At 45.3% G+C, this 71,573-nt stretch overlaps 2 protein-coding genes and 1 non-coding gene across 4 annotated transcripts in view; 1 reads left to right on the top strand and 2 right to left on the bottom strand.

Annotated features, from left to right (window-relative positions):
• The window catches only part of SLC26A2 (solute carrier family 26 member 2), a 16,027-nt gene extending 10,349 nt beyond the window's left edge, over positions 1-5,678 (bottom strand). For both annotated transcript variants that reach the window (XM_066344333.1, XM_066344334.1), the window contains exons 1-2: positions 5,442-5,678; positions 871-1,051 (exon numbers count right to left, since the gene is read on the bottom strand). The gene's annotated coding sequence lies outside the window, so the exon portion shown is untranslated. The remainder of the gene's footprint in view (positions 1-870; positions 1,052-5,441) is intronic.
• A 10,010-nt stretch (positions 5,679-15,688) lies between these two features.
• On the top strand, positions 15,689-70,130 carry PDE6A (phosphodiesterase 6A). Its single transcript, XM_066341695.1, has 22 exons — positions 15,689-16,313; positions 25,781-25,933; positions 26,612-26,701; positions 27,703-27,843; positions 30,886-30,960; positions 36,920-36,984; positions 40,222-40,288; positions 42,082-42,129; positions 44,622-44,771; positions 45,358-45,501; positions 47,440-47,505; positions 47,705-47,851; positions 48,724-48,831; positions 50,486-50,595; positions 52,152-52,239; positions 52,436-52,536; positions 53,048-53,155; positions 63,569-63,632; positions 63,937-64,011; positions 65,490-65,573; positions 67,462-67,609; positions 69,387-70,130. Exons 1-22 carry the CDS (start codon positions 15,840-15,842, stop codon positions 69,464-69,466), a joined length of 2,586 nt encoding a protein of 861 aa, XP_066197792.1. The 5' UTR covers positions 15,689-15,839; the 3' UTR covers positions 69,467-70,130.
• Positions 17,717-17,823, bottom strand: LOC136377769 (U6 spliceosomal RNA). The gene has a single exon (XR_010746401.1). It is a non-coding gene; the product is annotated as a U6 spliceosomal RNA (small nuclear RNA).
• Positions 70,131-71,573: the final 1,443 nt, after the last annotated feature.

Here is a 71,573-nt window from a genome sequence, read left to right as displayed (position 1 = left end):
GTAGAGCGAGTGACCCCTTGCTCAAGCCAGTGACCTTGGGCTCAAGCTGGTGAAACTTGCTCAAACCAGATGAGCCCAGCTCAAGCTGGCAACCTCGGGGTCTCGAACCTGGGTCCTCCGCATCCCACTCCGACGCTCTATCCACTGCGCCACCGCCTGGTCAGGCTGTTTACCAAATATTTCACAAACCAGTATCTTTGTGTTAGCTGTTTGCTTAACTTAGCGTGGCCATCCACCTCCTCCTTGTCAAGATCCTAATCATTTTTAAAACTCAATTAAAATGCAATCGCTTACACAAAGCACTGGCCAAACCCTCACAGCCCAAATGAATCATTATACCCTCTATGTCCCATAGCATTTTGAGCCTGCATTACAGTACTAACCACACTCTGGCGTTTGTTAAGTAGGAGTCTCTCCAGCTCCCAGAGGAAAGGACATCTTGTTCATCCTTGTAATCATCAATGAATGTAATACAGTAACTCTAAAAGAGCAGCTTGCTTGCTCGGCAGCATGTATACCAAGAGAGCAGGCTTGCAAAATGTTTAAATGAATGAAAGAATTAATGAATAAACAAAGTTATGACAATAGCCAGAGAGAGATAAAATACAGTAGATGCAGGACTCAGGAGGTTTCAAGTTTTGGAATTGACAGAAAAACAGGCCCTTGTGAAGTTCTATAAACCTTCTATTAACAAGATATACTAGTCCAGGACCCATGACCCATTTAAGAACATAAGATATGTAAAAGTAACCCACATTAATTTTGTTTAGGATGAAGGGTCATCCTACTAAACAAGAGTAAAATATAGTTTCTTTGGTGGTCTTGTAAAGTAGATAATAAAAAAAGGAATAGATTTAAATGTCAACTTACTGTGAGCAGGTCAATCAGCGTGGTGGACACACACAGCAGGTCGTCATTCCTCAGTGCAGCCAACCTGCAACTCTCTCCTCACTTCCTGCTTTCAGGCCACCTACCCTGAGGGCACTTCTTCTGTCCTGTAATTTTTGGGAATAGCTCTTGGTGATATCTGGGTCAAAGGGCTTTTCCAAACCTAAGATAGGCAAAAGATGCATAAAAGGAAACACTAATAAAATCCACATCTTGCCCTAGATGGCCGCCATCTGGGAAGGAAAATTATAAAAATTAATATAAGAAAGTGCACCACAGTGAGGGAAACTGTAAGAAAGGGTCTAATTAAAATGTTAAAAGTGAAAAAACACAAAAACGGTGATAAAGAATGCCTTGACAGAATCATCAGTAAACCTGACAAAGCCAAAGAAAGAATCAATGAAGTGGAAGCTAGATCACCTAGAAATTGTCTGAACTGAAATATAAAAACAGCTTTTAAAAAATAATCAGGAACAAGGCCCTGGCCAGTTGGCTCAGTGGTAGAGCGTCAGCCTGGCGTGCAGAAGTCCCGGGTTCGATTCCTGGCCTGGGCACACAGGAGAAGTGCCCATCTGCTTCTCCACCCCTCTCGCTCTCCTTCCTCTCTGTCTCTCTCTTCTCCTCCCGCAGCCGAGGCTCCATTGGAGCAAAGATGGCCCGGGCGCTGGGGATGGCTCCTTGGCCTCTGCCCCAGGTGCTAGAGTGGCTCTGGTCGCAGCAGAGCTACGCCCCGGAGGGGCAGAGCATCGCCCCCTGGTGGGCAGAGCGTCGCCCCTGGTGGGCGTGCCGGGTGGATCCCGGTCGGGCGCATGCGGGAGTCTGTCTGACTGTCTCCCCGTTTCCAGCTTCAGAAAAATACAAAAAAAAAAAAAAAAATCAGTAACATTAATATAAGAGAACATGTAAGAGCTGTGGGACATATTGAACAATTTAACATATGCATAATTAGACTCCTAAAAAGAAAGGACAGAATGGGCAGAAGAACTATTTGAAGACAAAATGGCCAAGAATCTTCCAAAACTAATGACAGACACCAAACTATACATCCAAGAAACTCAGAAAAACCAAGAAGGTCAAATTTTAAAAATTAATAAATAAAAAAAATAAAAAATAAAAAAATTAATAAATAAAACTAAATCCCACACCTGCACATTTTATATTCCAGCTGTTATAAACAAAAGACAAAAATAAAATCCTAAAGACAACCAAAGGAAAAAACATACATCACATACTCAAGAACAAATATAAGAATATAAACAAACTTCTCACTGGAAATCATACTACCCAGAAAATATCTTTATCACAGAAATATGTCAACCCAGAATCCTATACCCAGAGGAAATATCTTTTAAATCATTAAGGAGAAATAAAAACTTTCTCAAACAAGCACTAAGAGGACTGAATGCCAGCAACCCAGCATGGTAAACATATACCAAACAGAAGAAACTCAGGTCTACACAATATACAACAAAAATAGAACATATGAAGATAAAATAAAATCCATTTCTTAATTTAAAAAATCTTTAAGTGCTCTAAAAGATAACCTTCAAAGCAAAAATAGGAATGCATTTTGTTTATACCTTATAAAATAAAATGTATAAAAACAACAGTACAAAGAATGGGAGGGGGAATTGGGAACTGTAAGGTCTAACACCAAGTGTGAAGTGATATCATCTTATTTGAAAGTAGGCTCTGATTAGTTCAAGATGTATATATATACTGTAAACCTAAGGGTATTCACTCAATTTTTTAAAGATACACATAATAACTCAACTGTTATTTTACCTAAACTTCTGTAGATAAAATAGTATCATAAAAAATTCTTAATGAACCTAAGAGAAAGCAGAAAAAGGGGAAAAAAGAGAAACCAAAAAAAACAGATGGAACAAATTGAAAACAGCTAGCAGGATGGTAGAGTTTAATCCAAACATATAATAACATTAAATGTGAATGGTCTAGACATTCTAATTAAGACAGAGGACTCTCAGATTGGATAAAAACAAAAATAGACCCAACCATATGTTGTGTATAAGAAGCTCATTTTAAATATAAACATAGCTTATAAAGTGAAAGGACTTGCTCAATTTAGTAATTTATTTAGCTTATAAGTGACTCAGCCAGTAATAAAATCCAACTTTTAGGACTCTAAGAATAGCTCTTTTTTGAGCATGGTACTTACTATTCCTACTATGTATCTAATTAGTTTTTTCTAACTTCAGGCACTTTATAATTTAGCTACTGTACATAACCTAGGTTCAAAATAACACTAATAACTACAAACTTAACCCCATTCTCTTTTCTCTATAACTCAAGGCCATGGTCCTTTTCCATCGCTAGCTCTCAAAAACAGGTATTTACAGAATACCTGACTCTGCCATCGGTCTCAATCCAGAAGCTGTCTATAGTCTTCCTACCTATCCTACTCAGCCCCTAAAATTGTCCTCAAAACTATACTTATTTCCTTTTCAAACCTTTCTTAAAAATCCAAAACAATATAAAGCTACATTAAAAATTATCTTAAACTAAATTGTAGGTATGACCTCCATACAAATTAAGCTCCGTGAGAATAAGCTCCATTCTGGTTCATCTTTGAAAGTGTCCCCACGATGCTTTCCAAAATAGGAACTAAAATAGCTACTAAACAAGTAACCCAAATACAGAAAAAGTTGTATGCAAAGCAAAATCGATTTTCAAGTGGAAATATCTATTTAGAACATATTTTTCAAATATCCCTTTTTGCACAAAAACCTTCACTTCCCCAAGTCTGTTACTGCTTTCAATGATAGTATTCACCAATTGCTGTCAAACTGAAATGCTAGAATTTTTCTCAAATGCTGCCTTAATCACTTTCTAGACTCGCTATAGAAAATAGCACCACTGCCACCACCATGCCTCCTTCCTGAGCTCATCCCTGCCTTGCACACCTGTCTCCTTTACTTTGCTTTATTTTTTTCTCTAACTCATTCACCGTCTCCTACCATCCATGTGCTTTTCTGCTAATCATTTCTTTCCCATAAGGGCAGTAACTTGCTCTGTTTTATTCACATCTGTATCGATACCCCAAATAAGTTCTTAGCAAGTATTGTTGAGCGAGTGGATGATAGTTTAACATCTATGTGTAAAAGAAAAAGGAGTTAGCCCTCTCCCTCCACCTTCCACATATAATAAACAAACTTGTGTCAAGAAATTACACAGTTTGGCAAGCAACTGCTGGGGGGGGGGGGGATTATGCTCACTAAAAATTATGTCAATGCTCAAAAATCATCCTTAGTAAACCTAGTCTAGAACTCTGCAAAGCCCTAAATGTGTTATTTCTATATCTTCTGCTAGGAGGCAGCACATTATAGTACAATGATACTAAACCAGGTATCTATTAAAGTGCAGGTTCTCAAGCAAGTCCAGGGATAAGATCTAACACTGCACCCTAGATGATTCTGAGCCAGTGAGCTGAAAGCCAAACTTGGAAAAATCTTGGGTATGATGTGAAGCCAGACAGATCCAAGCTATACTGTTCAACAGCTATATGGCACTGGGAGAAAAACTTCATTTTCTCAGCATTAATTTCTAACCGGTAAAATAGGGATGGCATCACCTCCCTTGCTGGGTTCTTGTAAAGCTAACACAATTACCTAGCACAGTGCCTGACATATAGCATGTGCTCAATAAATGCTACTAGTCTCTGTGCCTAGAGAGTCCCGAAGGGGAAAAAAATGAGCTCATTTCTTTCCAACAGGCTTGGCTCTCCTCTTTATTGACTCAATTTTCAAAAACAAGAACTTCCGTTTAACCCAGTTTTGGACATCACATTAGTTCCAGACTTCACATAGAGACAAAGTGCGGGCACGGGGAGGGGGCGGCGGAAGTAGACTAGGTACCAGGAAGGAGTTTAAGTCCTGAGTGCTTCTAACTCACGTGGTTCCCAATCTGTGCAGAGGAAAGGGCCCAGTCTGATGTTCTTATGACTTTGGGAGTAACAAGTCCTAGCTCTGCAAACGACTTGCTGTGTGATTCTAGGCAAGTCCCTGGTCCTCTCTGTTCTGTGTCCTTTCAGAGTCCCCATCTATGAACCTCCAAGAAGTACATGCAGGTACTAATTTGTACTTAACCAGGTGTGTGGTTTTAAAAACCAAGATAATCACGTCCTCTTTAGTGTCCAGTTGCCCTATCTGGGGGGGGGGGGGGGCAGAGGGTAGTGGTGGCAGCTCACTCTCGTGGGTCCTGCTCCCAAATATCTGGGTTTGATGCCGACTCGGTCCAAAGAATGTGCCGGGGGGTGGGCACTTGGCGAGAGGTGTGGGCTGGAGGAAGGAGGGAACCCTCGGCCAGGGGAGCGAGGCCGGGGTGATCGGGTGGGGAATGGGGCTCTGCCTACCCAGGGAATGACCCCGACCCATTTCCCCTCCCCCGGCCTGGGCGCTACGCCCCCGGCTACCGTTGGTCCGGGCTTCTTCCTCCCAGCACGCCCGGGACACAAGCCAGGACGACCCTAAGAGCGGCCCTAGAGGCTGCCATCGCTCTCCACCCGCTCCAAGTGGCCCTTCTCCTCTTCTCACCTCTCGGGTCTGGGCCGCCCCGCGCGATGAGACCCCGCGCAGCGTCCTCCGCCCTGCGGAGCACAGGGCACACGACCCAGCGGACAGAGGCAGCCCGGCCCTGGGCCGGCCTCTCTTTTACCGAGTCGTCCCCTTCCCCGCCCATCTCCCGGCCCCCGAGGAGGCGGGGCCCGGCACGGACAGAAGGACACGGGGACCAGGTACCCGAGGAAGATGTGCGGAAAACTAACCCTGAGCGAATGCCGGGCCGGGGCAGTCACGTGACACCGCGGCGAGAGACGCGGCCGCCAGCCAATGACTGGGCTGGACTGGAGGGGGTGCCGGCCCTTGGCCGCTCTCCTCCTCGCAATTGGCTGTCCTGGGCCGAAAGGGACACGCGTCCGGAATTCTTAGGGAGGTCCCTCCCGCGCTGGCGCGGTGGTGAATCAGCTAAATGGGTGTTCACGGGATCTCCACCCTAAACCCGGGAGCGTAGCGAGGAAAAGGCGTCCAGAAGGACTCGGAAGCGCTCTGCCTAGAGCTGTAAAGAATCTGAGTTTGCGAGGGGCATCGTCTTTATCACTGACTCCTCGGGACCCGGTTCCTTCCCACCCATCTTTATACATGGGGAGATGGAGGCCCCGAATGGGAAAGGGTAGCTGGAAAATTAGAGGCTCTTATTCTCCCCCAAAGGTTCCAAGAGCCAGAGGCTCTTTTAAAAATGTAAATAAAATGTTAAATATATATAAAATGTCATTCGATCCTTTGTTAAAACCCTCAGTGGCTTTCCTTGAGATTTATAGATAAATCGTCCCTATACTTTCAAGGAGCAGAATGCTCTAGGCCCCGGCCCCTGCCTCCTAACATCGCATCCCTCCTTCGCTCGCCGCTCTCCACCCATCCTGGACCTGAGTTTCGGTTACCTGCCTTCCTCTTGTGTCTCAAGTCCCAGTCTAAAGGCCCGCCCTCTGCTCAGCGACACATTCCCTGCCAGACTCATCCTATTGTGCCAGCTTGACTTAATCATCAGCCAGAACTGTCCACTCTCTGATATGTATATATTTAAATGAGAACTTAAATTCAAAGGCCAGTTTATTGGTAGTTTTTTGTTTTTTTAACTTTTCATGAAAAGACAGATATAACTGGAACCTAATTAATAATTCCAAGCACAGTTAACAGTTTACCAGGAGGCTGCAGTATGACTGATTTTTTTGAAAGTATAGCTAAGAACAGATGTTTCTTTCAATCTTTAGTCAAGAGTGCACGGGAGTGGGGTTTTGTTCTTGTTTTTTCTTTCAAGAATCTTTATATTTTCCCCAAGAGAAAATTTTAACTTAAAAATAAGTATGACATTCTAAATTTGGGGTTCAAAACATGTCTTAGACTTGACTTTGATGTTGCATAAATTGTTCATTCTGCTTGTCTATAGCCGGTGGAGACCCACGAGATGGAAGAGGACTTGTGAAGGAAGCAAGATGGTTATTAACTTCTTTTCCTTCCCTTTCCAGTGAACCTCTTCACAGTCATTCAAGGAACTCACTTTCTTTTTTTTTTTTTTTTTTGTATTTTTCTGAAGCTGGAAATGGGGAGAGACAGTCAGACAGACTCCCGCATGCGCCCCACCGGGATCCACCCGCGTGCCCACCAGGGGCAACGCTCTGCCCACCAGGGGGCGATGCTCTGCCCCTCCAGGGTGTTGCTCTGTTTCCACCTGAGCCACTCTAGCACCTGGGGCAGAGGCCAAGGAGCCATCCCCAGCGCCCGGGCCATCTTTGCTCCAATGGAGCCTTGGCTGCGGGAGGGGAAGAGAGAGACAGAGAGGAGGGGGGGGGGGTGGAGAAGCAAATGGGTGCTTCTCCCATGTGCCCTGGCCGGGAATCGAACCCGGGTCCCCGCACACCAGGCCGACGCTCTACTGCTGAGCCAACCGGCCAGGGCCAGGGCCTCTTCCACAAGAGGAAGGCAGGTAACCGAAACTCAGGTCCAGGATGGGTGGAGAGCGGCGAGCGAAGGAGGGATGCGATGTTAGGAGGCAGGGGCCGGGGCCTAGAGCATTCTGCTCCTTGAAAGTATAGGGACGATTTATCTATAAATCTCAAGGAAAGCCACTGAGGGTTTTAACAAAGGATCGAATGACATTTTATATATATTTAACATTTTATTTACATTTTTAAAAGAGCCTCTGGCTCTTGGAACTCACTTTCTTATCTAGAACTGATCCTCAAGTTTCTGCACCCACCAGATTCAAAGCTAGCGGGGTCACAAGTCATATCAGGAAACCAGAATGCCTGGATTCTACTCCTGATTCTACCCCTTATGACCGGAGACAGATCACTTCATCGCAACAGGCATCAATGTTCTCACTTTTTAAAGCATAGTTAATGGGACTGCCTGCAGCGTTCTGGAGAGGGTCGAGTAAGAAAATATATATAAAGTATTTTGTCAACTCCCGTAGGCTGCAAGACAAGCAGAATGGCAACAGCTGCCGATTTCTGGATATTTATTTATGAATGCACACACTCTTCATATTCATTATCTTATTTAATCCTCACAGCAGCTTTTAACAGATGGAGGTGCTATATTATGATTCTCCCTCTATAGGTAAGGAAATGAGACTCAGAGATGTTAGGTGACTTGCCCTGTGTCCCAGAGTTAATAAGTGACAGTGGCATGATTTTAACCCTGTTACATCTGGCTGCAAAGCCCACTCTTAACCACTATGCTCACTGTTAGTCAAATGTAAGAATCATCCCTATGTGTTCATGGAATAGACACCAAAAAGACTGGCTCAATTTAAAAATAGTTATCGTTTTTTTTCTCTTATTCCATATGGTTTAATCTACATTAGAGATGAGGAAACTGAGGCTCAGAATATTAAATTACTTAACAAGGTTATGCAACTGGCCAATGGTGGATTTTGAAGTGGACTTTCGAACTGGGAGTTATCAGATGCCAAAACCCAAGAACGTGTGTCAGCGGTTCTAGAGAGGGAGCTTTAGGTCAGCAGTTGAAGCCTCACTCCCTTCCAGTTCAGCCTCCCAGTCTGCTGTTTAACATCGTGGTCCCCGCTCTCCCCAAGTACACATCCCTGGGCCCCATGGAACTGCACTGCGGTCTGCCATTCCTATCCTACCTTACCTTGATCGATGCCCCAGTTCTCTGCAGCGGGCATCTGAGGGATGAGACAGAAAACTAAATCCCTGCTGATGGAGAGCTGGCTAATAATCTGCTTTTCCTAGATAACAGCAGAGCAACAGCCCAGCCAGTCAGACCCAGATCTCTTTACCCCTCACATCTAAGCCTGGGCATTTTTCTTCCTGTTGGTCTAAGGTTCACAGAGGTGACTGGCAGCCGGGGGCGCACATTTTATAGCCACTGCTCTGTTCCAAACGGCTTTCCAGAGAGTAGCTAATGATGTAGTGACTGAGGGTGTTTGGGCCAACAACGAAGTCACTTCAGGTCAGAGGCTACTCCAGGACTCACCTCCTCAGCACTTCCTGGTCACCCACTATTCCCAGGAAGGACATGCGTCTTTGTCTGAGGACCCAAAATAGTGGGCCCCAAACTGACTCTTATTTTTAATAGACTATTCTTTATTGCTATTCTGATTAATTTTCATGACTCAGGTGGTTTACATTTAAATTTTTTTTATTGTTCTTGGAAATAGGTAACATGTACAAGTAGAATACACAAATTTTAAAAGTCAGAGTTTACAATGAAGAGTAAATCTCCTCCCCACACTTCTCATTCTTACTCCACTGCCCCTTTCTGGGGGCAAATACAGCACCAGTTTTTTGTTTGTTTGTTTGCTTGCTTGCTTTAGTGAGAGAGACAGATAGGGACAGACAGAAGGAGAGAGATGAGAAGCATCAATTCTTCGTCGCAGCACTTTCATTGTTCATTGATTGCTTTCTCTTATGTGCCTTGACCAGGGTGCTACAGCTGAGCCAGTGACCCCTTGCTCAAGCCAGCAACATTGGGCTCAAGCCAGTGACCTTGGGCTTCAAGCCAGCGACCTTTGGGTTCAAGCCAGCGACTTCAGGGTTTCGAACCTGGGTCCTCTGCATCCTAGTCCGAAGCTCTATCCATTGTGCCACCACTTGGTCAGGCAGCACCACTTTTCTGTGTTGCCTTCCAGGTTATTCTATATGAGCAGTTCTCAATTCTGACAGCACATCAGAATCTCTGGGGGAATTTTTAAAAGATAGCAGTGTTCGGGTCGTATCCTCAGATGTTATGATTGAATTGGTGTAGAATGGGATCAGGCATTGATATTTTAAATAAATAAATATTTAAACAAAGGGGACATACAATATGCACTTCTTTTTTTTTACAGAGACAGAGTCAGAGAGAGGGATAGATAAGGACATACAGACAGAAACGGAGAGAGATGAGAAGCATCAATCATCAGTTTTTCGTTGTGGCACCTTAGTTGTTCATTGATTACTTTCTCATATATGCCTTGACCGGAGGGCTACAGCAGACCAAGTGACCTCTTGCTCAAGCCAGATGAGCCCGCGCTCAAGCTGGTGACCTCAGGGTCTCAAACCTGGGTCCTCCGCATCCCAGTCTGACACTCTCCACTGCGCCACCACCTGGTCAGGCTATACTGAGCTTTTTTCTGGCCATTTATTGCTGTGTAACAAATCACTCTAAAACTTAGTGGCTTATACCAACGGTAATTATTTTGTTATTTCTTATGGTTCTGGTGGGTCAGAAATTTGGCAAAAGCTTGCCTGGTGGTGTCTCATGGAGCTATCATCAGATAGTGGCTAGAGCTGGGACAGGGAATGGGGGATGAAGCAGATGAAAGCTGTCTGGACCTTTCTCTTCATGTTATCTCAGGGCTTCTCCTTGCATCTTCTAGTGTGGGCTAGTTTAGGCTTCCTCACACCATGGAAGTTGCAGGGTAGTCTGTGCTTAAATAACAGTAAATGGCTCCAAGAGACAGCATTTCAGCAAGCAAAGAGGACGCTATGTAGCCTTTGATGATCTCCCCTCGGAAGTCACAAAGCTCTACTTCTATTGTATATTGTTGGTTGAAAGTTGTAATAGCCTGCCCGATTCCAAGTCTCATTGGGAGAATTGTCAGAGCCACATAGTAAGAAGAACATGTGGGATGGGAAACATCGTTGTGGCCATCTCTGGCCACAGCAGCTGCATGGCATTCCATTGTTTGGGTGTACTGCCATTTATTTAAACATTGAGGGACATTTATGTTGTTTCCTTTTTAAAAAAATATTACAAATAGTACTTTGAATGATGATAGGTATTTTTGCTCTGCTCCCTCTCCTCCAGTCTCCAGAGGGGGCTTGTTCTTCTAGATCTCTTGCCTATCAGGGCCACTGGGTGGCAGGGCAGGAAGCTACCATTCTCAGACTCAAAAAGAGATCCCCTCTGGCTTTGGACCTTTGGAGGAAATTAGGGGGTAAAGAATGAAGAATACTATAGTCAGGGGCAAAGGAGATTTTTTTAAAGCCTTCCTACGACTGAGATGGGGACCTAGTTTTTGCAGGATCCTTGAGTGGCAAGGGTCTGGGCTTCTTCCCGCCCTGGGAGGCTGAAGCCATAGCCATGACCCCTGAGCCCAGGGGTGAAGAGCAGAACTGTTGGTTTTTCAGGGTCAATATCAGATTCACAGTAGTAGTGCAGACTGAAGGCCAGAGGGCTTTTCCCCAGCTGGACTGAATTAGAGCAACAGGCCTTCACATGGCCCTGGCGTGAGGCAGCGGTCACCATAATGGTCAGATGAGACTGACGTGCTGCACACAGCGCCAAGAGGGCCACTAACACCATCATCATCAGAATTGAATATCCTGCCAGCACTGTCGGATGAGGACTCGAAGCATATAAAATTTGATTTGGAGAGAGTGAAGAAATGTGAGTCTTATAGCCAGGGTGGAGTAGAATTCACTCTCACTACAAATATTTAGGTACAGAAAGTGATCTGTTATTTGACGTTTCACAGCGATCACAAGCCCCAGGTCCCAGATTTGTACTTTCAGGAGTACGTGATAGGCATTAGGGGATATGGTCATTCAAAATAGAACATGATCTTTGCAGTAAAATATTGACATTCCCATTATGATTTATTTTTTTGACTAAAATTCTCATATTTTTGAATAGCCAGGACAACTTTTTAAAGAATTAGTAGTGAAATTGTTCTGTCTTTCTGGACAAGTGTTTTATTAATAAGAATATAATCAAGCAACTGTGTAAAGATTTAACAACACAAAAGATCATGAAGAATATAAGAAAATTAGAAACAGCCTAAATATAACGAAGAGTTGAAGTATGTTAAATGAATTACACTACTGCCACCCAATGGAAATCTATGAAGCCATTAAAAATTACATAGTAAGTTGGTGGGACTGTAAGGTAGTACAACCATTATGGAGGAAAGTATGGTGGTTCCTCAAAAAACTGCAAATAGAACTACCTTATGACCCAGCAATCCCTCTACTGGGTATATACCCCCAAAACTCAGAAACATTGATACGTGAAGACACATGTAGCCCCATGTTCATTGCAGCACTGTTCACAGTGGCCAAGACATGGAAACAACCAAAAAGCCCTTCAATAGAAGACTGGATAAAGAAGATGTGGCACATATACACTATGGAATACTACTCAGCCATAAGAAACGATGACATCAGATCATTTACAGCAAAATGGTGGGATCTTGATAACATTATAAGGAGTGAAATAAGTAAATCAGAAAAAAACAAGAACTACATGATTCCATACATTGGTGGAACATAAAAATGAGACTAAGAGACATGGACAAGAGTGTGGTGGTTACCAGGGGTGGGGGGAGGGAGGACAGGGGGAGAGTTAGGGGGAGGGGGAGGGGCACAGAGAACTAGATAGAGGGTGGCGAAGGACAATCTGACTTTGGGCGAGGGGTATGCAACATAATTTAATGACAAAATAACCTAGACATGTTTTCTTTGAATATATGTACCCTGATTTATTAATGTCATCCCATTACCATTAATAAAAATTTATTAAAAAAAAAAAAAAAAAAAAATTACATAGTAAAAGAATACTTAATGCACAGAAATACATTTACATATACTGTTCAACAAACAAAATATATATTGCACAATTACAGTTTTGTTTTGAAAATTATATTTATATGATTGGGAAAGAAAGATGTATATCAAAATGTTTCTCTGAGAGGTAACTGTTCTTTTTATTTACCTGACTTTTCTCCATTTTCTACAATACAAAGATGTATTACTTTCTAAAGAGAAAAATAATAAAAATTTTGGTTTAAAAAAGTATAGGAAAATAGATATATTTGCATTACTTCTATGTTTTGCCAAATATCACTGCCTCATCCTAAGTTTACATTATCATTATTAATAGCTACATGTATTGAAGACTATCCATGAACCAATGTCAGTACATATATGCCTCTAATCTTCACAACGGCGCTCTAAAATAAGTATCGTTATCCACAATTTGCAAATGAAAAAATTGAGACCGGAGATTAAGTAAATTGGCCAATGTCAAAGTTTGTAAACTAGAGGAAAGGACTTGAACTAAGCTCACTCCAGTTCTAAATCCAAGTATAGTATACCGTTATACCTCTTGCCTTTCTACTAGTATGGTCACATAGCTTGTTTTTAGAGCCTGATTTTACCTGACTTTTCAGGATTCCCCAAAATTCCTAACTGCTTTTGAGCTACAGATCCCTTTCAGAATCAGAGCTTTCAAAAAACTGCACAGAAGATTAAAATGCACATAAAGACAAATTTTTATGATATATGGCTCACCCACTGACTTAGATTAGACCCTCAAGGCAAAAAAAACAAAGAGAGGTTCATAGACCAGGCAAGCTCTAGGGACAGACTCAACAGGAAATCCAAGGTACTGAATAAAGTCACTAAGTCAACAGGTGTCCGGACAGTTAGGAACTGCTATCAATTCTAGGTTAAGGGTACAAACAAATAAAATATGGAATTGCACCAAGGTGGTATAAAATGAGGGTGGAGGTCAGCCAGGCTGTTCCGGCAATTCTAAGCGCTAGCTGGTAGGGCCAGAGGACTTGGGGTTTGGCGAACCAGCAGGGAAAGGCCTTTGATCAGGAAATGGAGGCTAAATCAACATTTCACGCCAGTGAAATGTCCTGAAGGGGACACTCAGTGCCAAGTTTTTTACTGGGGCCCAGTAACACTCAGATTACCCAGGCTTGCACCACAGTGTCTCGTGCCTCCCTATCCCAGTCTGCCAACGGGCCTTTTACACGCTTCTTGCTTCTACACCCACTTCCTAATCTCCATTCTCTCCATTTCCATCCTTGGCCAGTTCCTCATATTTCTGGAAGGATTGCAACAGCTTCCTTACTAACTTGCTATCCCCAGATTCATCTTCTTGTTTAAATACAGATGTCTGAATTCTCTTTGCCTCTGCTTACATACCTTCAATGATGGGGAGCTCACTATCTTTAGGGTAAACCAGTTAATCTTTGATAGTTATGGTAATTAGTAATGATTAGGTAACTCCTATTAAATTGAACAGTATGAAATTACCATTCGTGTGGGACAAAAATAGTCCAGTAGAGATAACTGCATATAGTTAATAGGCACTGAGCACATAACTTTGAATTATACAATATATTATCTCATTTAATTTCCACCACAGCCATGTAAAATAACTCCAGCTTTACAGATAATCAAAGTGAGATCCAGAAGAAGTTAACTAATTTACACAGATAGTAAATGACAAGCCCAGACTCAGCCCCAGGCCTAACTCTCAAATTCCACCATTAGCACTCTGGAAACTGCCTTCTTACAAAAACATATATTTGTGTCCTGCTCTCTGGATCCTTCGTGAACAAACTGACACACTCATCATCTCCCAGTTCCCTTCACCATTGCCATTAACAGTGATGAATGAGGTGGAGCCTGTAGAGACCTGCTCACCCAACACTGGGATTTGTGGCCAGTTCTCTGTAGAACCCTAATTAATACAAAGGCCTATATAGTCTTGATTGAAATTTAGAAAATACAGAAAAACATAAAGGGAAAGAATTAAAATTAAACACTGTCCCAACCAATTATTACCATTGCCAATACCTTTTGTAAATTTATACCTTTTCCTGGAGAATATAGATATATACTCTTAACCTGGGCACTTTTGACATTTGGGCCAGATAATTCTTTGTTATGGGGGCTGTCTTGTACATTGTAGGATGTTTGGCAACATCCCTGGCCTCTACCCACTAGGTGCCAGGAGCTCTCTCCATCAAGTGTAACCACTAAAAAGGTGCCAGACATTTTTAAATGTCCTCTGGGGTAAAATCACCCAGGTTGAGAACTGCTGCTAGATACTTAGATATTTAGGTTGTTTCTAATTTTTAAGTATTCTAACGTGCTAAGAGAAAGATGGGGGGGGGGCACGGTTTGATAGATTTTAAATAAAGTTAAGCCTCCACAGAAACGACAGAAACTAAAATGTTAACTAGAGATTACCTCTGAGTAGCAGGATCACAGGTGACAAATGGTCTTCTTTGCTTATTTCCCCCATGAATATGTATTTTGTAATCAAAGAAAAACTATGAAAGGTGTTGGGTTTATGAGAGGCCTTCGGATTCTAAAAGTAGAGAATCTTTGAAACCTAAAGCTTGAGGCAGAGGTCGTGAGATCGGGCCCCTAGGTGTCAGGTCCGAAACGTACATAAGAGAAGCCGGATGAGTGATGGGTATGCAACGTGAAGCCGCAGATGGGGGACAGCCTGGGGAAGAGGTCACGGAGGGTGAGATGAGGGTCAGGGCATGGGAGCTGAGTGGGCAGTGCCTCCCAGTTCTAACCATTCCTGCCATGGAAAGTGAACACAATCATTAGCTCTTCCGATTCTCCGAGAGAAGTCAAATAAATTTCCTAAGCAGTAAATGTAGGATTCTGTGCCAGCTGTTGAAAAACACCACACAGGGCAGAGAAAACACATTGACAATAGTAGGTGGTCCCTATGCTGCCACTTTTGTAGCGTCTGCTTCAGTGGTGTGTGTGTGTGTGTGTGTGTGTGTGTGTGTGTGTGTGTGAGAGAGAGAGAGAGTGTGTGTGTGTGTGTGTGTGTGTGTGTGTTTCTTAATTGAGCTCACGTCCTGCTCTGTGCAGAAATTTCTTCTCAGTTATTAGAAAAGAGAACTCTCACCTTCTCCCATCTGGGGCCCAGCAGCGTCTGGAACACTCTGATCCTCATAATCCTTGTTCTTGAGGAATATTAATGATTTAATCTCCCCAGCTCACTCCCTCTCTTATGCTATCATATCTGTGAGGTTTACAGACAAGACCCAGAGGAGTCCAGGTGGAGCAGACGCACCCTGACTCACTTTTACCACAGACGGCAAAACTGTCCTCAGAAGGCCAGTCTCAGCCCCTCCAACAGAAATAACCATTAGACTTCCCAGCCATGGGCGAGGTGACGGCAGAGGAGGTGGAGAAGTTCCTGGACTCAAATGTCACCTTTGCCAAACAGTACTACAACCTCCGCTACCGGGCTAAGGTCATCTCAGACCTGCTGGGGGCCAAGGAGGCGGCCGTGGACTTCGACAGCTACCACTCGCTGAGCATCGTGGAGGAGAGCGAAATCATCTTCGACCTCCTGCGGGACTTTCAGGAGAACCTGCAGGCCGAGAAATGCATCTTCAATGTCATCAAGAAGCTGTGCTTCCTCCTGCAGGCGGACCGCATGAGCCTGTTCATGTACAGGGCCCGAAATGGCATCGCGGAGCTCGCCACCCGGCTCTTCAACGTCCACAAAGACGCTGCCATGGAAGAGTGTCTGGTGATGCCCGACTCAGAGATCGTGTTCCCCCTGGACATGGGCGTGGTGGGCCACGTCGCACACTCGAAAAAGCTTGTCAACGTCCCCAACACAGAGGAGGTACCTTTTCCCTATAGGAGGGAGGGCAGGGAGCGTTATTCCATGGGGTTCAGAGTACCGGTGGGGTAGAATGCTACTGACCACCAAGACTGGGCTGGTGATGAGTTGGTGTGTTTCTTTAGTTATTCACTTATTTATTTATGACTTTTTATTTTGAAAAAAAAAAAAGCTTAACAGCTGAGTTTACAAAGAACTGTATAGCTTTTTTGTTTGTTTGTTTTTGTTTTTGTATTTTTCTGAAGTTGGAAATGGGGAGAGACAGTCAGACAGACTCCCGCATGCGCCCCACCGGGATCTACCCGGCTCGCCCACCAGGGGGCGATGCTCTGCCCCTCCGGGGGCCGCTCTGTTGCGACCAGAGCCACTCTAGCGCCTGGGGCAGAGGCCATAGAGCCATCCCCAGCACCCGGGCCATCTTTGCTCCAATGGAGCCTTGGCTGCGGGAGGGGAAGAGAGAGACAGAGAGGAAAGAGAGGGGGAGGGGTGGAGAAGCAGATGGGCACTTCTCCTGTGTGCCCTGGCTGGGAATCGAACCCAGGACTCCTGCACGCCAGGCCGACGCTCTACCACTGAGCCAACCGTCCAGGGCCAAGAACTGTATAGCTTTCCTGTCAATTCACCAACTGTTTACATCTTGCCACAAAGTTTTATGTCTCCATTTTTTCTGATGCATTTGGAGCCAACTGCAGACAACATGTCCTTTAACCCTAGGTCCTTTGTATTTCCAGAACAAGGAACAGATCTCATGTATCCACAGTACAATGATCAGATTCAGGAAATGTAACATTGATACAATACTATTATCTAATACACACAGTCCACATTCAATGTTGCCAGTTGTCTCAATTTGACCCATATAGCCCTGTCTCTTCAGTCTCCTTGAATCTGCACGAGTCTCTCAGTCTGTCTTCCTTTTCTGTGATGTGGACATTTTTGAAGGGTACAAGCCAAATATTTTACAGGAATGTCCCTCCATTTGGGCCTGTCTGATATGTCTTCATGATTAGATTCAGGTTGTGTTTCCGGCAGGAGCTCACAGAGGAGATGTGGTGTTTTTCTTCATGCATTTCATCGGGAGACAGAGGATGGCCGTCCTTCTCATCACTGGGAATGTTAGCATGGAACACTCAGTTAAGCAGTTGGCTTCTCCTTCTAAGAATCTAGAGATTCTACTGGCATCTCTGACAAAGATCCCTTTGATCTCCTGGGGCAAATCACTTAATGCATTTCTGCCCATAACCCTCTGCCAGGGTCAACTCTTACTCACCCTTCAGATCTCAGCTTGAAGGTCACTTCCTCAGAAGGCCATCCCAGGTCTCTCTGTTACAGCCTTTCTTTCTTTCTTTCTTTCTTTCTTTCTTTCTTTCTTTCTTTCTTTCTTTCTTTCTTTCTTTTTTTTTTTTTTAAATATGGAACGCTTCACGAATTTGCGTGTCATCCTTGCGCAGGGGCCATGCTAATTTTCTCTGTATCGTTCCAATTTTAGTATATGTGCTGCCAAAGCGAGCACTACAGCCTCTTTCTTAACACCAGTTATCACAATAAATAAGCCCTGCAGACCAGGAACCATATCTTCCTTATTGTCTACTTTACCCCAGGACCCAGAATCCAGCAAATGTCTGGCACAAAGCAGATACTCAGTAATTATGCCGTACAGTTGACCTTTGAACAACAGTTTTAACTGTCCAGGGTTTAAAATAAATCCATGTATAAGTGGACCCACACCATTCAAACCCATGTTGTTTGAGGGTCAACTCTAATCCCTTTAACACCTGTCTCAACTGAAAGAAGACTGGCCCTATGATGGCAAGGCCCAGGTAGGTCCCATTGATTGCTCTACTGGCCAAAACAGGGGCCCGTGTTTGGTCACTTCTAAGACCCAGCCTGGATGTTTGTCTCTTTGTGCTCCCCTTATCTCTGACCTTATTTCAAATGAAGAATTTTAAGGTGAAAAGGAAGGAAGGGAGGGAGCTTCAGAGACCATCTCAGCCAGTTGACTACTGAATGAATGAGAAGCCTGAAGCCGGGAGAGCTTGAGAAGGGGTATGCTCGAAGTCACTAAGGAGTCAGGGCAGAGCCAGGATTTCATATCCATACATGCAGGAATTCAAACAGGTTATCTTTTTGACTTGGGTTTCTTGGCAAGATAAGAAGCAAGAGCCCTCGTAAGATAGCTTGGTTGGTTAGAGCATTGTCCCAAAATGCAGAGGTTGCTGGTTTGATTCCAGTCAGGTTACATGAAGGAACAGATCAATGTTCCTATCTCTCATTCCCTTTCTCTCTCTTTAAAATCAATAAAATAAACATTAAAAGGAAGGAAAAGAAGCACCAACTTGGGCCTAGGTGGGCAATGGTTTTCTTTGAAACACACTGGGCTGGACTTCCCCTGGAATTCTTCTCTCCCCCATCTCCCCTTGGACATCCAGTGTAAGGGTCGTGCTTCTGCACGCAGGGAGCTTTCCTGGGAGGTGTCTTTAACTGGGTCAGAGTCTGTTCTCCCTTCAAGGCTCACTAGACTTTAATGGTAGCCAACATGGATTGTCACAGTCTTATGACATACTCTGACTATACCTGTTTCACAGATGATGAAACTGAAACCCAGGAAGTAACTTGCTCAGAGTCATCCTGATAAAAAGTGGCACAGTCGGGATTCGAACCCAGGTGCTGTGTCCGGTGCCCACCCTCTTCACCGCTCTGCTATTCTATACTTCCTCCTCATCTATAAAATGAGGGCACTAGACCAGGTGCTGCTTAGCAAAGGTCACTTCAAATTGTATGGCAGGAAGTTAAGATGTTCTGTTTTGAGGTCAGAGCTGGGTATAAATTATGACTCAGTCACATTCTAAGAATATGGCTTTGGCAAATTGTTTAGCTTGTCTGGGCTCACTTTCTAGTATATAAAATGGGGGAGGGCGAGAATACCTACTTGGCAGTGCTGTTACAGGATTAGATGAGAGAATAATTCTCATCTGGCAGGGTTCTGGGCACAGTAGAGCGGTTCACCCTGGCAGCGCCTGCTTCTTGTTACTATTCTTTCTGTTGTGTTGTTGTTGGGATGGACGTACCAGGTCTGCATGGGATTTGGATAAGAAAACAGTCTTGCCCTTCTGGAGTTTTCGATTTAGATTCTCTTTGTGGGAAAAATAGAGAACAGAGGTCCCGAGAGCTTCTATAGACCCTGGTGTTGCAGGACTGAGGATTTAGGAAAGTTTGCTGATTTTTAGAGATCCCAGTCTGAGAGTTTGCTGATCCCTGTGCTCCAGGACAGCCTGCCACTTCCTGTTTGCTGTGGAAGTCATGCCCGTGTTTCCCTGGAAGTTTTCCAGCCGTAGGCAGTCTCCCTGGCCGGTGGCACAGGCCTGGGGGTGAAGTCCGTCCAGGTCAGCAACCCTTCTGTACTTGGCATTGGCGCGTGTATGTGTCTCCTGGTGTACCTTCTTGAGAAACCTTACTCTATCTGGGGCTCTGACAGTGGCTGGGGGGTTAGACGAGGAGACAGAAGGAAGAAGGTATAGACTGAGGCCTGGGTTGTCCCTAAACCACCACCACGTGACACTTGGAGCTCCAGTGCCCTCCTAAACCTGGAAATGGTTATAGTCCTGGCATTTGTGAAATGTGAAGCCATGAATGGAGAGGTTTCCCAGGGTTGTAATGTTGCTCCCCATGGTCTAGCATATTCCTACTCACCCTTGGGATCTACTCAGGAAAACTGTCCACTAGGATCATCAGAGAGAATACAGGATGCCCAGGTAAATTTGTTACAAAAACAAAGAATAATATCTCAGTATAAGTAGGTCCTGTGCAATATCTAGGACATACTTATACTGAAAAATTTATTTGCCTGAAATTCAAATGTAACCAGGTACCTTGTGTTTATATGCTAAACCCTCCTTGCCATTCACAATTGGTTTGCATGTTAATTTTTTTTTTTTTTTTTTTTTTTTTTGTATTTTTCTGAAGCTGGAAACGGGGAGAGACAGTCAGACAGACTCCTGCATGCACCCGACCGGGATTCACCCGGCACGCCCACCAGGGGCGACGCTCTGCCCACCAGGGGGCGATGCTCTGCCCCTCCGGGGCGTCGCTCTGTTGCGACCAGAGCCACTCTAGCGCCTGGGGCAGAGGCCAAGGAGCCATCCCCAGCGCCCGGGCCATCTTTACTCCAATGGAGCCTTGGCTGCGGGAGGGGAAGAGAGAGACAGAGAGGAAGGAGAAGGGGAGGGGTGGAGAAGCAGATGGGCGCTTCTCCTGTGTGCCCTGGCCGGGAATCGAACCCGAGACTTCTGCACGCCAGGCCGACGCTCTACCAGTGAGCCAACCGGCCAGGGCTGCATGTTAATTCTTTACCCTTTCTCCCATTAGCAAAGCATACAGACTGTCTCTTCCTGTGTTATCTACCATTGGTTTCTGGCACCCAATCCAGTGCCTGGGACAGAGTGGGTACTCAGTACCCAGTTTATTGACTGAATGAACAAACCACAGCTCTTCTCTGGTCAACTGTGATATTATGCTCTCTAATCAGAAAGCTATATTTGGTGTTTGTCCTGGGTCCTGATGCAGGGTCCCCAAGACCTTTGTCATTCCCTGAGTGATTAGGAGCATCTGACACAGAGCTCTGAAATCCCCTGGAATTTCCTGAGTGGTAGTGTGCTTTTCTTCTGTTGAGGCACTTCTTGGTCGGCTCCAGGATGGTGGCTGGTCACCAGAAAGACCAAGCCATAATCAGATGCTTGAATTGGATAACTTCATTCCTACCCCCCTCATTTTTCAGAAAGGGGAGAGGAAATGGAGTATAGTCCATCATGCTTGCACACTGAGGCCTCCATAAAAATCCCAAAGCGTCTAGGTTTAGAAAGCTTCTGAGTTGGTGAACACATACATCCATGTGTCAGAAGGGTCCCCCACCCCAGCTTCATGGGGACAGAAGCTTCTTTGCTCAGGACCCTCCCTGACCTTGCCCTGTGTATCTCTTCATAGGGTTGTTTATCTGGATCCTTTATTCTAAAATAAACCTGTAAACACAAGTCAGTGCTTCCCTAGTTCTGTGAGCTGTTCTAGCAAATCACCCAACCAAAGAGGGGGTCATGGAAACTCCAGAACAGCTGGTCAGTCAGAAGCACAGGTGACAACCTGGGACTTCTTTTGACACCTGAAGGAGAGCAGTCTTATGGAACTGAAGCCTTATTGTGGGATCTGACGCTAGCTCCAGGTAGAGTCAGAACTCAATTGAACTGTAGGACACCCTGCTGTTTTCAGAGAGTTGGTCAGGGCTGGAAAAAACACCCACGCACCTGGTGTCAGAAGTAGCATGAGCAATGTGGTGGCAATGTGAGAGTACAGGAAAACAGTGAGTTCCTCTGAGATGTCAGCAAATCTCATTTCTGAAGACTACATCCGAGGGGGCTGTCATTTTAAAGACTCTCACATCTGTTGTCTTGCTTTCCTGATCTCCTCTTCCTATGAGACCGGGAACCCAACACTCTAAACAGAAAGAAACCTCAAGGAGAACCTGGTCCAAAACTCTGGTTTTACCAAAGAGGAAAAGGAACCCTGGAGAGATTTCAACTAATGATGTACTGATTGGCCCCTGAAGCCACTCAGAGAACAAGTCTCTTTCTCCCTGGGGCTCCAGGGTACCTCTCATCTCATGGGGGCATTCTACATTATGATTTGAATTATAGCTTCATCATGTCCCCATTATATTATAAGAACCCAATGAGGGCCCTGGCCGGTTGGCTCAGCGGTAGAGCGTCGGCCTGGCATGCAGGGGACCCGGGCTTGATTCCCGGCCAGGGCACATAGGAGAAGCACCCATCTGCTTCTCCACCCCCACCCCTCCTTCCTCTCTGTCTCTCTCTTCCCCTTCCACAGCCAAGGCTCCATTGGAGCAAAGATGGCCCGGGCACTGGGGATGGCTCCTTGGCCTCTGCCCCAGGCGCTAGAGTGGCTCTGGTCGTGGCAGAGCGACGCCCCGGAGGGGCAGAGCATCGCCCCCTGGTGGGCAGAGCATCGCCCCTGGTGGGCGTGCCGGGTGGATCCCGGTCGGGTGCATGCGGGAGTCTGTCTGACTGTCTCTCCCCATTTCCAGCTTCAGAAAAATACAACAACAACAACAACAACAAAAAAAGAACCCAATGAGGACAACCTCAGTTTTCTTTTTTTTTTTATTTTATTTTTTTTTAATTTTTTTAAAATTTATTCATTTTTAGAGAGGAGAGAGAAAGACAGAGAGGGAGAGACCGAGAGAGAGAAGGGGGAGGAGCTGGAAACATCAACTCCCATATGTGCCTTGACTAGGCAAGCCCAGGGTTTCGAACCAGCGACCTTAGCATTTCCAGGTCGGCGCTTTATCCACTGCGCCACCACAGGTCACGCAACCTCAGTTTTCTTACTAGTCTTGGTATATCCTTGGCATGTCCAATGCCTCTCACAGAGCCAACACTCAGTAAATATAAATGATGAATGAAAGAATCAATCAATCAGTGTATCAATGAATGATGAAATGATGAATGAATGAATGAATGAATGAATGAAGTGGTAATACCACTTGCCAGCACAGGAGTTGTCTATAGAACAGGGGAAGTGACAGGTCTAGGTGACAGGTTGATGTGAGAGTTAAATAATATATGTAAGTTGTCTGGTTCTGGGCCAAGTGCATTATTATTATTCAGTAAATAGTAGCTCTCATCATGAGACACAATGGAGCTTGGCACTGTGAATGTTTGAAAACAGGAATTGAGGAATCTGGGAATGAGAAGCAGTGTTACATTGGACTGGTATAAAATCTAAACCTTGTACAGTGGCCTCCAAGGCCCTGCGGATAGGCCCTGCCCACAGCTCTAACTTCCTTGCCCTCCACTCTTCCTCTCCCTCCCTGTGCTTCAGCCACACTGGTCTTCTGGTTTCTCAGATCACTGCCCTCCCCTGGCCTTGGCCTTCTCTGTGTTTCCTGCTTGGGATGTGCTTCACTTGCCTGGCCCCTGTGCCCCTGCAGCTCTCAGGATTACCTCTTCAGAGCAGCCTCCCTGATCACCTTTAGAGCCTGCCATCACTCCCAGCTCTTCCTATAACATCATCCACTTTTCCCCTTCAAAGCAGTGACACCACCTGGAGAATGCTTAGTTGGCCGCCCACTTTGGGTCTGCCAAGCCCATTCTTCTGCCTTTCACCAGGGAAAGAAGTTTACCTAGCTTGTTCACTGCCGTAGCCCCAGGGTCTGGAACAGTACCTACCACACTTATGAAGGTGCTCTGTTCATGTTAACTGAACAAATGAATGACTTGGGGCTTTCTCTAGCTGGGCTTGTGATTCCTGGGCTTTACAATAAACAGTCTGAGCTAAATGGCTTCTCCAGGCCCTTCTGCTTCCGATACTCTGAGTTTCTGTGAGATAGTTTAGAATACTGTACACGTTGAAAGTATAAGGATGACAATGATTGTTCAAATACCAGTTCACTGGTAGCTGTATTATTTGTGAGAGGAGTTCTAGTACTGAGAATTCAGAGGGAAAGAGGGTACTGGTAGATTTAATAACATCCATCTCAGATACAGGTGAGGTCCAAGTATTGCTATCCCTGATAGACATGAAGTGAATATTGCAAGACTGAACTGGTCTTGTGAAATGAATCCAAGCGTGCCCACCCAAACCTGAGTTCAAGGATTTGCCAGTGTCCTTAGAGAATGACATGGAAAATGCTTTGTGGCTAACAATGCCTCTTTAAAGATTCAGCTTAATCTGCCAATGCTAATCCAAGGACCAGATGACAGGCTTCTCTTAATTCCTTTACCCTTCACCTGGTTTGAGATCGCTTCATTGACAACAGTGCTATTGTCAGGTTATTTAATCCCATTCCAGTGGGAAGAAAGCCAGAGATGCAGAGCATCACAACTGAATCTCTGAATCGTGGACAAGATTCTGCACACTCATTTCTTGCAAAGCAGCCTGAAATAGATCTATGCAATGCATTTCCATCCTCAGAACAGCATGAACTGTGCATGTCTGGGCTACCTGTGTTCCAGGCAATGTTGACAGTTGTTAAACCTTACAGTGCTACCAGGAAACAGAAAGGTGGTTTCTTTTGGATTTAAGACAATTCAGGATCTGTCTCCTCTTTCTGACACACAGGTTGCATCACCCTGTACTGGTCTCCCAGGGAGCTTCAGGGGAGGGGTGGGGATGTATGCTCCCCTGTACTCACATAGCTTTGAGCCAAACACTATGTCCTGTATTACTATTATTGATTTATCAACGAACTGGCCTGAAATTTAGTTTCTCCTGTTTGTCCAGTGTTTAGCATAAGGCTTGATGCAAAGTGGGGCTCCCATTAAGATTTGTAGAAGAGGGATATCCACTGAACTGGCTTTGTGGTGCTAGAACTGGATTGCTAACAAAAGCTGAAAGTAACACATTCTTTTGTTCAATGACCTGGACCCAGGTCTGAACTTATCCAGGCTTTCCCCAAAGGCAGCAGAGCCAAGGGCAAGTTTTTTGTGTTTTTTTTTCAGAGACAGAGAAAGAGTCAGAGAGAGAGATAGACAGGGACAGACAGACAGGAAAGGAGAGATGAGAAGCATCAATCATTAGTTTTCCCTTGCGCATTGCAACACCTTAGTTGTTCATTGACTGCTTTCTCATATGTGCCTTAACCGCGGGCCTTCAGCAGACCGAGTAACCCCTTGCTCGAGCCAGCGACCTTGGGTCCAAGCTGGTGAGCTTTGCTCAAACCAGATGAGCCTGCGCTCAAGGTGGCGACCTTGGGGTCTCGAACCTGGGTACTCTGCATCGCAGTCCGATGCTCTATCCACTGCGCCACCGCCTGGTCAGGCGAGCCAAGGGCAAGTTTTAGAGTGCACACACACAAGTTAATAAGCAAAATTAAACTTCACTCATTATAGAGTTTCAGTTTTCCCTTCTGTAAGATGGGGTACTAACGGTCCCCATCTCATAGGTTGTTGGGAGGATTAAAGTGAGACGAGGAAGGCACAGTGGCCGGCACAATGCCTGCTAGTGATGTGATTACTGCCGAAGCAAGCACACTACTGTGATTGTTAAACTCAGGAGGGTCTTTTTCTCATTCAAGTCTCTAGTTTGGGCTTAACTGTCATCATCTCCTCTAGACCTTCCTCCCCAGGCAAGGTCAACCCCTCAGGCCCCATCCCAGGCCCCTCAGGCCCCAATCCCTCAGGCTCCGCCTGCTTGGCTCACATCCCCTCCACGGACCTTAGTTGGTTGAATCTCAGGTTTTCTTCTTATGTTGGACTCTAGAGGCTCCCAAGGCAGACATCCTGTCTGATTGCCTTGCCCTGCTGAAGGGGGGAAGATGGAAATGTCTTCCTTCTCTTGTCAACAGAGAATAGCGAGCCTCTCACCCCACCCACCGCCATGGGCCCCCGGGACGCTGGGGTGTTTTATTGTCTTTGCTCTTCATCTGCCTCCCTCCCATTGCTTGTCTCCCTGCCTTCTTTCAGGATGAACATTTCTGTGACTTCGTGGACAACCTCACAGAATACCAGACCAAGAACATCTTGGCTTCCCCCATAATGAATGGGAAGGACGTGGTGGCCGTAATGATGGCGGTGAATAAGGTGGACGGGCCCCACTTCACCAACAGAGATGAAGAGGTAAGAAGGCTTTAGAAGCTGCTGGGTGGCCATGCTAGCACATTCGCTCAGCGCGTGAAGTCTTCTGAACCTTGCTGTTTGGCCTGGCCTCAGTTTCCCCATCTGTAGACAAGGCAGTTAACCTGATGCTCTCTGAGGGAGGCAGGGCAGGATAATGGTTAAGACTTCGGGCTTTGGAACCAGGAAGGTGGGGATGATTGCTCTGGCTCTGCTTGTATCTACTGTTTGACTTGGGCAAGTTACTTAATTTTCCTGAACTTGGTTTTGTTTTTTGTTCTTTTTTATTTTCCTCATAAGAAATAATGATGTGGGGTTTTCCCTAACTGGGTGTCTGATTTCTGGGTTTTAAAATGGGAATTATTTTACAGTCTTTATCTCTGGGGGTACTTGTGGTGATCAGATAAGATAACGTACATAAATGAGGTACCACAGGGACTGCAGACTCAATAAATAGTAGCTATTTTTCATCGATACACCCCTATCACCACTGACATTCTACATTCTGTGAGTTTTATAGTCTTATACTGCAACATGTTATGAGTAGCATTCCACGACCTATCGGCTCAAATTGCCTCAGATGAAGCTGTTAAGCTATTCAGGCCTTTGCTGATGTTAGAAGTGTCCAGAGGAGGAATTTCTCCTTCTCATCCATGTCCCCTCATGCTGTTGGATTTTCAGATTCTTCTCAAGTACCTCAATTTTGCCAATCTAATTATGAAGGTGTTCCACCTGACTTACCTGCACAACTGTGAGACTCGGCGTGGCCAGGTAAGGGGTTTGGCTCAAGGAAATGGACTGGGCACATTCATTATTATTATTATTATTATTATTATTTTTGCAGAGACAGAGAGTGAGTCAGAGAGAGGAATAGACAGGGACAGACAGGAACGGAGAAAGATGAGAAGCATCAATCATCAGCTTTTCGTTGCACATTGCAACATCTTAGTTGTTCATTGATTGCTCTCTCATATGTGCCTTGACCGCGGGCCTTCAGCAGACCGAGTAACCCCTTGCTGGAGCCAGCGACCTTGGGTTCAAGCTGGTGGGCTTTTTGCTCCAACTAGATGAGCCCGCTCTCAAGCTGGCGACCTCGGGGTCTCGAAGCTGGGTCCTCTGCATCCCAGTCCGACGCTCTATCCACTGCGCCACCGCCTGGTCAGGCCACATTCATTATTATTATTATTATTTTTATTTTTACTGAAGCATCTATGTGATCAGGCTGGAAAGGCAGATGGTAACAAAAGTGCCTGGGAACCATCACGCAGTCTCTGCCCAACACCCATGGTTCTGCACGATTGTGGATGTTTCTGAAGCTTTATGCTTTATTCCAGAGTGATTATACGCAGAAGTTTTAAAGTCAGGTAGCTTGGATTTGAATCCCTGCTAAGCCACTTATTAGCTCTAAGACCCTGAGCGAATCTCTCATTCTCTCCCAGCTTCGGTCTCCCCATTTGAAAAATGGGGATAATTAGGGTTCCACCCTCAAAAGATCATCGTATAGTAAAGGAAAAGATGTGTGTAGGGCACTGTGGTCAATCAGTGTTTGTTATTGTTATTCTCTAACAACCTATGAGATAAAAGAGTTGCAGGCCAGCCAGTTATTTAACCTCCTTGAACCTCAGTTTCTCTGTCTATGAAATGGGGACAATTAACTTGTTTCTAGCACAGCATTATTGTGAGGGTTAAATGAGATACACTTCACAGAACTTTACAGTTTCTATTATTCTCTAGCTTGTCAAAAACTTTGACCATGTTTGGTGTTTCTTCAGATCCTGCTGTGGTCTGGGAGCAAAGTCTTTGAAGAGCTCACGGACCTCGAGAGACAGTTCCACAAAGCCCTGTACACAGTCCGAGCCTTCCTCAACTGCGACAGATACTCTGTGGGGCTCTTAGACATGACCAAGCAGAAGGTGAGAACGGAGTGGACCTCTCCAAGGAACAGTTAAATGTACACTGAGAGGAGTCCAGACTTGTGTCACCCATTCAGTTGCACAGGGAAGAGGCCGAGAGGGTGTAGATAGTTGTAGGAAGTTTTTCAGTTCTATACTGAGGAGAGGAGCACCAACATTTAAAGGGGGAAAGTCTCCGTTTCCTCATCTGCAAAATAGAGATAATAATACTAGCTTGTTCACAAGGTTGTCTGGAGGAATACATGAATTAGCAGATGTCCAGCACTTAGAACTAGGCCTGGCATAGACTAGAGCAGTATTATTATTTTACACACTACAAAAAATAAGGAAACCTTGAATGGACGGATATGAAGTTGTTAAATGGATTAGCAAGATGAACAGTACAGGCATATCTCAAAGATGTCGTGGGCTCGGTTCCAGATCACTGCAATAAAGTGAAGTGTCACAATAAAATAACAATAATATACTGCTTACAAAAATTAGGGGATATTTCAAAGAGAATATGAAGCAATAAAATATCCCTTAATTTTTGTGAGCAGTGTAGTAATAAAAGGGGAAAGTCAATCTAGCACACAGGTGAGTAGAAACAACCTGTATCTTCCCTAGTCAGCTAGCAAAAAGAGTGGACGTGATAAGAAAGCTTGATGGGTTGGGGCAGGTGCGTGATTAAGAGGTTTCTACGTAGAGTGAAAGTCCAGAAAGAAGGTTGCCAACTTCAGGAAGTCTCAGAAAATGTTCTCAAGGGTGGGCAGAAGCCTCTCCTATGGTTTGAAGAGCCCAGAGTTGACCCAGGCAGTTGAAGTGGAGGCAGATGCTTAGGTCTGGTCCCTCGAGGGCTGGGAGCCAGGTGTGCCCCTGTACACTGGCTGAGAAGGAAGAGCCTGATCGGACTCCTAGCACTGTTTTCCAGCTAGCTTTACCCAAACATTGCTCTTTCTTTAACCGTCTCTGCCTCCTGGTCCTAATCATTTTCAGCCTTAGAAGAGATAGCCAGAGTTAGAGTCATGACTTCCTATTTCAAAGGTCCAAGGTCCAGGATTCTTGTCAGTTTCATTTTTTACGCCTTGTCGTGCTGAGCAGGGTACTCAGAACAATGGAAAATCTCCAAATGTTTGGTGGAATGAATGAATGAATTACGGACTCTGGGGTTGGAAGAGACCTTAGATCTAGTGTGTCAACAAACCCCTGATTATCCTTCAGAAAGTAGCATATGAGTGGAGTCATACAAATGAATGTTTTTTTTCCTAATCAAAAGAATTTCTGAGTAGTTGAATTCAAAAAACTCCTTGGTAAAGCGCCCAGTTTGCACCTTAAAGGATCTGTCCTCAGGTGCAGGCTGCTCTAGGCTGCAGTGCTCTGCCCTCTGTTTCCTTTGAACTCCCTTGCAAAAGGGAGGGTTACATTTCAGCAGGAATATTCTACCTTAGTTATCCCCTAAAGACAGAACAACCTAACAATTAGAGGTGGGTTGGGCTGCCTACAATTACTCTAAGAACCTCTCTCCCAGGTAGCTAAGCTCTTACCTGAGCTACTGACCTTATGAAAGAAGTCAATAAAAGTCACTGAACTATATACACTATAATTGGGTGAATTATATGGTATGTGAATTATGTCTCAATCAAGCTGTTTAAAAATAAAGAAGAAGAAAGAAAGAAAGAAAGAAAGAAAGAAAGAAAGAAAGAAAGAAAGAAAGAAAGAAAGAAAGAGAAAGAAAGAGAGAGAAAAAGGCAGGCATAAACATGTTCCCACTTTCCATCAACCCATTGCTGACACCTTCTGCTTCTCTGTGGGACAATCTTCAGAGCCACTCAGTGTTTGACACAGGTGGTGTCAGTCCAAAGTACTTGTCTTTCTGGGCTCCTCTAACATTGGTGTTCCCTTCCCATTACTGTTTGGTTCTTGCCCTGTCCACCTCACTATAGTCACTCAATTACTTGATTGTTTCTTCCACAAGGCTGTAAGTTCTTCCAGGATACAAACTGTGCCTTATCCATCTCCATCTATCTATCTATCTATCTATCTATCTATCTATCTATCTATCTATCTATCTATCTATCTATCAGCAAGCACGTTGTGTGGCTCAGGTAGGGCCTCGGTTCATATTTCACCCAGAATTGAATTTCATCCTGTGGTCAGTTGTCAAGAAAAATCTGACTCCTTTCTGCTTGTCCTCCGGATGATATTAGAATAGGCAAACCACCATGACAAAATTGTTAAAATAAGAGAGAGGCCAAGAACAGGAGGACTTGGCATCCTATCCACCATAATCCAGCATTAATCTATCACTGTCTTTAAAAATTAACAAATGAATAAACAGAGAGGGCACTGGAGGACCAAGGCTTCTTCTGCCAGGCCCAGGCTTGACCCCACACAGGCTGGGCAACCCCGTGTAGAGGAGGAAACCAGCCGAGGAGCAGAGGGAAGAGCCTGTTGCAGCGTTCCAGGTGGTCTCTTTTCCTGGGTCTGAGTGATGGTGCAGCACCCTTTGCTGGCCCTTTTCTCCCTCCTCTCTGCCTGTGTCCTTGCCGGATGTCTTAGATGTCATTGTTCTTATTGAATCTCAGCTACAAGTCTATCTATCCATATTTGACACCATTGTTTTTTTCTTTCTTATTTGGAAAAAAAAATGTTTTCTTTTCTTGCTTATAAAAGCAATCCACTTTACTATGGCATAATTGCTAAATAAATTATATTCTCATTCTAATCACCCAGAGAAAACTAGTTGTTAATGCTTTGTTGTGAATTCTCTGGGAGCATTTTCTATATACAGTTAAACATTTGGGTCACACGATCTATTTTTTTTGTCACCTCACATTTTTCACTTATCAATGTACCATGACTACCCTTTTAATCAATGCATGTACATCTGTAGCATTGTTGTTACCAGACTTATTATAATTGATTTAATAAATCCCCTTATTGGACACTTGGGGTGTTTATAAGTTTTCACTATTATAAATGATACAGCAAGGGATGTTGTTTTCGCTAAAGCTTACATCGTGTATTTTCAAGACAAGTAATTATTGTTTTCTTCATTCCTAGGAGTTTTTTGATGTGTGGCCAGTCCTGATGGGGGAGGCTCCGCCCTACACTGGTCCCAGGACCCCAGATGGAAGGGTAGGTCTCTCTCTGGCCTGCTTAGTATGATAAATGCTTAATGAAATATAAATGTATTATAAAAACTGCTGACATTTTTTTGGGGGGTATCTCTGGGTTGGGTTGTCTCCCTCGAAGTCATAACTTCCTGCTATTGCCAAATCCTGTAATTTACCAGGTGTTTTTAATATCTTGTCAGAGTTTCACAATAACTTAGTGGGGTTGACCAAGAAGGAATCAACATTCTCATTTCACAAAAGAGGAAATAACCCCCAAAATGTCAAGCAGCTTGCTCAAGAATTCACCCAGCAGGAGTTCAGAATTATAGACGATTAGACTCCAAAATATCCTTAATGTCTAAGTGAGAGTGTGTAAATTGGTAACCAGAGGTCAAGCCCAGCAAATAGATAAATTTGTTTGGTTGTAGACATTTGAAAATCTATCTTTCTACTTAAAAATTGAATTGGGGGCTTAGTACTTAAACATCAAGATATTTCCATAAATATCTATATTCTGAGTTTCTTTTGAAAGGCAGTAGATCAATCAAAATGAAGCCCAGAACCCCACAGGATGAACTTGATTGGAGTTGAGAAGCAGCTGCCCCCTCGGAATGTGGCCTGAGCTCCCCAGGTTGCCACAGCCCCCTCCTGTCAACACCTGATTCCCTGCTCACATTTCTGTTTTCTCTAGGCATTTGGGTTTGTGACTTCTGATCTCACACCATTGCTTCATTTTCAAATGAGGCAGAAACACTTTAAAGAAACTGAAATGAAATGTGTGGGGGTGTGGAGAGGATGCAGGGTAAATAGACCGGGCAGTCAAATGGTTTATAGAACCTGTGCAATGATGGAATGACCTTAGCTGAGGCCACACAGGATAAATAAGCAGCAGAGTCATGTCCTGAATCGAGTTTTAATCCAGAGCTCTTCCCACAAGCCCTTTCAGCCTGTCTGAAATGGTATATCAATTTCTGCAGGGAGGCTTGCTCCCACCCAGCCAAGCCTAATCCCACCCAGAATAAAAGGCATCAGGCAGACATCAGTGTGTGCATGTGTGCATGTGCGTGTGTGTGACAGACTTTATTTAGTCTTCATTCAAATTCTGGGAATTCAAAATGAACGCCCTAGCCTCTGGGCTTCACATTCACGCCAGAAAAGATTTCAACTTTGGAATCTATGTGGTTTGCTGTGCTTTATCCAAAATGACCTTTATAACCTGCTGTCATCCAGTTTCAAACTACTCTTTTACCCACCCAAGTTCATGATTTCATTTGGGAAGACTGAGCCTCCACAGATTGCATCACGTACAACAGTTTGGGGACACTTCTCCTTTGTAAGTACAGCTCTTTGTGTTGGTATAGCTGACACGTTACCACTGAGTTTTTTCTTGGACATGTATCTCCTGGAAATTTAGAAAGGGAGGAACTAGAATACAGATCACTATAGCTTTCAGACACCATCAGCTTCAACTAACTTCAGTTTCTCTGGCTGTTCTGATATTCAGCTCTCTGAGATAAGCCCTGAGGTCAGAGGTGCTCTCTAACTCGAGGGTGGCCAGAGAAATGTCGGGCTCTCCCTTATCTGGCTCCTCACCTGTGAGCACCCCAATGTTTAAGATGAATTTGAACAGGGTATTTTCTCACTGAGTGCCAGCCCAGGAAGAACTGCCCATCATTCAACAAATTCAAGGAGTTCTGGTTTCACCGAGGTAACTAGCACACTAAAGGGTAAGACTTTTCTTTTCCCAAACCCATCTCCACCTTAGGTAGCAATGGCTCAGTCAGTCTTCTCAAGAGTATGAGTCATTATTTTGAGATAGAAAAGGCCAGAAGGCAAAGGGCTTTGGATTTGGCTGTTTGCTAACTTGTAAGATGAGCTTGACCAAATAATTTCTAGGGCCTTCCATTTTCCCAACGATGGGGAGCTGTCACTGAACTCACCCTCAGAGTCAGTTCCAGGCCTTGGACACAGCTGGTGAGGAAAGCACACAGAGGCCCGAGCTGGGGCCCAGACACAGCATGACAGGGCTGGCCAAGAGTGGGTCTTCTGGAAAGAGCAAGGGCTTAAAGGAAAAAAAGCCTGAGTTCAGACTGTGATCCACCAGCTGGTTCTGTGGCCTTAGGGAACCTCTCTAAGCCTCGCCTTCCTCATCTGTACTGCCCGGGTAATCAAGCTGACCTAGTAGGACCAAACCACATGCTGACGCACTGTAGGCACTCCAGTAATCATGGCGACTTGGATTGAATCTCACTCTCTGCCTGACACTTTACCTGGTTTATGTCATTTACTCTTCTCAATGAGTTTATGAAGGAAGTATCCTCACTTTCCCCATTTGGTAGCTGGGTAGGAAGAGTGTCAAATAATTTGCATAAATTCAAACCCAGAATGATTTTCTTTCTGGTAATTGACCTTATAACCATGCTCTTTAACATTCCCTTTTGTCATCCAACACCACTCACTCACTTTATCTGCCACATTCACATTAAAGATACAGTTTTGTCTGGATTCTGACAAACTGACCTCCCCAAATCTTGGGTCTAAAACTCCCCAAAGGCAGCTACCCCTGGCTTCATCTCCTTTTAAAAATAAAACATTGTACGTGTGTGTGTGTTTCAATGATTAATCTGTATGGTTTGGCAATCCATATCATCCCAATAAATCAAAAAATAAATTAAAAAAAAAAGTTATACAGGCTGATTAAACTCTTTACCAACAAACAATACTTGTTTGAAAACCAGTACATTTCCATGCATGATGATTTGGCTACGGCTGTGTTTATGGATCTTTCAAAGACCCCTGTGTTGCAGCCTGTTGCTCTAGTGAAGGTTAACAAAGGCACTCATTGATGGCTTGGTCGTGACTTCCCGAAGGCTGGCTATACCTGCATGAATACGGCCTTGCAGGCAACTTGGCTGAGCTACAGTAAGTGGGAAAAGCCTCACTTACCTCGGGCACACTGATCTTTTTGTCACTTCTATGAAAGCAAATTAATTCTCCTATAGGTTTCAAAACAAAACACGTCCACGTCTAACCTTTCTAGAGAAGTTGCGTGAACACCCTGGATAGGACAGCTTGTGGGACCCAGGGAGGCAGCAGCTAGCTTGCCTGGGAGTGCTATGAGCAGCCCAGGTCCAAGGGCAGATGGCTAGAGCAAAGACCTGCAGAAGGTCAAGGTCAAAGAAGTCAGCCTCCTCCTCCTTCCGCCTGGAAACTTAGTTGGACCGAAGTCCCAGCTGCTAATGCAGCCACCTTTGCTTCCTGGAACTGCCTACAGGCTACAATTTCACTTTTTAAAAATGTTCTTAGCACAGTTTGTTTATATTTACTGAAAAAAGTGATGCATGAGCCCAGTGGAAAGCTCACACCGTACAAAAGGGGTCACACACCCAACCTCCTGGGGCAGACAGGGTCTGCAGCTCGTCTTTCAGAAACATCTGTGGATATCCAGATACTCCTGGATATATCTGTGTATGTATTCCATCACAACCCCCCTCTGCACATGGGGTGATTTGTTTTGTGCTCTACTTTTTGTACTTGACCACATTATGGCATCTTTTTCGATCAGCTTGCATATAGCTCCGTCATCCTGGAGACAGGCAGAATCTACACAGGCGCCCAAACTGTGTTGGAGGAATCGGGTGGGGAAATAAGTCTTGTTGTTTGCTCCCCTGGGGCTTCCCCTCCACCTTTTCTGAGCCAGGATTGCCCAGTTGCTGAAATGTAATTAGTTATGTATCAGGGGGAAGGGACCTTCAGCTGTGTTATCCTCCCCCTTCCTGGATTATTTTAAAAGCCATGTGTGAAAACCTGTATTTAATAAGTGTACTAGAATCTCACACACACACACACACACACACACACACACGCATGCACGCACACACACTATGGCCATATGTTGTCTCCAGGCTTTTTAAAGCAATCTGAGACCCCTGGGTGGGCAGACAATGCTTTTATCTACATTTGGGACTGTATCTGTAGGATTTAATATTATATGTGGAATTACTGGATCAAAGACTATGTGCATTTTAACCTTTGAGGGAGAGTGCTAACAATCCAACCACAGTCTCAGAATCATAGCTGGGAGGGGCTTTAGGGATCATCTAATGTAGTTTTAAAATTTCTCTGATTGCCTTAGAACCCTGGGCTTCCACAATGGCTGCCTCGGCCAGGGCTTAGTGGGGGAAGCGGAGGACAGGAAAGAGAACGAGAGAGAATAGAGATGAGGACCCCTGTGCCCAACGCTGCTGCTATTAGGGTGGCTCTACTTACATCTGCTTTTTATGACTGGACCCCATGCTTGTTTGGGGGAAGAGATCTGGTGCTTAACAACAACAAGTGCACACCACTGGTTTTGCCGCTGGGGAAACTGAGGCCCAGAGAGTACACACCATCAAAGCAAGAGTAGAGCGTGAGTCCTCACTCCCTTAGCCCTATTTCATCAAGCTCTGGGGTCCATCTAGTCTCCCCTTGGATGCTTCCTACTCAAGGGAGCTCATATCTACCCTGGGGCAGCCAACATCCTTGGGGAACACTAGCTTCTGCCTCCCAATTAGCCAGAGTGTGCTTCCCGGAAGGCTTTGGTCACTGTTGCTGCCGTCAATGCTGGTCAGTGAAGAGGAGAGTCTCTCCCGCGTGAGCCTAAAGAAGGTCATGTTGCCTGTCAACCAAGTGGACCTTCAAACACCCTTGACTGGATCAGGAATTTTTCTCTGTAGATGTTCTGAGTTAGAAGACCTGGGTGGGGTCCAGGTTTCTATATATAAATGTCTAGAGCAGTACTTCTCAAAATAGCTGATGTAAAAGAATAGTTTTCTTTTAAAATTTCTAATCCCTTTTGGACTGATACTTTTCAAAATGTGTTAAAAATGTATAACTAGAAAAATAAAAATTTAAAAAGACATACAAAAAAAAAAAAAGCCCATAGTTTCAAGAGATCTAACTGAACTCCATCAAACTGCTCTAAAAGTTTTTAAATGCTGATACTCAATATCTGTTTTTTATATCAATAGCAACAAATATACTGCTCACAAAAATTAGGAGATGTTTCAAAATGAATATGAAGCGATAAAATATCCCCTAATGTTTGTGAGCAGTAGTTTGCAGACAGCTATCAGTCCAGAGACCACACTTTGAACAGCCCTATTCTAGGTGGGAGTAATGCAGAGAATAAAACACTATTTTATGCTATTAATCTAAAGTAACCAAACAGAATGAGCACTGAGCATAAAAGTTATGGTTCTGGCCTTGGCTCACTAGAAATGAGTCCTTTGCTCTCCCTGGGTCTCATTCTTCCTGTGTTTGAATGCTTGCTACCCTGCATGTTACCCCTGAGAGTTCAAAGGATCTGATAAGGTAATGGAATTTTCCCTGGGGAGCTAAGGGAAAGGAGCCAATGTTCCAGTATCCATCTGAACGTTAGGGAGTCATGCGATCGAACAGATCTATTCTAAGAGAATGGGAATTTTAATGGTGCAAGGAGGTGGGAGGGATGCAAGAGGTGGGAAGTGAGTTAGGCATGAGAAGTGATGGGGCAGACAGGTCTGGAAGAGCTGACATAGCAAAGGGAACAGCCAGGTGTTGGACATGAATGAGAAGGGGGGCTGTGCCCATAGAGCTGAGCTCTGAATGGAGGATGGCTGGGTTGACAATGATTCTAAACAGGACAGGAGCCTCCTTTCAACCTCCCTTTCCCCCTACACTCCAGCAGCAGGCTCTCTGTCTCTTTCTCCAGATCCCCTTGAAACACTTCCCATCCCTCTTTCCAGCCCTGGATCCCAGCCCCTGCGTGGCCACTGTGAGCTGGGACTAAGGAGAAGCACACAAAACCCTGAGAGGCCGCTGAGGATACACCCTTAGAGAGTCGGGCTGCTGCTTCTAGAAAAGCACGGGGCACAGAGGCAAAAACACAGCCTGTCTCATGGACCCACGCTGCTGAAGCTCTGTCTCCGACTCTAAATGTATATATTTCTCTATCTGCCTAGGAAATCAACTTTTACAAGGTCATTGACTACATCCTGCATGGCAAGGAAGACATCAAAGTAATCCCGTAAGTCACATGACCATAACCAACCGGAATGCCACGCTATTGTGTCCCCATAAGGAAGTGAGAATCAGACTATTTCTAAACTTCCTGAATGGCTGCTACAGGGTATTCCGTCTAAACTAATAGAGGGGGGAAATGGAAGAGTAAATAAATGCTTTATTAAGCTGAAAGAAGGCAAAATAAAAGTTTAGAAAGGACAGACATAAGGCAGATGCAAAAAATACAGAGTGAACATCAAGATGATACCGTATATCCATTGAAATATATCACGAACTGCTTCAAATACAAATCAACTGAATGTTCCAGTTGAATGACAAAGATTGCCATGTTAGATAAGAAAGAAATCTCTCCCATTTCATTGATTCTAAGATATAGAGTTCTCTATTTTTTTTATCATTTCTGAAATACAGTCAATGGCAGTGTACAATTGCTGTCACTCAGACAGTAGTCAGATGTACTTGTGATTGTCTGCCTATGCGAGAATGTGGTCATAACCATTCATATTACTATGACTTCATTTAAGTTAGATGCGCTGTTGTTGAATCCATATTAAATATAATTGCCATATAAAGTAACTTAAAGAGATTATACCACAATGCGGCATTGAAAACAAAAATTGCTTTGAATGGCACAAAAACTCAGAAAGAAGGTATAAACTATGATAAAAATCTATATCCAAATTCTAAAAGAGCTGTGTTAATATTAATAAAATAGTAATTTTGGGGTTTTTTTTTTTTTGTATTTTTCTGAAGTTGGAAACGGGAGGCAGTCAGACAGACTCCCGCAAGCGCCCAACCGGGATCATGCCCACCAGGGGGTGATGCTCTGCCCATCTGGGGTGTTGCTCTGTTGCAACCAGGGCCATACTAGTGCCTGAGGCAGAGGCCACAGAGCCATCCTCAGTGACCAGGCCAACTTTGCTCCAATGGAGCCTTGGCTGCAGGAGGGGAAGAGAGAGACAGAGAGGAAGGAGAGGGGGAGGGGTGGAGAAGCAGATGGGCGCTTCTCCTGTGTGCCCTGGCTGGGAATCGAACCCGGGACTCCTGCACGCCAGGCTGACGCTCTACCACTGAGCCAACTGGCCAGGGCCATAAAATAGTAATTTTAAGTTAAAAAAAACAGCCTGACCTGTGGTGGCGCAGTAGATAAAGTGTCGATCTGAAACACTGAGGTTGCCGGTTCAAAACCCTGCACTTGTCTGGTCAAGGCACATATGGGAGTTGATGCTTCCTGCTCCTCCCCTCCTTTCTCTCTCTCTCTCTCTCTCTCCTCTCTAAAATGAAAAAAAAATCTTAATAAAAAAAAGCATTGCATTACAGATTAATTGGAAGCATTTCATCTTTCTCTGTTGCAGATAAAAAATAGTTTTTCAAAGAATTGATAACTTCTTACAAATGAATAAATACTCTATACCCTGCTTACAAGAGACAGAGTTAGAGAGAAGGCTGCCATTGGAAGAGATAGATCGGGGGTTCCAAGGTGCAGACAAGGTTGTTTATGATGTGGGTGTGGTTTCATGGATGGTCACTTTCAAACGACTGATGAAGATTTATATTTTTAAGTGAGAGGAGGGGAGATAGAAAGACAGACTTCCACATGCGCCCCAATTGGGATCCAGCCAGCAATTCCCATCTGGGGCCAAAGCTCGAACTATCCTCAACACCTAAGGCCAATGCTTGGGCCAACTGAGCTATACTCAGAGCCTGGGCTCATGCTACAACCAACAGAGCCATTGGTTGAGAAAGAGGAAGAGGGAGAAATGGGTAAGAGAGGGAGGAGAGAGAGAGGAAAAAAGAGGAGGAGAGAGAGGGGAAGAGAAAAGGGGAGAGAAGGAGTTGGTCACTTCTCTTGTGTGCCCTGACTGGGAATCAAACCCAGGTTGTCCATATACCGGGCCAACGCTCTATCTACTGAGCCAACCAGCTAGGGCCAATTGATGGTGATTTTAATGCATTTTTCCACATGTATATTTTTCCTCATCATAAACAAGTAAAAGATAATAATGCCCAAAATTGTAATATTGTGAGGGATAAATAAGCACATAAAGCACCTAGTTTAGTACTAGGCATCATGGACGAGTTCTCCTACTCTATGATATTAGTTAACTCTCTATATAGGTGTTAATGGAGGGAAATGATAGTATCTGCTTTTGCTCAGCAGCTATCTGTTGTCTCTTTTCTTGGAAAGTTAAACTCAGTGCGCAAGCAATAAAATATAGTCATCACTCTGCCACAATGCCTAAATTTGGACATTAAGATGCTTATTCAAGATTTGAGATGCATTCAGGAATAATGAACGTAAACAGGTGCTGACTCATAACACGTTGCACTATAAAAGTATAAAACTCACAGAAAGTAGAATGCCAATGTTGATAGGAGTGTATTGATGAAAAATAGCTACTATTTATTGAGTCTGCAGTCCCCGTGACAAGTCATTTATGTATGCAATCTTATCTGATCACCACAAGTACCCTGAGAGATAAAGAATGTAAAATAATCCCCATTTTAAAACTGTTTATTTTAAAGCTCAGAAATCAGACACCTGGCTAGGGAAAGCCCACGTTATTATTTTTTATGATTAAAAAACCCCACAGAGGTTCAGGCACATTAAGCAACTTGCCCAAGTCAAACAGTAGATACGAGCAGAGCCAGAGCAATCATCCCCGCCTTCCTGGCTCCAAAGCCCAAAGCCTTAACCCCTGTCCTTTCCTACCTCCCTCTGAGATCATCAGATGAAGAAACTGAGGCCAGGCCAAATAGCAAGGTTCAGAAGACTTCAAGAGCTGAGAGAATGTGTTAACCTGGAGGGAGGGCAAAGACCCAGATTCAAGTTTTTAGTCCAGCTGTGCCTACAGCAAAAGTTACCATTTGTTGCCTGACCAGGTGGTGGTGCAGTGGATAGAGCGTCAGACTGGGATGCCGAGGACCCAGGTTCGAGACCCCGAGGTCACCAGCTTGAGTGTGGGCTCATCTGGTTTTAGCAAAAGCTCATCAACTTGAGCCCAAGGTTGCTGGCTCGAGCAAGGGGTCACTCGGTCTGCTGAAGGCCCGCGGTCAAGGTGCATGTGAGGAAGCAATCAATGAACAACTAAGGTGTTGAAACACGCCATGAAAAACTAATGATTGATGCTTCTCTTCTCTCCATTCCTGTCTGTCTGTCCCTGTCTATCCTTCTCTCTGACTCTCTCTCTAAAAAGAAAATCAAAAAAAAAAAGTTACCATTTGTCTTTGGCCTTTACAGGAATCCCCCTCCTGACCACTGGGCTTTAGCAAGCGGTCTCCCCACTTATGTGGCCCAGAATGGCCTGGTAAGTAAGACAGCTTTAAAGGGGGGAGTTTTAAAGCAGGTAGAAGAGAGAAAGAATTTCAGATCAAGAGAGTGGAAAAACTCATGAAAAATGTGGCTCTCTAGAAGCCTGATTCTTTCATTTCTTAATTCACTTGAGAGTTGATCCAAGAAGAAGAACAGAAAGTTGACATTTGAAAAAACATGAAATACACAGAAATAATCTTTAAGTGGAAAGGTACATAGTTTTACTGACAAAGATACTTACGCATATGTCGGGGATGAAGTCATGACTGCCCGGTCTTCCGGGTTCTCCATGGACTGAATCCCAACTTATCAAAGCAGAGACTTAGCTGCCACTTTCAACCCCTCATCTCTGTTACATTTCCAGCCACACCATGGACAGCAGAGCTCAAATACTCTGTCTCCCTCCATGCCCCACCCTCTCAGGGCCAAGGGTGGAGTGACGGGGTCTCCTGCTGCAGGGAGAAGGGTCATCCGTGCTAGCTGCACATCACCCCCATATTTGAGCCTGGTTACCCCTATCTCTTCCCCGAGGCACACACAGAAACAGAAGGAGGCTTCAGCGGTTTCTGTTGACTTAAGAGAGTGTAGGAAATAAAGGAAACCAAGGAAGTAAAAAGTTTCAACAAAAGATAGATAATCGAATGCAATAAAAGGGATCTGTGAGACAAACCCCTTTGAGTTTGGCAGTTAGGAGGTCATGGGCATGCCCACTGAGAGCAGCTGAGGTGGCCAGGTGAAACCAGAAAGCAGGAGTGGTCTGCTGAGGTGTGGATGGGTAACGAGGAGACAAAGAATGTGGGAGAAAGAGGAGAAAGCCTGGATGGTTGCATCGGAGACCACGCTGGATCAGGGGAGGATTTCGTTGTCATAGACGGGAGAGATACAAGCATGTGCATTAGCTGAGTGGAAAGAGAGGTCAGAGATCTGGAAAGAATAATGGCAGCTGATGGAACTGGTCCAAGGAGAGGCCAGAGGGATGGTGCAGTGGGCGGGCAGTCCTCAAAGGATCAGGGACAGCTCACCCTCTGAGACCAAAAGGTGATCAGGCCCATTGGGACAGGCCGGGTCACTGCAAACCTGTATGGTGCCTTTTTGAAAACTAGAAAAAGTTTTCCCTTCTCAGTGCCTGAAAAGACAAAGGCTAAGGGCATGGCTCCTCAAGGCAAGACCAGACGGAATTCCAACTCCCAGTCATCCACTCAGCCACATGCTGGGTGCAGTACACACACTATACAACTGTTACGGTGGCCCCGTTGGCAGGGCTCTAGAAGGGTCAAAGATGTGCCACCTGCATGGTTGGGTAAGTGGTCCAATTTTTCAGGGGAGGAACCTGGCAATAAACAACACAGCTTCAACGCTTTTTATTCCTTATTCTCCTTTGGGGTCTATACCCCAAGGAAAAACTCCTTCATGACCAAACAAATAAAACAGAACCCAAATATACTTAACTCAAAGATGTTTAGAGTAGCATTATTTATTTTAATAAAAAGAAAAACACAGGACACAACCCAAGTATGCAACAGAAGGAGGATAACAAAACAGGCGACAACACAGACCTTAGTAACAAACTGGAAATGACTAGCAAATGCTAGGAAGTAATGTTTATAAAGTAGCTTTTCTGTCCAGTAGCCTCAGTGAATAATTCAAACCCATCTTGAGATGTTTACCTGATGAAAAGAATGTGACAGCCTTGGGCAAGGACGCTGTGTCTCTGAAACAGCACGCATTGCTTTACCTGGTACTGTCGAGTCTCATAACAGCTCCATTATTCCTCTTCACGGCTTTCAGATTTGCAACATCATGAATGCACCTGCCGAGGACTTTTTCGAGTTCCAGGTAAAGGCATTTTTATTTTCTCTCTTAGTCATATGATATGTTTTCCCTCGAAAAGAGGATTAGAATGCATTAGACACCATCTACTTTATTGGGAAGCAAACTCAACAAAGTGGAAACATGAGTAGAAGAATATTCATGTGCCCACGAAAGTGGGAAGGGAGTCAATTTGGTAAATTCCAAGGTCCCATTCAGCTTTAACATTCACACCCTTTGTTTTCTGCCTCAGGACCTTTGCTTATGCTGTTCTCGCCCCAACCATCATCCCCTCTGTCCTTCAATGACAACCTCAACTGCTATGAAACTTCAATGAAGTTTTATTCTGTTTTCCCTGGTAGAATATCATTTCTGCCTCCTCGTGATGTTCATGAAACATTGTTTAGCACTCCAGTTGATTTTGTTTTCCCTTTTCACAAATGTGTATGAAGGGTATCCTCTGTGCCAGGTGCATAGGCACAATGCTACCCTGGTTACAGTGGTGGACCAGACAGGCATGGTCTTTGTCTGCAGGGAGCTCTGATCATATGGTGGGAGAGGCTGGTCAGGAGAAAGGCCAAGGGATAGAAGAGGCAATCTCTTGGGATAGGGATGAGGTTGACTTAACCCAAGAAGAAACAAGGCCTATGTCCCTGAGAAATTATGTTTGGCAGTAGAGAAAGGAAAGATTTCAAGAACAATAAGGCTTATTGAAAGAAACTAGATAAACCAGTGAATGTGAGTGAGAGGCAGATGGGGAGAGAGGCGGGGGAGATGTAGACAGAGGCCAGATCACACAGGGCCTGGAGGCCACGCCAAGGAATTGTTCTCTCTGCTAATGTATCTCCCTACATTGTTTATGACCCTTTCTTGTCTTTTTAGATTAATTCCTCTCAGCAAAATATTGACTTCTTTTTGTCAATGGTTAGGTCTTATCCTCTTGACCTCTTTGGGTTTAAGTGTCCTGTCAATATTTGAGTTTTCCATACTAGGCGTAAGAAAAACAAATCATTAGAAATCAGGAGGTAATTAAGAAGGAAAGAAAAAAACACTGCTAGGAAAACTAGTGAATAATTTTTTTACTTGTTAGAGAACACTAGGAAAGAGCTGAGTTAAAATTCTATCCCTTGTAGAATTGATTTTGTAGAAATGATTTTGATCATTTCAGTGCAATGAGCCCAAACTGTTGCTGAGAGTTGTTATAACCATCAGAGAACTTGGTCTTTACCTAAGTCATCCAAGGAACTACAGTTTACCCACATTAATAAATCAAATTTGATCTTGCTTTTTTAAAAAAAAATTCTAGTCTTCCTCTTCCAATTCATTCTCCATAAAAGAGCATGAGTAATTTTTTAAAAAAATATATAGGTTACATCCTTGCTTCAAAATCTTTAATGTTTTCCATTTCTCTCTAATTAAAAATCTGTTTGCTTGTCATGGCCTTCAGAGGGACAGGATTTCCTGAAGTCTAGGCAGAGAGTTGGAGAGAAGGCAGGTCTTGAACTAATCTCCTGACCACAGCCCTGTGCTTTTCGGGGGATGTTCTGTATCTCCCTGGGGATACTCTGCCACCAGGTGCTGAGTTCCAGTGTTACTTAAATAATAATTATCATCTCACCACCTTAAGAATCTTGAAACTTTTGAACTGGAAGACTCTCCAACTCCAGGAAGCCTTCCTGGAATGCCTTCCCTCCTCTGACTCCCCCAGGACCACCAAGAACTTCCCAAATGCAGTGCAACAGCTAATTTACCTTTCAGATTATGAACTACTCGAGGATAACATCTGTGCCTTACTTGCCTTGGTTTCCCCAGCTTCTAGCTCACTCTTTGCACATTGTAAGATGTTTGATAAATGAGTGATGAATTAGTGGGCAAAGAGTCCAGAAGTGATATAATCCAGTGATCCCCATTTTATCAGTGATGAAAGTGAGGCTCAAGACAGATGGGAAGAGACTCTCAAAGGGCACCATATAATTGACCAAGAAATTTTACCTCTGTTTTCTCATTGGTTCCACTAGGCACATAGTCTTGTACCCACCTATAGATGAGAATATAGAGACCCAAGGAGAGAAAATGGCACACCAAAGTAACACAGAAAGGCAGATCAAGAGGCAAAGGCACAGGTTTCTGGCTACCTGATTAATTCAAAATTACAAAAATCCCCAATATGGTTCTTTCTAAGCCAGTCCCCTGTAGTCAGTGCCTACGTCGGAACCACGGGCTCCCTGAACTATTTGCACACATCATTATATTTCCAGCACATAGCACACAGCCTGGCACATAATAACTTTAACATCTCAGGAACGAAAACAAAATGACCAGTTGTCCTTATGGAGCTCCAGCCAGGTGCGCTGTCTGCTCGTGGCATGAGTGCGGTGATGTTAACCATGCAGAATCCGCCACGGTCTATCATATTGTGTCCCCTTAGCCAGTGAGGGTCATGACGCAGCATGAAGTCCATCACAGCTGCCTCTGCAGCCTGGTACTCAAGAAAACCTGCTCTGGTTCTTCTCCTGTAGAAAGAACCTCTGGACGAATCCGGATGGATGATTAAAAACGTCCTTTCTATGCCTATTGTGAACAAGAAGGAAGAAATTGTTGGAGTGGCCACATTTTACAATCGCAAAGATGGGAAACCCTTTGATGAAATGGATGAGACCCTCATGGAGGTACAGTTTGCAAAGAGGTCTTCTGCCACTGAGATTCAGAGATTCAGAGTCAGCTGGCCATGAGCATGACTTCCGGAGCCATGTGGTGGGGACCCCAGTGTGCTGCTGCCCTGTCCTGGGGAGGGCTGGGAGCTCACCGGGTCGATGTTACCCTGACTCACCTTCCAGGTCTGCCTTCTTCCCTCTCACTTCCGTACTGCCACGTGTTGTCAGAGAAAGCCACTTTCCCTTCTTTAAAAATTAATGAACTTTGCCTTTTAGAGAAGCCTTTTAGTTCACAGCAAAACTGAGCAAAAAGTAGAGTTCCCTTCTACCTTTTGTCCCCTCAAGACACAGCACATTTCTTTTTGTGATGTTTTATGCATAAGAGTGACACTTTATGTATGTTAGAGCTTTTATTGAAAGTACATTTCAGTGCATTATTTTATCCGCACAACATCTCCGAGAAGGGCAGCAGATGGCTTCTCAAACCCATTTTAGAGCTGAGAGAATAGAAGCTTAGAGATTCTTGCCCAAAAGTTACAGGGGCAGGACCAATCCTGGTTGTTCTACTTCTGATCTTTCTTTTCTTTCATTTTCCTTTCAGTCTTTGGCTCAATTCCTTGGCTGGTCTGTTTTAAATCCTGACACCTATGAGTCCATGAACAAACTTGAAAACAGGAAGGATATTTTCCAGGACATGGTAAAATATCATGTGAAGTGTGACAATGAAGAAATCCAGAAAATCCTGGTGGGTCAAGTTCTTCTCTTGTTCCTTCTCTAGCAGAGACTTCGCCAGAGTAAGGCGGGACTTAAAATTCTATGAGATGGGGGTGGGCTTGCACGCGGTTCTCTCCCCCTGCCTAGCGCAGGGGTGCTGCGGGTCCTCAAGGGGAACGGACGAATGGTGAACTGAAAAGTGCCAGAGAGTCATACGTAATGGTTGTTCTGTGGGTCCCAGGACAGCTGTCCCTTGCAAGGTCACTTCAGTCTTGAGGCCAGACCTCGGCTTACCAGCTCTAGAAGCTCCGTTTTTCACTGTGCTCAGGGCTGACTTGGTACCAGAGACGGAGTCATCCAAGCACAACCTTCACTGAGAGGAAGCGCCATCTGACTGACCAGTGGACAATGCTCAGTTTCTCAGAGACTCCCTCTATGGGCTCAGCTCACTCAGAAGAGCCAGTCAGATCAGAGAGGAGTTTGGTGAGCAAAGAAATATGACAGAGTGAGTTAGATATTAGTGGGGAGCCCTCACATAATGCTATCACTTTACAGTTTGTAAGGCAATTTCACACTTATATCATGTGATACTTACAGCAGCCCAGTAAGGTGGGCAAGGTAAGCATGTTTACCCCCATTGTAGAGATGAAAAAATCGAGACCCAGAAGGGGTGATAACTTACCCCCAGATCATCCAGTTTATTAAATATGTCTCACTTAAACTTGATCAGGATAATGAGCAAATTCTCCACCATGCTTATGAATGGGATGCCTCACAAGGTATAGTGAGCACCGCATCAAGAAAGGTAGATGATCATATATCAGAGATACCATAGAGGAAAGTCTTGGGGTGGGAAACTGAAAAAGATATGAGAGAATTAGTGATTTGTCATTCCTGGAATTTTGGTCTCAAGGAGAAGTCAATTGAGTTAGTGAATGGAACTGGGTATGATATCTAACTGAGCCCTCAAGACCTGGCTTATAGACCTCACAAGCTGCAACAACGTGAGCCAACATTTTCAGATGTGATTTCTTAAGCTGGGAAGATATCACACCAAATTTGGCCACTTCATCCCGATGACTGATGCACTGAAATGAGAAAACGTCTCGTTTGGATGCATTGTTTGCTTGTCTCGGTCCATAATGTCAGCCAAAGGATGGATATGTGAATCCTATGGAGGCCTAGTCTCGGTGAGCCGGTTAAAGGTTAGTAGGCTGGGCCTGACCTGTGGTGGCACAATGGATAGAGAATCAACCTGGAATGCTGAGGTCACTGGTTCAAAGCCCTGGACTTGCCCAATCAAGGCACGTATGAGAAGCCATCATGGAACAACTAAAGTGAAGCAACTATGAATTAATACTTCTCACTCCACCGTCCCCCCATAAAGTCAATAAATAAAATCTTTTTAAAAAGTTAATAGACTGTGTTCTGGATCAAGAAATCAAAAACAAGGGACTGGAGCTAGGTTCCCCTCTCCTTTGGTCCATGGGGCAGAGACCCAGAGAGGGAAGAAACTTGCCTCCAGTCACACAGAGGCGAGAGGAAGAACTAGAACCATGAGCAATGCCTCTTGCTCAATAATAATAATGAAATGACCAACAATAATATTATTTCATTCTAGTGCTCATTATGTGCCAAGCACTGCTCAAAGTTCATCACAGATTTAATTTAGTTGTATATGACTTTGCATAATCTAATTCTGATTCACAGTTTCGCACTTTCCATGACCCCATTTTACAGATGAGAAAATGAAGGGTCAGAGAGGCCTTCGGTCACACAGCGAGTAAATGGCAGAGCTCCAGTTTGGATGCTGGCTCCCAAATTTGCTTATCCCTGCATGTTCGACAGCAGCCTCTCTGAGTTGGGGGTTCTGTTGAGAGGACTTGAGAGGAAGGGGAAAAATGAAAGTGTGAAAGTACTTAGACCTTTGATGTAGTAACCTATTTTTTGCCTCTGCTATTTTGGGCAGAAAACCAGAGAGGTGTATGGAAAGGAGCCATGGGAATGTGAGGAAGAGGAGCTGGCTGAGATCCTGGTGAGCAGTGACTGACATCTGACAAGCCCAGGGTGCCCTCCAAGCATGGGGGTTGGGAGAGGGAGGTCTCTGCAAAAAGTGACCATTGCCAATCCGCTCCGATCCACCAGGAGGGACCAGGATGGGGCTGGGGACAGACAGGGAGAGACTCAGGAACAATTTCATGTGCCCTAATCACTTGACTCTGGTCCTTCCACAGCAAGAAGAGCTGCCCGATGCAGAGAAATACGAAATTAACAAATTCCACTTCAGCGACTTGCCCCTGACGGAACTGGAGCTGGTGAAATGTGGGATACAGATGTATTATGAGCTCAAGGTGGTGGAGAAATTCCATATTCCGCAGGAGGTCAGGCCACACCTCTTTGATGTCGTGTGTCTCCCCCTTCCCCTCCCCGCCCGCTTGCCTCCTCTTCTCTCTTTTAAAATGTAAAATTACACTTAATTGATTCTTAAAAAGAGTATGCCTTTGGCTTTTAGGATTTAAAGCATTAGCCGTGTTGCACACAAATGAGTCATTTATCAAAAAGGAGACAGTTTGTCTGAACTGTGGCATTTTGGTTGCATTGACTTCTCCAGGTGGGTTCTTGGGCACTAAGTTTTGAAGGGTATGAGTATGTGCAATGCAAAATAAAATTAAAATAAAATGGTTCTATAGTCCAACAAGGGTGAGAACCTTCCTGTCAAACTAGGGGGGTGGAGATGGACAGAGGAGGTGGAGGTGGGGGTGTATTGTGTGCCAGATTTCCCACATTTGTTTGATTCAAAGTGTTATTCCACGCCACATCAACACAACCTGAGAATGCCACAGTAATGCAAATATTTTCTCTCCCCTCCCCATTCTTTCTCCCCTAGCGCTAATAAATCAGACCTTGTGTTTTAACAAGCCCTCTGGGTGAGTCTGATGTGCACTCACATTTGACAACCATTGATTTAAAGACCTCTTTTGTTTTCCTTCCCTGCAAAATTCAGGTTAGCTTCTCCCCGGCAGGTAGGTAGCTCCCTGGGGCCCAGTTAGGGAATTGCTGACAAAACTCAACTGGTGGAAAGAAGTGGAATGACTGCCATGCACCTGATTTCATAACGTCTGTTACCAAGTGGTGAGCAGTCTGCAAGGGGCTTGTACAGCGTTATCGCACCTGCAGCTAGCTCCCACCTTTGGTCCAGCAGGCGAGGCGCCTGGCCCTGCGTGCTGCCTCACTGATGTTCTTGTGTTTGCAGGCGCTGGTTCGGTTCATGTATTCCCTGAGCAAGGGCTACCGCAGGATCACCTACCACAACTGGCGGCACGGCTTCAACGTGGGGCAGACCATGTTCTCCTTGCTGATGGTACGCTGCGGGACCGCGGTGGCCCGGGGCTCCCACCACACCAGGCGACCAACCTCATGCAGCTGCACTGTTCTTCTCTAGTTACTGCTTTTTAGAATGATGCAAAAGAGAACACGCACAGCATCAATGAATTCTAAGACTGGAGAAGCATATAAAATAAAAAGTGAAAGGAAGCTGCTGTCTACCCCCAACCCCGGACAGCTTATTTGGAGATAACCCTGGCATAGCTCCCTCCAAATTTTCTTCTAAAAGATTCAGAACATGTTTGTACACACACACACACACACACACAAAACTTATTTTGTTTATAACCAATTGATAATAGTATCCTGTAATATTCTTTTCCATTTGAAAATAGATAAATATATCAATCACATTCTTTTGATACGATTTTAATTGTGGCAAAATATACGTAACCAAATTTCCCATTGTAGCCATTTGTAGGGGCACTGTTCGGTGGCATTAAGTATGTTCACAATGTTGTACCAGCACACTACTCTCCAGCTTTAGAATTTGTTCATTTTCCCAAACTGAAACTCCATCCCCCTTCAAAACACAACACCCATTCCCCACACTCCCCAGGCCCTGGTGACCACCCTTCTACTTTCTGTCTCTATGAACTAGAGGACTCTAGGTACCTCATCTGAGCACAGTCATACAGTATTTGTCCTTTTGTGCCTGGCTTGTTTGACTCAGTATAATATTTTCAAGGCTTCTTCATGATATAATTTAATGGCTACACAGTAGCCTACGTTGTTTCAATATACCATAATTATTTTTGCTGAGCCCCCCGTGTGTGGACCTGAGGGTGGTTTTTGACCTCTCACTATTATAGACAATGTGACCGTGTCCTTGGATGAACACACCTGTGTGTATTTGTGTCTGTCATTTTTGGCTCAGAGGGTTCCGAGTCCTTTATATATGGTTTAGAAGTGTTTTCCTGTCCGGGTGATGATGTAAATCTCCGCCCCTGGCCATCCTCCTCTTTCAATCCCTCCTCTGTGGCTGGAATGGTCAGGCCAGAGTAGGCACTAGAGCCTGGAGGCGGGAATACAGGAATACAGGCCAGGTCACCAAAGAAGGTGACAGTGACACCACTTAGACTTGACATGTTTCTTAGAGTCACGGAGTCAGCATCGCCAAGGTTCTTCCCCACCCTCTACTCCAACACCCACATAAACAAGGAGTTAAGTGTTCGTGGGAGGCTCAGGGAAACTTTCTCCTGGGCTGTGCTTAAACCGGTAGACCAGGTTTGGAAGGTTAGCTTTACCAGTCTGGGCATGTTGAAAACAAAAGCAAAAAACACCCTCCAAATCCTATAATCTGATGGCTGCAAATGTCTCAATAATCATCTAGCCTAATGCCCTCCACCTATAGGATGCAGACTGGGATACTGAGGCTCAGAGAGAGATGGGACCAGCTAAGGTCACTCAGGAGTAGGGAAGGTGACCAACCATCCCCGTTTGATAGGATTACTCCCATTCTAGCATGGAAAGTCCTGCATCCCAGACAAACATCTGGTCACCATCTGGCCAAAAAGGTAGCGCCAAGATCAGATCTGCGTTTCCAAGTTCTAGGCCCTCCACCTGCCCACTCAGCCCTGCTTCCAACCTCACAGGAGACGAGTGAGTCCCACCTCTGATTGCCCTTCTAGACTGGAAAGCTGAAAAGATACTTCACAGACCTGGAGGCCTTGGCCATGGTCACCGCTGCCTTCTGTCATGACATTGACCACAGAGGCACCAACAACCTCTACCAGATGAAGTAAGTCCGCCCTTACCAGCCCCTCCCTAACCCCTACCCCTAGGATTCATTACCTAGGTCTGGACAGCTCCCAGACTCACTGGCCAGGGGGCAAATCCCGCTGCCCACGGCTTCCTACTTCCTCCTGCCCTTTGGGTTTGGGGAAACTCCTATGACATACAGAACAATGACTCCCAAATATGCCCACACCCCAACAGCTGGGAATATCTTGCTTTATATTCTATCTAGAAGGACTTCAAAGATATGATGAAGTGAAAGGTCTTGAAATATAAGGATTATCCTGGTTTATCTCGGTGAGGTCCATATACTTACAAGGGTCCTTATAAGGGGAGGCAGGAGTTAAGAAGCAGAGAAGATACTACACTGCTGGCTTTGAAAGTGGGAGGTAGGCTACCAAATCCAAGGAATACAGGTGGCCCCAGAAGCTAGAGAAGGCAAAGAAATGGATTCCCCCCTAGAGACTCCAGAAAGAAAGGCAGCCTTGCAGACCCATTTCAAACTCTGAGCTCGAGTTATAAAATAATAGGGTTTTTTGGGTTGTTTTATTTTAAGCCACTGAGTTTGTGATAATTTGTTGTAGCAGCAGTAGGAAACATATATTAACCTCCCCCACTCTCCTCCTTCCCTTCCTACCTGCTGAACTAATTTAAGCAGTAAGAGGTTAGGAACTGACAATCCTTCATCCACCTTATATTGATAATGCTTCTAATACGAGTGTGGTAGGCCCTAAGCTAGGCAAAGGAGGTACCATGCTGAGCAAAACAGATACAGTTCCTGTCCTCACAGAGCTTATATTCCAGACAGCCTCTGAAGCATAGTCCTTGAACCATGACCTTGGTGGACCCTCATGACCACCTCGTGGGCTGGGCAGAGCAGGGACTAACGAATACCCATATTGCAGATGAGGAACTGAGGCTCTGCCCAGGGTCTATAACCTGTAAGTCATTAACAAGCACTAGAATGTGCTTCTCTGAGTCTTCTTAATACTTGCATTCTGCTCCAAGACTAGAGATCATATTTATACTTTATCTTGTAAGTAGCTAAGTACTGAGGTCAGTGCTGGGCACATAGTTAAGTACTGAACAAATATTTATTGAATAAAGACAATAATTAAACATACTTCTTTGGGGAATTTAATGGCTCCCCCGAAGATCTGGGGCTTGGTGGTCACTAAAGGATGGTCCAGTGCCAATGTCCATAGATGGCTATAGGCAATCCATGAATCTCTAAAATTGGGTTTGGCATCATGTGTGTTTGTGCCTTTTTCTGGGAATAAGAGTCCATACTATTCAATGGATTCTGTGAGGAGTCCATGACCCCAAAGAGACCCTCAGAATCAGTTGTAGAGAAAGCTAAAGTCTAAGAGTCACGAGACCTTGTATCTAGTCCCAAGTCTCACTCCCTTACTGTGTGACAAGTTCCTCTCATTCTGGACTTGAGTCTCTCTGCTGGCAGACTTAGGAGGTGGCAGGACTGGATAATGTCTTTAACCTTTACATTGCCATTCCATGTTGATTCTCTCTGTGTGTGTCTCTCTCTCTTTCTCTCCCATTCAGATCCCAGAACCCTCTGGCCAAGCTCCATGGGTCCTCCATCTTGGAAAGACACCACTTGGAGTTTGGCAAAACATTGCTGCGAGATGAGGTAGGATGAGGACCCTCTGCATTGGCTTTGGGGTCTTCCCAGTAGCCCCCACCTCGCATGAAGCCCAAGTGTGGACAGGCAGTGCTCTTCCTATTGGCCTGGGCTGCCTCCCCCATCTTCTGGGTTGACCATCAGTAACTGGGGGGCTTTACTGCCAGCATAGCTTCTCACATCTCTCCTCTGATTTTTTCTTTAGGGTTTGAACATCTTTCAAAACCTCAATCGCAGGCAGCACGAACATGCAATCCACATGATGGACATAGCCATCATTGCCACAGACCTCGCCCTGTATTTCAAGTTAGTATTTCCTCTCAGTTTAAGAGTAAGGATAACAATAGCAATGATTACAATAACAAACACCCTAGTTCCAATTGATTAATATGTATTGTGTGCCAAGCACAACCCTTATTCTGTGGACCATTCATCCTTACTATACAACCCTCTTATTCTATGGACCAGTCATCCTCACTACACAACCCTTGTTCTATGGACCATTAATTCTCACTATACAACCCTTGCTCTATGGACCATTAGTTCTCACTACAGTTCTGTGAGTTAGGCATCATTACTCCCACTGTATAGATGGGAAGCTGAGATCCAGGGGAAGAGATTTGCTAAGATCAGATAACAAGTCTGTGACAAGACTCTGGGTTAGAAACCTATGTCTTCACTCCCAGGCCCTGGTTCTTTTCATCTTTTGTTAATCATGTTGTTTTAATAAGCCTCTGTCTGCAGCAGCCAGCGTTAGAAGTCCAGGTGTTGCCTTATCCTAAGATTTGTTCCATTGACAAATTGGTGTGTTTTATAGGAAGAGGACAATGTTCCAAAAGATCGTGGATCAGTCCAAGACGTACGAAACGCCGGAGGAGTGGACGCAGTACATGATGCTGGAACAGACTCGGAAGGAGATCGTTATGTGAGTGGAGACAGGGCTTTAACCTTCGTCCTCTGATCCCAGGGTCCGCAGGTGAGCTGCTGCAGTGGCAGGCCTGGCTGCCCTCAGACCACCCTTACCACATCTTCCATCTTGGAGGCCTTCAACATAAGGGGAAAAAGTGAAGTAACGCCAAACTAGAATTGCAAAAATTGTGGCATCCGTTTAACCCTTATTTTGGCACTAGACTTCAAGAAAATATAGTATTATTTTATTTCTCTGTCTACAAAAAGTATAATAGGAGGTATTTCTACACCGAGATGTAATTAATTGTTCACCTTCTTATTGACAAAGATGAAAACATTTGATAATATGCTGCTGGACAGAGTGAGAAGGGCCCCTCATTCACCATTGCAAATGTGAATAGATACAGCCTTTATGGTGGGCAATATCTATGACAATTGTTTTAATTTAATTTAATTTTATTTTATTTTTTATTTTTCTGAAGCTGGAAATGGGGAGAGACAGTCAGACAGACTCCCACATGCGCCCCACCAGGATCCACCCGGCACGCCCACCAGGGGCGACGCTCTGCCCACCAGGGGGCGATGCTCTGCCCCTCCGGGGCATCACTCTGCTGCGACCAGAGCCACTCTAGCGCCTGGGGCAGAGACCAAGGAGCCATCCCCAGCTCCCGGTCCATCTTTGCTCCAATGGAGCCTTGGCTGCAGGAGGGGAAGAGAGAGACAGAGAGGAAGGAGAGGGGTGATGGAGAAGCAAATGGGCGCTTCTCCTATGTGCCCTGGCCGGGAATCAAACCCGGGTCCCCCGCATGCCAGGCCGACGCTCTACCGCTGAGCCAACCAGCCAGGGCCTCTATGACAATTGTAAATGCCCATGCTCTCCAACCCAGCGATCCACCCTCTAGGTATTCTCCCATATGTGTGCCAAGGGGTATGTACAAAGTTATTCATTGCAGCATTATTTGCAATCACAAAAAAAGATTGAAAACAACTTAAATATCCATTGATGGGCACAAGAAGTCAGCCAGATAGTTCACCAGCACAATGGGTTTATTCAGGAACAATAAAGAATTACAGTCCAGAACGTGCAACCATGGCGGGTCGCACACAAGCAACCAAAAGCAAAGGAGAAGAAACCTGACTTTTAGAGAGGAAGAGGAAGTTGGGAGGACAACTATAGAGATCACGCTGGAGAGCTTTGAGGTCAATGTAGGTCGTGAGAGCTCCCCCTTCTGGCTTTCTTACTTCATTTGAAATGACATTTCTGTTTACCAATTTTTTACATATACAGTACATATGGTATTCCTGGCCTGTGGTGGCACAGTAGATAAAGGAGCAGCCTGGAATGCTGAGGTCGCAGGGAAACCCTGGGCTTGCCCAGTCAAGGCAAATATAAGCAAACAATGAACAACTATCAGGCATCCCCAAACTACAGCTGGCCGGAGGCCAGCATGCAGCCCCCTGAGGCCATTTATTCGCCCCCCCCCCCCCGCCCCCCGCTGCACTTCTGGAAGGAGCACCTCTTTCATTGGTGGTCAGTGAGAGGAGCACTGTTTGTGGCGGCCCTCTAACAGTCTGAGGGACAGTGAACTGGCCCCCTGTGTAAAAAGTTTGGGGACCCCTGAAAGCAACTATGAGTTGATGCTTCTTGCTCCCCTGCCGTCCTCTCTCTGTAAAATCAATAAATAAAATCTTTTAAAAAATACACATAGGACTTTCATATAATGAATGTGATATGTACTTTACAAAGAAATGACAGGAAAGATTTCCAAGGTACATTAAAAAAAAAAAAAAAAAAAAAAAAAAAAAAAAGCCAGAGAGGCAGGCCTTCAATCATTGAGAAAGCCAAAGTAGTCTTAAGTGGAAGTCTTCAAACTCAGACACACAGACCCCTCTCCGCTCCTCCCCAACCTAAAGCCTTCCCAGACGAGTAGGGGCATGGATGGGCAGGAGGGAATCAGTGCTCTTTCTTAAATTATCTTCCTAGGAAAGCCAGTGGGTAAGGGGTTGTCAGCCCCCTCACCTGTCTCCCACTTTACAAAATAAAGGCAAATCGCCCTTTCTTGAATCTTCCTATGGCGCAAAGCCCTTGGAGGCATCAAACAGAGGGACTATTTCAAATACTGGTGTCTTCAAAGCCTCTCTTTTTTTTTTTTTTTTTCTGAAGCTGGAAATGGGGAGAGACAGTCAGACAGACTCCCGCATGCGCCCGACCGGGATCCACCCAGCACGCCCACCAGGGGTGAAGCTCTGCCCACCAGGGGGCGATGCTCTGCCCCTCTGGGGGGTCGCTCTGCCGAGACCAGAGCCACTCTAGCGCCTGGGGCAGAGGCCAAGGAGCCATCCCCAGCGCCCGGGCATCTTTGCTCCAATGGAGCCTTGGCTGCGGGAGGCTGCGGGAGGGGAAGAGAGAGACAGAGAGGAAGGAGGGGTGGGGGGTGGAAAAGCAAATGGGCGCTTCTCCTATGTGCCCTGGCCGGGAATCGAACCCGGGTCCCCCGCACGCCAGGCCGACGCTCTACCACTGAGCCAACCGGCCAGGGCCTTCAAAGCCTCTCTTAATCAAGGCATTATAAACCCGAGGAAGGGCTTCAGACCTTCCCTGTCATTCATATATATGTCAATATATATATAGATAGATAGATAGATAGATAGATAGATATATAGATATATATAGATATATATAGATATATTTGTTGTTAAAAGCAAAACAAGGCATTAACAAAAGAGAATTTTGTACTGGATTGTATGGTGGGGTGACATGAACATTTTTTATTTAACAATCTTGCTTCCTTCAGATAATGTCCCACTGTCCAGGGACAGTCCCTGATATCAGGACAAAGGTGCATCAATAATAAGTACTGAAGATAGCAGCACCTGATTTCATCCATGCCACTATTGTCTGTCTGTCTCTCTCCCTATCTACCTATCTATTCTACCTAGACATCTATCCATCTATCTACCTCTACCTATCTTAGAATTAAGAATAAAAAAATATGGTGAGTGTCATCAGGATGTATTCTAACATACTCATTTGAATTGAGAAATGAAATCAGATTCTTTCCAACTGAAACAAATCTGATTCCCTGCTTTACTTGACAGTAAAAGACTGGCATTTCCAATTATGTTGTATGACAAACATTCCCATATATTATAAGAGTCAAACCCGTAGCTTCAAAGTTTTGATGAAACATAGTTAAAACTTGTTATAAGATAAAGGCACTTGGCAAAAATTTTAACATTGAAAGATGTATTATAATTAATAATGCTCTAATAGACCTAATGCATTCTGAGTTTCTTGGATTAAGCCAAGTGCGGCAGAGAAACTGTTGGGTGTAACTTATAAGTCATATGAAAAGTCTTGGTCAGGCCCTGGCCGGTTGGCTCAGCGGTAGAGTGTCGGCCTGGCGTGCAGGGGACCCGGGTTCGATTCCCGGCCAGGGCACATAGGAGAAGCGCCCATTTGCTTCTCCACCCCCACCCCCTCCTTCCTCTCTGTCTCTCTTCCCCTCCCGCAGCCTAGGCTCCATTGGAGCAAAGATGGCCCGGGCGCTGGGGATGGCTCCTTGGCCTCTGCCCCAGGCGCTAGAGTGGCTCTGGTCGCGGCAGAGCGACGCCCCGAGGGGCAGAGCATCGTGGCCCTGGTGGGCAGAGCGTCACCCCTGGTGGGCATGCCGGGTGGATCCCGGTCGGGCGCATGCGGGAGTCTGTCTGACTGTCTCTCCCCATTTCCAGCTTCAGAAAAATACAAAAAAAAAAAAAAAAAGTCTTGGTCAAATCTTTATGGCATGCTTCCCAGAAACTGGGGCAGTGAATGATTGTAATGTTTGCTTTCAACAAAATTGAAGGGGAATCTAATTGAATCGTCAGCTGATTGATCATTCAGAATATTGATCACAGTATGATTTTAACAGTTACTTTGGAAGAATTCAAAGAATTGGGTGACGTTGTTGTAACAAAACTCATTCCATTTCCAAGTTTGCTAATTACTGGCACCTATAAAAATAAAAAATTGGCATAAAATAGCTGTTAAATCTTATCTCATTCTAACAATAAGAAATACTCATTCATTAACTGATTTTTAAACTATAGCCCCATTCTATCTCATTAAGAAAGGAATTTCCAAATATTTTACTTTCAGTGTTTAGTAATTATTTCTAAATATAGGTAATATGTATATTTTATTGTATCAGTTAATTGTGCAATAATAATGACAATAACTTAAAAGAAAAAACTTCAACACTTGGAGGCCTATGGTCAAAAAAAAAAAAAAAAATATATATATATATATATATATATATATACACACACACACACACACACAGTGTGTCTATAAAGTCATAGTGCACTTTTGACCAGTCACAGGAAAGCAACAAAAAAACGATAGAAATGTGAAATCTGCACCAAATAAAAGGAAAACTCTCCCAGTTTCATACCTATTCAGTGCAGTTCGATGTGGGCTCACGCACAGACTTTTTAGGGCTCCTTAGGTAGCTATCCCGTATAGCCTCTATAGACTCATCACTGACTGATGGCCTACCAGAACGGGGTTTTGCTCCACCAAACTGCCGGTTTCCTTCAACTGCTTATCCCACCAAGTAATGTTATTCCTATGTGGTGGTGCTTCGTTATAAATGCGCTGATATTCACATTCCACTTTGGTCACGGATTCGAATTTAGTGAGCCACAGAACACACTGAACTTTCCTCTGTACCGTCCACATGTCGACTGGCATGGCCGTGGCTGCTCTGCTGTATACACGATGTTATGTCATCATCTGCGCATGCTGCCACATCATCCTACAGAAACTGGGAGGGTTTTCCTTTTATTTGGTACAGATTTCACATTTCTATCATCTTTTGTTGCTTTCCTGTGACCAGTAAAAAGTGCAGCATGACTTTACAGACACACTGTGTGTGTGTGTGTGTGCATACACTCATTCATATAAATATATTTATATTTATATATTTATATTCATATAGTCATTGTTTGGAAGCCTCACATTAAGTGGAAGGCTTTGTCAAAATTTGTCAATGGTACACTTAAGATCTGTGCATGTCATTGTAGGTAAAGTTTCCCTTAGCAGGGAAAAATAGAGCTATAAAGAAATATTGAGGCCCTGGCCGGTTGGCTCAGTGGTAGAGTGTCAGCCTGGTGTGCAGGAGTCCTGGGTTCGATTCCTGGCCAGGGCACACAGGAGAAGTGCCCATCTGCTTCTCCACCCCTCCCCCTCTCCTTCCTCTCTGTCTCTCTCTTCCCTTTCTGCAGCCAAGGCTCCATTGGAGCAAAGTTGGCCCCGGGCGCTGAAGATGGCTCTGTGGCCTCTGCCTCAGGCACTAGAATGGCTCTGGTCACAACAGAGCAACGGCCCAGATGGGCAGAGCATCGCCCCCTGGTGGGCATGCCGGGTGGATCCCGGTTGGGCGCATGCGGGAGTCTGTCTGACTGCCTCCTCGTTTCCAACTTAAGAAAAATACAAAAAAAAAAAAAAAAAAAAAAAAGAAATATTGATCTCTAGTTAATGATGCATGTGCTGAAGTGTTTTAAGTTTATTTTCTTTTAACTCCCTTTATTCATTTTGGAGAAAAGAGAGAGGGAAAGGGAAAGGGGAAGTTAACAGGAAGTATCAACTATATGTGCCTTGACCAGGGAAGCCCAGGGTTTTGATCCCGTAACTTCAGCGTTCCATGTTGACGCTTTATCCACTGTGCCACTACTAGTCAGGCAAAATTTATATGTGTTTAATTAATGGACATATTTCATTGAAAATTAATATGAAAGGGTGATCCATGACTTTTAATATATATATTATACATATACCTACTTGAAAGTCTTTCATTGATATATATACAGACACATATATTCATACAGATATACACATGTACACACACATATAAAAACATTACGGGCCTGACCAGGTGGTGGCGCAGTGGATAGAGCATCGGACTGGGATGCAGCAGACCTAGGTTCGAGACCCCAAGGTTGCCAGCTTAAGCGCGGGCTCATCTGGTTTGAGCAAAAGCTCACCAGCTTGAACCCAAGGTCACTGGCTCCAGCAAGGGGTTACTCAGTCTGCTGAGGGCCCGCGGTCAAGGCACGTATGAGAAAGCAGTCAATGAACAACTAAGGTGTTGCAATGTGCAATGAAAAACTAATGATTGATGCTTCTCATCTCTCTCCATTCCTGTCTATCTGTCCCTGTGTATCCCTCTCTCTGACTCACTCTCTGTCTCTGTAAAAAACAAAACAAAACAAAACAAAAAAACATTACGGTAAAATCTATGGGAAAAGTCAAGTTAAAAATATAAGTTTATGAAGAAAAGGAAAGATGTAAATTCCAGACTTTTAAAGAGGTGCTGTTCATGTATTTTTAAATGGATGATGAGGTAACAATTGTTAGGAAATTGCTATGCTATTTAGATTTCTTTGTATTTAAAAATGATGTAACCATTTCATTTTAAAGTGCCTACATTTTTAATGTTCTATAAATTGGATCCTTTCAACTTATGATGAAAGAGTAAAAATGTCAACTTAAAAATGTGTAAGAAGGTAAGCACTTTTCAAAGTTCTTTAGGGCGGCACTCAATGGAAAATGTTCAAAAACCCATAGCAGGATTTCTATGGCTGTTTTCACATCATCTCATGACGTTGAGCAGTTGCTATAGAGACCGCTGTGGTCTACAAAACCTAAAATCTTGACTCTCTGGCCCTTTACAGTAAAAGTCGCCAGCTCCTGGTCTAGCGGTTTTCAAATGAGGAACGTGAGGCCCAGAGACAAAGTGACTTACCTACCGTCACATGGGCCTCAGTGGAACCCAAGTGCCTCCACTCCTCTGGGGCGCACCCCCAGGTTCTTAGACTTCCTCAAGCCAGCCCACCACCCCTGCCCGCAGGCCACGCCCTCCAGGCTGGGTGCAATTCCAGGGTGTGTCTAAATGTCCGTTCGGGTTGGCTGAGATGATTTCAGGGGGTCAAGGAGAAGCGTCCCCGAGGTGGAGATGCACAGCTGCGGGAAGAGACCTTTGCTTTGGGATGGGCCAGGTGAGCAGGAGCTCGGCTTGGTTGAGTCAGCAAGCTCTAGTCACCTGGGTGACCCTAAACAAATGCTCAGTGTGATGATAACGAAGATGAGGACAGCACATGCCCTAACAAAATCACCTCCTGTGATGGCACAATACTCTTAGGAGGATACTCTCGATACTCCCAGATCTAGGCCAGTTTCTCTTGTTGTATTATCTCCTAGAATAGGACTCCATTCCTTCAGAGCGGTTTTTTGCCCATTTACATTCATAGGTGTGATGAATGTGCGGCTCCCCACCACCTCTGCAAGCTCTCTGAGAGCGGGACCCCGTGAACCAGCCCCTGCCCGGCATCTGGCATGTTTCCTTATACTAGAATGGATAGATAAGTGTTCCCTATGGCCACCTTCTGGACCGCCCCCTGCCCAGTGGCAATCCTGCATACTCCCACTGCACCTCTGACCACTATAACCTTCTCCCTCCTCTTGGAGAGCTCCTATGCACCCCTCAGGGCCCTGTCTCTCTGTCACCACCAGGAAGCCCCCTGAACTAAGCTGGTTGCTCTCACCTTTGGATTACTTTTTTTTCTTCACCTTGTATTTCCTTCTGCCATCCCACTTAGCAGATAGTGATGACAGTGTTTGTGCTCTCTGTTCCTTGAGTGACCATGAGGTCCCCGTGGGCCTCTCTGGGTCCCCAATGCCCAGCACAACATCTTGGTTGTGCACATAAGGGGGTGGTGCTGAAGTGAATGTAATGCCTTATCTTTAGGGCACAAGGCTTTGCATTGGCTTTTCTGGTGCCCCAGTGTCCTCTCCTGACCTCCCTCCCCAACCCCACCCCCCCACCCCCAGCATAAACACACACCAAATCGCTGTCTACAAAACACTTAGGTGTGTTTTCCCAACTGCTGGAAGTGAGTTTTACATGATCTCTCTGGCTCAGGCCGGTAGACATCCAGTTCTCTCCTGAAGCCGCACCAGGGGACTTAAAATGTGGACCCTGGCAGGTACCAGGAGCCAGGGGCTCTGTGCACACAGCTCAGCCTTCATTTCTGCAATTGATTTGATGGTAAACACAACTATTGTTATCTGCAACACTTACTAAGCAAAAGGCACGGCTTCTGCAGTCATGACAAAGTATAAAAGTGTTGCTAAGAAATGTATGCATTTCTGAAAGCTTATATACTTGAGGGTTTTCTTAACTAAAGATATTTAAACCTGATAATATTTCATGAGTAACTCTTAACCCTTTGGGTAGTACGAACGTTCATGTACATCCTCTCTCAAGGGTTAACAAAAATCTCACTGCTCAAATGGTTAAGGCCTTCCCAGCCAGCTAATGTAACCTATTGCAGATACAGCGGCTTAATTGTAAAGTCATCCAAGCAGCTGGTTAGGTTCAGAGCCCGTCTTTCCCAACTATATCCTCTCCCTCCGGCCCTAGCCCATTGATTGGCCTCACCCAGAGGGGATGGCACTGCCCCCACACTCTCCCAGCCTCTGCAAGCATAGCCACAGGTCAGGCCCTCCTGCCTGAATTACTGCAGCTTCTCCCCTCCTTCCTTCCCACCTTCTTCATCTTACAAAGGTTGCCAACCTGCAACACATCTCTGAAGAGGTCAGGACGGTGCCCTAGATTTTCAATAGCTCTCCACCCTTATTGGATACAGTCACTACCCAGCATGGAATTAACGCCCACACCACATGGCCCTGGGTTCCCATCTCTGGATGGGAACATTCATGCCCCTACGCCCGTCTCTGAAACACCTTCTTGAATTACTCTCTCTTGCTCCACTTCTTTGTCCATGTCCCCTCCCTTTCTGTCTTCCATTGTACCTATCTGTGTAATAATATCTATGGTACCTTCCTATTATTGCATAACTCCTTTGAGAGTTTATCTTTTTTTGGGGGGGGGATTTTTCTAAAGTTGGAAATGGGGAGGCAGTCAGACAGACTCCCACATGCGCCCGACTGGGATCCACCTGGCATGCCCATCAGGGGTGATGCTCTGCCCATCTGGGGCGTCGCTCTGTTGCGACCAGAGCCACTCTAGCGCCTGGGGCAGAGGCCAAGGAGCCATCCCCAGCACCCGGGCCAACTTTGCTCCAATGGAGCCTCGGCTGCAGGAGGGGAAGAGAGACAGAGAGGAAGGAGAGGGGGAGGGGTGGAGAAGCAGATGGGCGCTTCTTCTGTGTGCCCTGGCCGGGAATTGAACCCGGGACTCCTGCACGCCAGGCCGACGCTCTACCACTGAGCCATCCAGCCAGGACCTGAGTTTATCTTTTAATCCTTTCTTCTCTAATCCCTTTCTCAATTTTTTTTTCATTTCATCAGTTCACTTTTTTATTTGTGTCAATATTTTACTAGGAAAGTGTTCAGACATACAAAGAGTTGAAAGAATTTTATGCCCACCGTCCAGATTCTACCATTAACACAGTACTCTCAACTCATCCCTTCATCTGTCAATCCAGCTTGTTGGATACATTTCAAAGTCAGTTGCAGACACCAGTGCACTTCTCCTCAAACACTTCAGTACGTGCATCATGAACTAGAGGTCAATATTTCTTTACAGCTTTTTTTTTTCCCCCTGCTAAGGCAAACTTTACCTACAATGACTTGCAAAGATCATAAGTGCACCACTGACAAATTTTGACAAAGCCTTTTTCTACTTAATGGGAGGCTTCCACACGATGACTGAGCCACACTTCTCTTCGTGCTTGCCCAATGGGGCAAACAAGTGGTTCTTGGAAGAGGAGCAAAGAAAAAAAAATCTTAGATGTTCCAACACTCTGTGGCCCTCCAAACAGATATACAGTAGTATGTCTGTGGTTTCAAAATTTCGTGATGCAGCAATTATCGAAAAAAAAAGTCCTAAAAAGGGTCTTTGACAGTAGGGGCGGGGGAGATGATGGAGAGAAGGCTAAAAAACATTGTTCTATACTAGACAGGAAAGATGGGATGAGGTTGATATGAAATAAATGTTTATGAAGTGCCTAGTATAAATAGTGTGTAGCATATAATAAAAACCCAATATATGTTCATGGTAATCATCAGTATTTATGGTGCACATACTATGTCCAGGTACTATGGTAAGATTATTACACACATCATCTCATTTACTCTTGCAACCACTCCATGAGGAAATTACCATTATTATTAGACAGGGACACTGAGGCTTAGAGAGGTTGGTTTAATTGTTCAATGTCAAACTTCTGGAAATTGACAGAGGCAGGGTTTAAACCACTGACTTCAACGCCCCACCTCCGGATGTGCTGGGGAAGTGACCCCTCTCCTCATAATGGGCTGAGGTCATCTACTAGTGGGGGGGACAGAAAGAAGAGATAGGTGGAATTAACCAGCACGTGCAGCCTTACATGGCTCTGGTCTGATGGATAGTGTCCTTGTGTCCAGGGCCATGATGATGACCGCCTGCGATCTCTCAGCCATCACCAAGCCCTGGGAGGTGCAGAGCAAGGTATGGACTCCTCTTGACCCAAGAAGAGGGGAATGCCAGTGCTGGTGACAGTAGCCAAGGTGGCCTGGGCTCCCCAGCTCCAGATGCAGCCCCCCTGTGCTGCCTCCTCCTCTGGCAAGACAATGGAAATCACTTAAGGACCCCTCCCATGATGATAGCAAATGGGGGTGGTGGGGCAGGGGTGGGGTTCATGTTTTTGCTGAGCTGGAAATTTAAGTGAGTAGAAGCAGGGGACAGGGTTAGAAAGATCGAAGCTGGGGCTTGACTCCGTGGAGGGGTTCGGGGGGGCCTCTGCCTGTTGCAGGTAGCTCTGCTGGTTGCTGCTGAATTCTGGGAGCAAGGTGACCTGGAGCGCTCGGTGCTGCAACAGAACCCCATTGTGAGTAGAGAGGGGACGTCAGCTTGACAGTGGCTGTGTGATCTCATCCTGATGGACATTTGTGACCTTGCCGTGAAAGAGAAGTGTTGTCTACTCCCTGCCCCCTCAGCATAGGGATATGTGACCTTACCCCAGAGATGACCTTTCCCTAATGCAGGGATTCTCAAAGCATGGACCACCATTCACCTCCTTACTTGGGAATATATTAGAGAGGCAAATTCACAGGCCCCACCCTAGACCTACATAAGCAGAAACTTTGGGCGTGAACCCCACAATGTGTGCCTTCCTAGAGTCTGGGAACCCTATTCCAATGTATATGTCCTTAACTCACTCAGCTAAATAGAGATTGACAAGTAGACACCAACACTTGGTTTCCCTATTAGTTCTAACAGCCTGGGAGTCCACCTCCCCCGGCCCCGTTCTAACAGCATAGAGCGTGCAGGGGAAGAAAGATCTTATTTGTCGAGCGGACAACCTATTCACATTGATGGTTAAACTTGACTGGACAACCAGCCAGCACCCCCTGGAGACCAATTACAGGGTTTACAGAGGGCCCTGCACCAGGGCAGGGCTAGGAAGTAAAGTTGGGAGGGAGGTAAAAGGAAGGGACATTTTTGGGAGACAGAATCACGGATATGGTGATGGGCTAAACCTGAGAAGTGCTCGAGATCCTGGAGTAGCACGTGAGCTCAGGCAGGGCCTGCGGGCCAGTGGCGGCCATGAGGGGCGGGCATGATGAGCAAGGGCCGGTGGGATCTGTGATTCTCTTCTTCCTTCTAACACTGTAAACCATAGAGAGAATGGTTACTGAACGCTATGTACCCATCAGCCAGATCCAACCATTAGCAACAGCCTGCCATTCTTGTTTAATCTATTCTCCCTTCCCCACGTATTTTTTTAATCTTTCACATCAAGTATTTTAAAGCAAATCCCAGACGTCATTTTTTCTATATTTTGTAGTGTGTGTCTCTAAGAGATAAGCACTTTAAACAAACACACAACCACAATACCATTATCACATTCACAAAGTTAGTAATCCCCAGTCTGGACATTTTCCCTGATTGAGTAATGAAAATAATTTAGGTTGATTTGTTCAAATCAGGATCCAAATCAAGGAACAAACACTTTCCTGTTGTTGTGTTTCTTGAGTCTCTTTCTTTTTGTCAGTCTTTTTTAACCAATAGTCTTTTCCTCATCCTCTTTTCTTTTGTTTGCCATTTATTTGTTGAAAAGGGTGGACCTTATGTTGTACAGATTTCCACATTCTGGGTTGGTTGATTGCATCTCCCGTGGTGTTATTTAATATGCTCCTTTATCCCTGTATTTCCTGCAAGCTCCTAGTTACATCTGAAAGCTTGATGAGTTTGAGGTTTGCTCTTTTTTCTTTTAGCAAGAATACTTCATAGGTAGGGTGGGGCCCCTGACTGCATCCTATCAGGAAGAGCCCAGTACAGTGAACTCTTTCTCCCCCATGACAGCCTATGATGGACAGAAACAAGGCGGACGAACTCCCCAAACTTCAGGTCGGCTTCATTGACTTTGTCTGCACCTTTGTCTACAAGGTGGGTCCTTTGCCTTCTCAGGATCAGGTCTTTGCTTTCCTCTTTGATAAAGCTGGGATTCCCAGATGACATCAGGAATGATAAACCCTGGCAAGTGACCAGTGAGTGGTTTCTTTCTCTTTCTTTTTTCCTTTCTTTTCTTTTCTTTTTGGAGACAGGGAGGGAGAAAGATGAGAAGCATCAACTCATAGTTGCCAAACTTTAGCTGTTCATTGTTTCTTATATGTGCCTTAACAAGGGGGCTCCACTGAGCCAGTGACCCCTTGCTCAAGCCAGCAACCTTAGGCTTCAAGACAGTAACCAAGGGATCATGTCTCTGATCCCATGCTCCAGCTGGTGAGCCTGTACTCAAACTGCATGAGCCTGTGCTCAAGCCAGTGACCTCGGGGCTTCAACCCTGGGACCTCAGCATCCCATGTCAATGCTCTATCTACTGCGCCACCACTGGTCAGGCCAGTGGGTAGTGTTTTACAAAGCCCTTCTCATCTGCAGTGGGATCTGGTCCTCAAGACAGCCCTTTGGGGTCTTGGCCAGGGACAAATGACTAAGCATGGATTCAGACAGGGAAGGAGGAAGCATAGCTGACTTATACACTCCTAACTTCCCTAGCCGGTGGAAATGTGACAGGTCAAGTAATTTGGTTGTCAGAAGATCATCTGGAATTCTCTTTGAGCTCTTGGTCCAAGCCAACGTCTTCCTCTTGAGAAATCCACTGGCCCCAATACCATATTATCTGTGCCACCATTCAGCTCCATTTTGTGACCTTTACTTTGGCCGTTACACACGAGGAAACAGAAATAAGAATCGAGGGCCCAGGGTCACGAGAGTCAGCTATGAGATGGGATTAGGGCCACCTGACCCCTCACCCAGGGCTCTTTCTGTTGTTTTAGCTGCATCCCATCTGTTAGGAAGAAGTTTAGATGCTCCTAGAGGTGAACCAGTGCCTGTCTGGTATAACACAGGCTAACGGCGGGGGCGGGGTGGGGGTCCTCTGAGCAGCGGGCAGAGCAGCCGATGCTCTCCATCACCAGTCATGCTATTAAACAGAGAGATTGGGCCACATACATGCTTTATACGTGTCACCGCCACACCCTGAGAGGTAGGTGTTACACTCTGCTGATGTCACAGTTGAGGTGAAGCTCTGTAGGTGACCTGCCCAAGGCCACTCAGCTGTGGCAGAGCCGGCCCTGTGGGTGGCTCTACTCCATCAGTCTGCATCTCAGTTTTTCCTCCGCTAGAGAGCCAGGAGTGAATCTTGTTTTCCCACCTGAAGGTCTGAGGAGGGAAGGAGACCAGCGCTTCCTAAATGGTAAAGGGCTATGCTCCAAGGCACAGTTTTCACTCTCAGAACCCAGAGACTTTAAGAACCCTCTTTCCGGCATCCTGGTTTTGCTCAAATATTTACTGAGTGTCCTTGTGTGGGAAGAGGCTTCCCCGAGGTGATGTCAAAGGAGTGGCCTCAAGGGAAACGAGGGGAATTTAGAGCGTGCCAGCCAAGGGAGGAGCTTGTGTGAAATGGAGCCCACAGAGGGCAGGACCCACTCCAGCAGCTGGCAGATTTGGAATGCCTGCAGGGTTCAAGATCGCAAAGGGGGTGGGGCTAGGCCCTGGGCCTGGAGGCGTCTGAGAGCCATGTTAATGGGTTTGATCTCCATCCTGAAGGGCTGGGGGAGCCCTAGGACGGTTTGAAGCAGGAGGGGGTGGGATCCTGTTCACTGGAGGGCACAGAGCGTCAGCATGCACCCCGCTGGTGACAGGGAGACTGCCACTGGCCCGGGCAGTGCGTTCCAGCGCTAGATAAATCCAGCAGCGCCTCTGCCTGGAGCCCGGACCCTGGGCTGTGGACCCTGGGCTCTGGCCCCTGTGCCAGAAGCTCTCTCTCTTCCAGGAATTCTCCCGTTTTCATGAGGAGATCACACCCATGTTAGACGGGATCACCAACAACCGCAAGGAGTGGAAAACCCTTGCTGATGAGTACGATGACAAGATGAAGGTTCTGGAAGAGGAGAAGCAGAAGCAGCAGGCAGCCAAGCAAGGTTCGTGGGGTGTGTGTGGGGGGGCGGGGGAGGACGGGCCCTGACCCACACCGAGCATTCACACTGTGCCTGGCCTGGCCTCAGAGCCTCACACACTGGGCCCCATTCATTGCCACCACCTAGGACTGTCCCCATTCTGCGCAAGAGGGCACTGAAGGTTATAGAAGTACTGTGGCCAAGTCACACCGTTAGTAAGTGGCAGAGCCTGGATCTCAAGATGAGGCTCCCAGCAAGGGCTCCCCGACTGCCCCGCCATGTAGGACAGATTCCAACTCAAAGGCTGTGGACATAGAGACCTAGGCAGGGACAAAGGAGAAAACCTAAAATTGTTGGCTGGAAGGAATTTTAGAGGGCATGTTTCCAGCCTTCTGTCTGATGTTTGAATCCTGTCTATACCATCATGAGCCTTTGCTTGCACACAACCAGTGACAGAGGGCTCACTACCTTACATGAAAGCCTCATTCAGTACCACCATTAGGAAGCTCTTCCTTGAACTGAAACTGTTCTTGTTGAAACTTCCACCTAGTGGCCACAGTCCTACCTTTAGGAATCAAATGGGATTGTTTTTTTTTCCTATTTCTTCCCAGTCAATAGCAATCCCCCCTCCCCAAGTCATTCCTTTACTGGTTGGTGGCTCTAGTTCAGGGGTCCCCAAACTTTTTACACAGGGGGCCAGTTCACTGTCCCTCAGACCATTGGAGGGCCGGACTATAAAAAAAACTATAAACAAATTCCTATGCACACTGCACATATCTTATTTTAAAGTAAAAAAACAAAACGGGAACAAATACAATATTTAAAATAAAGAACAAGTAAATTTAAATCAACAAACTGACCAATATTTCAATGGGAACTATGCTCCTCTCACTGACCACCAATGAAAGAGGTACCCTTCCAGAAGTGCGGCGGGGCCGAATAAATGGCCTAAGGGGGCCGCATGTGGCCCGCGGGCCGTAGTTTGGGGACCCCTGCTCTAGTTCATTCACAGGACATGGCTTCTGGTCCCCGCACCACCCTGACTATCCTCCTCTGCACGTTTTTCCTCTACACATGGCTTTTAGCGTGGACATGTCTCCTGCTCTGCTCTGGGCAGTGTGGACGTGTGGCTACAAACGTGAGGTCACCCCATGGCTTTGCAAGTTGGGCTTTGCACAGCTCTAGGAGGTGTCCGATGTATTACAGCCACCACGGGCAGTAAAGTATCCAGAGGAAGAAGTATCTTTTTCTAATTTGCACAAATTGTCTTAGAGGCTGGCCGCAGGTCTGTGCAAACTTACAGCCTGCAAGATGGCTTTTGTTTGGCCTGCACTGACTTAAAATGTGAATTTGCTGTCTATATTTTATAATGAGGACATTCCCAATTAAAAAGAAAACCAGATTTCCAATGTGTTATTTTAAAAGATCAAGCTCTAGCCCTAGCTATCTGGATTTCTGCATGAGAACAATTAACTGGAGCTGAGTGGCAACCCCTTGCACCTTTAGATGGGACAAGGGAATCTGCAGTTTGTCACAGTCCCCACCACTCCCTGTTGTCTCTCAGACATTGGCATCAAGTGTGGGTTGCCATTAATATGGTGATTGCTGTTATTTTTTTTAGTGTAGGGAAACATCCGTGCTTTCTCTGATTCCTCTGTACCTAGCTTGCTTTCTGCATGTGTGGTTGTCTGTTGGTCTCTGAAAGCCATTGAATTTGCAACTCTTGGTCAACACCAGAGCAAAGGGTAAGCCCTCCGCAGCCTTCTCTCACCAGGTGTGTTGTCTTCCTATCTGATTGCAGCAGCCACAGGAAATCAGCCTGGGGGGAACCCTGGGCCCGGAGGGGGCACGCCTACATCCAAGTCCTGCTGCATCCAGTAGCCCGTGGAGGACCCGCTGACCAGAATGGCACTGGTGGGAAGAGATCACCCGAGCCAGGGGCAAACAGCACACCTTCTTGAGAAGAGTCATAGGATTTGAGAGCTGAATGAGAAGTTAGCTTACATCTTATCTAGGGAAATTTAAACAAATTTTTCAGCCGTGAGAACTTTTCTTTGAGTTAAAACCAACATTCTAGCTTTCATAAACATCAATTAAATATGTAATGCCAGACTTAAGTGCTTACTTAGAAACACGGTTGTCCTTATACCTTCATTTTCCAATTTATTATAAACATTTTCAATCATTCTCAATAGTAGAGAATTATACAATGAATTTCCACCTATCACCTTATTCCAGTAGGGAGATTCTGCCACATTTGTTTCATCCGTCCTTTTACATTTTTCAACATTTTCTTGGCTGAAGTATTTAAAAAAGATTCCAGACATATCACCTGGCCTGTGGTGCTGCAGTCAATAGAGTGTCGACCTGGAATGCTGAGGTCACCGGTTCGAAACCCTGGGCTTACCCGGTCAAAGGCACATATAACAAACAATCAATGAACAACTGAAGTGAAGCAACTATGAGTTGATACTTCTCATTCCTCCCCCCTCTCCCTCTCCTCTCTGTAAAATCAATAAATAAGATCTTAAAAAGATTCCTGCGATATCACCCCAGACATACGGGTGTTCTATAACATAACCACATCATCATCACGCTGTGATGAGCTGTCCAGACCCTTCACTGAAGAGTAAAGGGCTCGTGGTCCCAGCAGCTGTGAGTGCTGCCAGCAGACAGCCCTCAGGTCCAGTCCCTTTGGAGATGACCTCAGCTACACAGAGACACTTTGCCCAAGGTCCCTCTCTCCCTTCCCCTGGGTGGCCTGCATCCAATGACTGATCCATACAGATAGTATGGTCTGGCCATCTTGGCCCAACACGGGACAGCCCTGAAGGGCCACTATAGCTCCAGGATTCCCCGTGGGGTCCACCAAGGATCTCGCTGGGCTCTCCTTACAAGCTCAGCTTCTCCCTCTGCCCACTGCTACTCCCTAGCCTGCGCCAGGTGTTGGTCCTAGGGGCCCTCCTCAATAATGGCCCCGAGGACTAAGTCCACTAAAGAGGCTGCCTTCTGGGGAACCCAACCTGTGACAGCAAGTTGACAAGGATGTCACAAAAATGTCTCTAATAGTTTGTTTGAATCTGATCCTAATGAGCTTTACACGTTGAGTTGTGAGGTCTCTCAAATGTGTTTTCATCCTTAATATGATGTTCCCTCTTTTTCTTGCAGCAGAAGGTGTTAGTTGTCCATATTCTGGATTTATCCATTGGCTTCCTCTGCTCCTGGTTCTCCTATACGTCGGTGTTGCCTCTAGTTGCTTTGAGGAGAATACATGATTTCTCCAAACTGATTATAAACTACCGATGTAATCTGACCTCCCCTTTTTTTAGATAAATGAGGAAATTAAAGGCCAGCGGGGGGATGGGTTGGTTGTACATTGTCCCCTGGCTTCCCTTCAGAAACAGATCCCCAAGTTCACAAGAACACAGTGTCCGGGACACATGGCCCTGTGATTTCCACAGTAAATCAAACTGAGCTCCTGATGCAAGAACCCTGCCCACGTTTTCAGGTCATGATGTCAATAGGAAGCCAGGCCTGGAACCCTCATCTTTTTAATCCCAAATGAGATTTTCTGCCTTCCCAAAATTGACACTCTCGGAGCAGTGATCTTTTAAGCAAAGATACGTCCCTATGCGTGTCACATATCGTGATCGAATGGCAGAGAACAGAAGAGCAGTGTTATCCAGAAATACACAGCTGATGCCACAAGTCCAGGCTCTGTCCCTGGACAGGTTCCCTCCACTCTCGTTAGTCCTCAGCCTTCCCCATCTGTCCAATGAGGGTCATGGTCCTTGCCATGCCTCCCACAGAACTATGGTTAGCACCAGATGAGACCGTGCATGACGAGGATTGCACTTCTCATGTCCTAGGTACTGTACATGATCTAATTTTATCCTCACAACAACCTTGTAGGGTAGAAACAATTATTATCCCCATTTGTTGCATGGGGAAAAAGAGACTCAGAGAGGTTAAGAAACCTGCCCAAGAA

The sequence above is a fragment of the Saccopteryx leptura genome, chromosome 6, assembly GCF_036850995.1.
Source record: "Saccopteryx leptura isolate mSacLep1 chromosome 6, mSacLep1_pri_phased_curated, whole genome shotgun sequence".
Classification (NCBI taxonomy): domain Eukaryota; kingdom Metazoa; phylum Chordata; class Mammalia; order Chiroptera; family Emballonuridae; genus Saccopteryx; species Saccopteryx leptura.
This window is presented reverse-complemented; position numbering and strand designations above follow the sequence as displayed.

What these genes read in the sequence shown, in the direction of transcription:
- PDE6A (XM_066341695.1), top strand. Translation starts at nt 15,840, where the DNA reads ATGGGCGAGGTGACGGCAGAGGAGGTGGAGAAGTTCCTGGACTCAAAT. An exon ending in TCACCAACAGAGATGAAGAG is followed by an intron (nt 25,934 to 26,611) that starts GTAAGAAGGCTT and finishes TTGGATTTTCAG; the next exon opens with ATTCTTCTCAAGTACCTCAA. An exon ending in TGCTGCAACAGAACCCCATT is followed by an intron (nt 64,012 to 65,489) that starts GTGAGTAGAGAG and finishes CCCCCATGACAG; the next exon opens with CCTATGATGGACAGAAACAA.